Source organism: Xiphophorus hellerii, chromosome 14 (assembly GCF_003331165.1).
Source record: "Xiphophorus hellerii strain 12219 chromosome 14, Xiphophorus_hellerii-4.1, whole genome shotgun sequence".
Lineage (NCBI taxonomy): Eukaryota > Metazoa > Chordata > Actinopteri > Cyprinodontiformes > Poeciliidae > Xiphophorus > Xiphophorus hellerii.
In genome coordinates, this window is record NC_045685.1 from 2,937,997 (window position 1) to 2,995,108 (window position 57,112).

Here is a 57,112-nt window from a genome sequence, read left to right on the forward strand (position 1 = left end):
ACATAAAAGCTACTCTAACTCTGATATGGCATCTTACTCATCAGTGACATTTACTTATATATAATACAGTGGAACATTGACTACACCTACGATTTTAGCATATAAATGATGGGAGATACAAGAGCTGGTTTACTTTACCTGACTTGGGATTTGTCACCCCAACACATCAGAGTCTTCCATTGAAACATTTTGGGCAAACTCCCGGCTCTCTGCATTGTGGGCCACAGGGGGCAGGAAAAGGCCTCGCTACTCAACATGCATGGACGATGACATGAGGACTGATCCCAGGGAGCCGAAGGCTTACAGGCTGCAGGTACTCTGCTCCGTCTGGAGGTAGTTGTTGTCTCTGGTCTCTCTCCTGGTCTGTACTCATGATCTGCAGAGGGCAGAGCCTCGTTTTTCAACAAGAATGAACGTCCATCTATGGAAAAGTAGACATGATGAGTCGGGGTTTTACTGTTCAATCTTCTGTTGTCTGAACTCGACAAGCCACAAAATGGTGTTTTAAAGGTTCTGCTTGTAACCTGAAACTTCACAGGAAGAATGGAATCATGTTTTCTGAGCATTAGCATGTCGTCAGTCTGATAGGAACAACAAACATAAAAGCTACTCTAACTCTGATATGGCATCTTACCTCATCAGTGACATTTACTTATATATAATACAGTGGAACATTGACTACACCTACGATTTTAGCATATAAATGATGGGAGATACAAGAGCTGGTTTACTTTACCTGACTTGGGATTTGTCACCCCAAACACATCAGAGTCTTCCATTGAAACATTTTGGGCAAACTCCCGGCTCTCTGCATTGTGGGCCACAGGGGGCAGGAAAAGGCCTCGCTACTCAACATGCATGGACGATGACATGAGGACTGATCCCAGGGAGCCGAAGGCTTACAGGCTGCAGGTACCTGCTCCGTCTGGAGGTAGTTGTTGTCTCTGGTCTCTCTCCTGGTCTGTACTCATGATCTGCAGAGGGCAGAGCCTCGTTTTTTTTTCTTGTGCAGCGTTCTGAATGGCGGCCCTGTGCTGCACGTCATCGGCTTTTCTAATTTAAGGATTGGAACTATGATATGTTGATTCTGTTTAGAAAGATGATTTGCTCTGGTTCTGCTGTTACTAAAGCAAATCTATTTAGCCTTTTGGTTCAAGAAAAACTGCCAGTGACAGTGAAAGGTCTGACTAGGACTGACAATACTTCTCCAGTCAATGTGTCAGAGATCACAAACATGACTCAATCAATACATTTTTATGACAGGCTAAATGTGTCTTGGGCATTGATTGTTGACATGTTTTCTTCAATGGCTCCCTTGTTCTTTTTTTTTTTGTAAATATGTTTCTTAATCTTTTTTTTTATTTGTTTTTGTCCATTATTCTTTTCACACCCATATTCTCCATGTGCTTTTATCCTTTAACTCTTTTTTCATGCAGCTCTCCATGTCCTGTCAGTTCCTCCCAGGACAAAGTCTGTTTAGATCAGCTTGATCTGTTCCTTTAGACTCCGTGGTAACAGAATGAATGTGAGAAGAGATTATGTATTTGAGGCTATTTTTAAACCAGAAAGGATGATCAAATTTTAATGTTTGATCATTAAAATTTGATCAAACATTTTGATTAAATTGTTTGATCAAAACTATTTGATCAAATATAACAAAGTTATATTTTGTTTTGGTACAAACAAAATATAACTTGTTTGTACCAGGCTTCATGCCAATGAGTTTAAATAGCATGAAAAAGAAAATCAAATGATTGTTCTACTGCTCTAAAGCAGATTTACCATCTCAAATGATCCAAATCTGATATCTGAATAAAACCAAAGCAGTGACGGCAAAAAAAAGCTTTTATTGAATTTGCTTACAACTTAAATGTTATTTTACTCTACGATCAGCTTAATTACTTTCCATGCTTTCACAAGTCAAGTGAAAGTTACACAAAAAAATAAAACAGAATACAATAAGTCCAAAAATACATGTATTATATTACATCATAACATAGAAATAACCTATGACACTGCAAAATATATTACAATCTTTAATATCTTCCTCCCACAACATGATTTTCACACTGTTGTGAGACTTTTCTTTAGCATTGTGATGACTGTGAAATATAAACTTAATCTTTAAGTGATTAACACATTTGTTCAATTTTTACTCTTCAGAAACCAACAAAATGTGTGTTTTTGCACTGAGACACAATACTCTTTTGTAATTACATCAGATTATGCAGCATATCTTCTTTATCCAAACATTACATACACATTATTACATAAAAACATGCTACCATGACTTTTTTTTTTAACAGTATTAGTTTCTGGACACAGCAAATGAGCTGAACAGATTCTTCAACAGGTTCAGTCCAGGAACAAGCTCATCATCATCATCCTCTATTGTCTGCAGCCAGATATCTCATCCTCCTCTGACCCACAGCTTTCCTGTCAAGCCTCAGATGTTCCATCTTCCACCTCAGTCATTGACTCTTCTGCTTCCACCAGTTTGTCTTCAACCACATTAGGAGACGCTGCTGCTCCCTTTTGCCTCCACCTCCAACTTTTCTGTATCTAGAAGTCAGGTGAAGAAGCAGCCGGAGAGACTGAACAGGAACGAGGATGCAGGTCCAGATGGTGTCGGTCCCAGAGTCCCTCTGTGGGATTCTGCAGCATCTCTTCAACCTTTGCCTGACCCAAGAGGAGGTTCAGTTGTTGTGGAAGACATCCTGCCTGGTTCCGGTACCGAAGAAAAGTCACCCATCAGTTATAACGACTGTAGACCCGTTGCCCTGGCATCGCACATCATGAAGGTCCTGGAGAGACTCCTGGTGGCCCACTTGAGTAAGCAGACGATCACATATCAGGACCCCCTGCAGTTTGCTTATCGCCATGGAGTTGGAGTTGATCAGACACCTGCTTCAACCAAACCCACTGTCATCTGGGACAACGCAGGCAGCACAGTGAGGATCAGGGTCTTTGGTTCTCAGGTGCATTGAACACAATTCAGCCTGATCTGCTCTGTTAGAAACTCCAGAAGACACAGGTGGAGGCCTCAACAATCACCTGCATCTGTGACTACGTGACAAACAGAATACAGTTTGTGAGACTGAAGGACTGTGTGTCTAACCAGGTGGTCAACAACATGGGAACACCACAGGGCACTGTACTCTCACCATTCATTTTCACTCTCTACTGTTCAGACTTCCCGCACAAAGTCCAACTTCTGTCATCTACAGAAATACTCAGACGACTCTGCCGTTGTTGTGTGTATCAGAGAACGACAAGAGGCTGAGTACAGAGATCTGGTGGATCACTTTGTGGCCTGGTGTGGGAACAATCATCTAATCTTGACTGTAAACAAAACAAAGGAGATGGTTGTTGATTTCAGGAGAAACAGGAAACCCTATTTCCATCATGGGAGAAGATGTGGAGGTGGTTCAGGAATATAAATACCTCGGTGTTCATCTGGAACACAGACTGGACTGGAGACGCAACAGTGAAGCCGTCTATATAAAGAGACAGAGCAGACTGCGCTTCTCGAGGAAGCTACGATCCTTCAAGATTTGCAGCAAGTTGCTGCAGATCTTTAAGTCTGATGCTGAGAGTGTCATCTCTTCTGCTATCATCTGTTGGTGCAGCAGCATCAGAGCCAGGAACCTCAAAAGGCTCAACAATCTGATAAAGAAGGCTGGATTTGTTCTGGTTCTGTTCTGGAGACGACTGTGGAACCTCTGGAGATGATGCAAAGAAGGATTCTTCATAAGAGTCAAGAAAGCTATGGACAACTCTGACCATCCTCTTCATGAGTCTGTATGGTGAAAACAGAGTATCATCAGTCAGAGGGTTCTTCAGATTTGCTGCAATACAGACAGCTACAAAAGACCTTTCCTGCTGCCAGCAATCAGCCATCTGCAATAACATTTGAAGAATCTGAATCTGAGCTACAACTACATTTTATTTCCCTTTGGGATCAATAAAGTCAAAGCATGTTTGAGTAATTCTTGCACACTACTCAAAGTCTGATAGAAAAAAATATTGAACAATTGGAAGTTATTGTGGAAACATTTTTTGTGGTTTCAATGAAATGAAACGAAAAATGTAAAAATAATTAAGTTTAGCTTTTCCTGTGCCGTTTCACATGTTTGCAGCTCGTTTTGCTGTTTGTTGCGCGTTTGCAGTTGTCGGCCACAGTTTCTGATCAAGTCATTATCTCCTCAACTTTCACCATAATCTGTTACAACCAGTAGATGGACGAAGTAACCTGCTTTAAGTGTTGGTCAACTCATGCTTGGTTTGTTATTGAAGGACCTACTTCACATGGTCCTTCTTTATTCTGTGTCCTCAGGTGTCCCCCTGTTGCATCAGGAAACTTCATCTCGGGATTTCCAGCAGGATTTTCTGTGTCTTCTCTCTCCTGATTGGTCCAGCGCTGTTGTCTTGTCTCAGTTATGCTGGAGAATCATCACATAATAATACACACATTCCTTAATCTCTGACTAAATAATAGATGATTGAAAGAGACTTTCTGATCAAATCATCATCATGTCCTCACCTTTTCCACAATCTGTTACAACCAGTAGATCAGCAGGTGGAGCAGGTCTTCTGCTTTAATTGTTGGTCAGCTCAAGTCATGTGACATGAGTTGACGGAGAAATGAAATAAAGAGAAAACATAACAGGATTAAAAAACAGAGAATATACATCTACAGAAAAAAGAAAAAGTTAGAATTTTGACCTCAATTTCATTGAATATTTAAAATTGAAAATACGTTTTCTTACTTTTTTTGTCAACAGGGTTCTCTTATCTTCCCCTATCTGACTGGTGGTGTTGAAGGTGGAGGTTTACAGGCTGAGGAGATCCAACCTGAAATGATCAGAGACATTATTGATCTGCAGACTCTGAATCTGGGATCAGAAACCAACGCTGGGTTCTCTACAATGTTTCTAAAATTGCTTAATATTCAACATCTTACTGATGAACAGGTGAAATTTCAGCATAGGATTTTATGGCAATGCTTGATTTGTTATTGAAGGACCTACTCACATGATGTCTGTCTCTTTATTCTGTGTCCTCAGGTGTCCCCCCGTTGCATCAGGAAACTTCATCTCGGGATTTCCAGCAGGATTTTCTGTGTCCCTTCAGTCCTCTGTGTCTTCTCTCTCCTGATTGGTCCAGCGCTGTTGTCTTGTCTCAGTGATGCTGAAGAATCAACACATGATCAGACACACTTTCCTTAATTTCTGTCTAAATAACAGATCACTGAACCAGACTCTCTGATCAATTCATAAACATGTTCTCACCATTTATAAAATCTACTAGAACCAGTAGATCAGCAGGTCCTCTACTCTATTCCTGATCCTCCTTCCATCAGCTCAAACTCATCAAAGCTCTGCTGTTATGAAAGGACTCAATAAATAAAAAAAACACACAAAACAAAAGTGTCGGTGAGGAGAAAGTACAGCAGAAAATAGGAAATAGGCTTGAATATTGACCTCAACCTCCTGCATGTTAAAAAATTGTTGTTGTGTCAAAGTATATGTTCTTACATTTTTTTTCAACTGGGTTCTCTTATCTTCCTCCATCTGACTGGTGGTGTTGAAGGTGGAGATTTACTGGCTGACGAGATCCAACCTGAAACGATCAGAGAATCAGAGATCTGCCACCAGTATCATGTGAAAGTGGAATGCAAAAACTTACAAGCAGTGTGAAAAACAAGGGATCCAGAAGGCAGGAACCACATGGACAACGATGAAAGGATCCAGCGATGAGCAGCTAAAACCTGAAAGATTAAAAACTGGGAGACTGGATTAGTAGAGAAACAGGACAGAATAATTCACTATATTGGAGAGCAGCGTGTAGGGAAGCATCACTATTACACCTTGAAACATGGGGGAGTTGAGAGGAAAACACAAAGATGAAGAAAAGCCCTGGTGCAAGGCGCTACCTAAGACTTCCTCAGTCCTGTCAGAATCCTTATCATCTAAAATACTAAATCTAGCAGCGAGATAAAGAAAAGCCCCGGTGCAAGGCGCTACCTAAGACTTCCTCAGTCCTGTCAGAATCCTTATCATCTAAAATACTAAATCTAGCAGCGGGATAAAGAAAAGCCCCGGTGCAAGGCGCTACCTAAGACTTCCTCAGTCCTGTCAGAATCCTTATCATCTAAAATACTAAATCTAGCAGCGGGATAAAGAAAAGCCCCGGTGCAAGGCGCTACCTAAGACTTCCTCAGTCCTGTCAGAATCCTTATCATCTAAAATACTAAATCTAGCAGCGGGATAAAGAAAAGCCCCGGTGCAAGGCGCTACCTAAGGCGACCACAGGCTTGCTAGAAACCCATCGGCTTTAATAAAAAATTTGAGAGAAATGATGATGTCCTAATGTGACTTCCCAAATAGGTCTTCAGTTTTGACGGATCCCAATCTAATCAGAGTCACTTGACGAGACGCAGTGAGGTCTAAACCAAACGTTTCTGGAACTCTCTCTTGCTGTAATTCCACTGGATGTTGAAGGTATTGCTGCCTCTTCTGTGTCCAGTTCAGCCTCCAACCAGGAACAGTAGCTAGAGGGTGACAAAGTTGAACTATCACAGCGTGTTGATGGTGAAGGACTGAAAATGCGGGGTGACAGAATGGGATCCTCATATGGCATCGTTGGTGGGAGACTGGAAACACTGGGTGACAAAATGGGCTCTTCATAGTGCATCAATGTTGAGGGACTGAGGACGGGGGATGAAAAAACAGGACTTTTACGTGCCATTATACACGAGGGACTGAGGACGGGGGATGACAAAATAGGATATTCACATGATGTCCAAGGTGAGAGACTGAGGACAGGTGGTAACACAAAGGCATCTTCATCATAGGGAAAGGACAGGACACTATACTTGGTCTTCTTGGCGGCCAGCTCCTCTTCATCATAGCGTGTTGATGGTGAAGGGCTGAAAACGCGGGGTGACAGAATGGGATCTTCGTAGTGCATCAATGTTGAGGAACTGAGGACGGGGAATGGCAATCCAGGATCCTCACACGACTTCCAAGGTGAGAGACTGAGGACAGGTGGTAACACAATGGGATCTTCATCATCGGGAAAGGACGGGACACTATACTTGGTCCTCTTGGCGGCAAGCTCCTCTTCAGCAACAGTGTCCCTAGGCCTCTTGGCTGGGAGCTTCACTTCAGCAACACTGTCCCTGGTGACAGATGTCACATGAGCCGCGTCCTCTTTCAAACCTACCTGATGACTAGGTTTTGATGGTGGGTTGTCCTCCTTCGCAGCATCCACCTTCTTCGTTGTTCTCCTGGCACGACTGGAAGTCAAAGAAGCCATGTCCTCTTCCAAACCAACCTGGTGATGTTGCAAGGTACCAATAGGTCTGGACTTCTCTGGACGCAAAATGGGCTCTTCCTGTGAAGTACAAGGAGCCATGTCTTCTTTGGGCTTCCGAGCCACCCCAATGTCTTGTATGTATCTGAAATTTTGGGGAAGAATCTCAGGCAGCTGTGACGCAACATCGGCCAGACTACTGTCACCGGAGCCCAGCTGATCAACCGTCGATTTCAGAAGTTTCAATGCCTCTTCAAGCACTCCTATGCCCCACAGAAATTTAATGTTTGGTCCAAGGACCTGGACAACCCGAAATCGGGATTTAAAGTCCTGGTCTCCATTACCTACCTCGTCTTCGCTCGAGCTGGTAGTAGAGCTACCACTGGAGCTGGTAGTAGAGCTACCACTGGAGCTGGTAGTAGAGCTACCACTGGAGCTGGTAGTAGAGCTACCACTGGAGCTGGTAATATTGCTATCACTGGAGCTGGTAGAACAGTCCACAAACTGCGGAGATGAACTATACCTCAACTCCTCTCCATGGTCTTCAGAAACCGTGTCGGCTTCATTTAACCACAACTTACCTTGTTCCTTACCATTATCAGGATGTCCCTCCAACATTGGGGATCCATCTGCTGGAAGCGCCATGGTATGGGCTGTGAAGAAAAAAAACAAAGCAAAAAAAGCTATAATTCTGTATCTTGAAAAAATCACAAAAGTCCAAAGCAATGTTTAGAGGGAACACTGAAATATATATTTATATATTAATTTATATAGCACATTTTCAGCAACAAGGCAATACAAAGTGCTTATGTGTGCATGATGCCTCAAAGTCTTATTATCACATGTTAATATTCCTCCAAATGGCTCAGTTATGGCTGAACGTAGTGTTATGAAATAAATTACATCAGCCTGAAGATCATGGCTGCACACAACCCAGCAATAAACTCAGAGGAATGTTCACACAATTATATTGCTCCAAATGCTTCTTTCAATATGACCATCTCCATGGAGACAAAAAACATCAACAAAATGGATTCTCTAAAAGTAATTCTCTCAAACTAAAATAAAAAGTTTTCCAATCACCACACCACTATTAATATTGCAGACTCTTTCTGAAAATGTAATCAGCGTGAAAATATATTACAGCTCCAAACATGCAAAGGACCAACACAGCATTTCGTAAACAACTAATTATTGAAAACTCCTCTTTCTTAGAAAAAGCAAACTAATAAGTTTAAATATAAACTAAACTACTTAGAAATAATACAGGAGAAATATATATCTAAAACATTTCTAATATTCAAGTATTAAGTTTTTATTTCAAGCAACGTATCCAAGGAGACCAAATGTGTTATTGAGGCATTTTTTGAAACCTGGACCAGGCACTGACTTCTTATTCCAAAGATCTGAATAAAACAAAACAGATTTTCTAAAACCAGAACTAACTTTTTAAACCACATAAACCGTGTCAAACCCCCACAATCCTCCAAGATTTTAACTAACAAATGAATCACAACTGGACCAACTGAACCTGAGATGATTGTTTTTCTAATAAATTTTAACATTCACTGTTAACATTCAAGTAACTTCTGAAAATGATATGTCACTAAAATGCAATGGAACAAAAGGCTGTTTTTCTGGTCTTGAGTAATTACAATAAACTAAATAATTTAGTTACTTTGTAAAATCAACAGGCACACATTGATTGTTCTTTAATGATTTTTTATAAGAATAAAGTTGTATGTTGTTATTTAATCAATGTATCCATGGAGACTACACATACCACATTTTTCAAAAAGCTGGTTCCAAAACTTCTTTCAAACCAAAACAATTACAAACAGCATTACTGACATTTTCCAAAATGTCAAATAACTAGCATATGAATCACAATACAAATTCAACTAACTCACAAATATGTTGCAGCCCAAAAATGCAAATTGTGCCTTCCTAAACAAAGAGCCAGAATTCATCAAAGCTGACTTTAACCAACTCAAATAATGTTTTTTTTCCTTTTAAAATTACTTCACTAATTTGACTATAATTCAAACTAAACACACATATTAAAGTCTATCATTAAATAGGAGGAGGCACATGTTTGCAAAGTGTTTCTTAATTTTTTAGTGAAGTCATTTTAAATAATGTCACCAATGTATCCATGGAAACTAAATATGTTTGTCTAGGCATTTATCAAAAAAAAAAAATGGACAAAGAACCATCCAGTTTACCAAGAATTGGACACCAAAGTCATCAAACCTGAAACTTTTAGACAAAGAAACAAACACACCAACATGTCCCTATCTTGAAAAAATAAAGAAACTAAACAATTAAATTATTGGCTATTATAAGGGTAAATACTATTTTTTAAATGTCTTTTAAAAATAATATTAAAGGCATTTCATTTTGCGTATCCATGGAAACAATGGAGTGTTTATCACGCATTTTTCAAAAAATAACGGTCAAAAAACAAGCTAATTTTTTAGGAATTTGACGTTAATTTAACTAATTTGACTATAATTCAGTAAAATACATATATTTCTTAAATCACTACATCACAGTTTAACATTATTGACATTTCCAGCGAAATTCAGCCAAGAAAAAGGCTCATTAGTTAAGAACGATCTATGCTAGCAAAGAATGCTACTCGTCTTTTTTTTCTACAGCAGTCAGTATTTCTTTAAAACACACACACACAAACACAAAATAAACTAAACAAGTCACTAATATCTTTGTAATAACTTGCTTTCGTTTATTAAAAATAGTAGAAGAATGATTTTAACCTTCCAGCTGTTCACCCTGCTGGTGCTTCTCCTGGCCAGGAACCGTCTTTCGCAGGTTTGTTATCCACGGGCTTCTTCAGCAAGTGCGTATTTCAGCAAGTGCTTCTTTAGCAAGTTTTGCACAGCAGACTTCTCGACAAGCTCAAACCGTCCGAGGCTTTAAAGGCTCCTTCAGGCGTCTCTCTCAAAAGTCCCGTCGCAAAGGGGGAAGAATTCAGAAGGTCAGCGTCTTTTATAGTGTTGACAACGCTAACGTCGTTTCCATGGCTTTCATTGACGAATGCACGCACTGGTGCGTCAGAGAAATTGGAGCGCAAATAACGCAGATAATACAAGTATCGCGTTGTCTTGTTTATCACTCCGTATGCTGCCACCTACTGGCCAACCAGTCTAAGTTCACAAAGACATTTATAAAACTTACTACTGGTGCGACATTATATTTCTGCTTTCATTCTTAACTATGTCAGTTTCGGACATGGGAAACTTTTCTCTGCCGTGAAGCCTAGATTGAAAGAAAAATTCAAAATTCAATTCAAAAATACTTTATTGATCCAAAAGGACAATTAAATGTTGTAGCTCATGTCATGAAGTGCGGGTGTGGTGAGTGGTGAGGCAGACGCAGCAGACCCAGGTAAGATGAATAGTTGATTTTTAATCCAGAAACACAGTCCAATCAACGAGCAGCACGGCCGAGCAGAAGCCAGGGCTCGACGCCGGTAGCAACCGTTAAAACGAATGGTTAACACGAAGGACTCGGAACACATTAGACGAGGACACGACAGAGACGCTGAGACACAGGTGACATTAAATACACGGGAGGGTAATCACAGAAAGAGACACACCTGGGAAACAATCAAGGGGAAGACAGGACAACACGAAGACTCGGGGACACAGAAAACTCTAAATAAGTACACAGAAAACACAGAACATGACAGCTCATCAATTCAGATTCTTCAAAGAGTTATTGTAGATGGCTGATTACTGTTGACAGGAATTTTTTTTTTGTAGCGGTCTGTATTGCAGCATTTTGAAGAAGCCTCTGACTGATGACTCTCTGCCCAGCTAACATCAGACGACGTCCACTGAACGTCCACCGACGACGTTCTCCGAATGTCAAAATGAACCACCACAAGATGTCCGCCGGATGTTCGTTGACATTCGCAGTAGGTCAAAATAAAATGCTATATGGTTCTGCTAGGTCTGTACAAATGCTTATATAACAGCAATTTCATTGGAGTGCAAGGTTTTCAATTGGAACAGTTGTCTTCCATTTCCTAGGGATATTAATCCAATCTTGTAAAAAATTGGAAAATTGATGACAGCCACTTAAAACACTTGGCAAAGAATTGATTAATTTTACAGTATTAAAATTAAAGACTACCAAAGACAAAATATGATAAAGGGCTACATTTATTTATACATAATCATATGAACAAAAAAGACAGTAATGAAACCTTCCTTAGAACAAAGTACCACTGTACAGTATCAATTTTAATACAATGGGTTTTCAGAAAAGACATTCACAATCGGGCTGAAACGATTCCTGGCTGGTGGATGAGTTTCTGAGTGTGACGAACGAAGGTGTCAAATCCCGTTGCTAACAAGGACACAAAAGCTATAAATGGCTGGGAAAGGCATACCTGTCAAGTCTCCCGTTTTGGCAGGGAAACTACCATTTTTTATCCCCTCTTCCCGAATTTTTTTTTTAACCATTTTTCTGTAAATATCCCATATTGCTCTCCCCCCTGTCTTATGTTTGTACTCTGGTCTACCGGTCGTGTCTCCCCCCCAACACGCTTACGTTCGCCTCTAATGGAACATAACCCTCTATCTCCAAGCCCCCAACTCCAGACGACATTTCCCGTATTCTCAAACCCAAAGTGTGGCAGGTACTGGACAAGGTGAGAATTCATCTATTGAACTGACTGAAGATGAATACATGAACTAAAAGCTGGAGTATAGACATTTTTATAAGCGTATTTGTGAGCCTGCCTCTATTATTAAATTGAATATTATGTCAGATTTTTGTACAACTTCTCTTTAGGTTAACTTAGAAAGTGAGCTATTATTGTTACGAGTTAATTTTCTAAGCTACAAAAAAGTAACTGATACAAACGCTCAAATGTGAAAAATTGGACTGATGTTGGTAACCGATAGTAACACTGCTGTTATGTTAGATTTACCAATATTTTATTTGATCAATTTTCTGTATCCGATTACTCAATTAATCCTAAGAATAATCGATAGATTACTCAATTACTAAAATATTTGTTTACAACAGCCCTAATTCACAATAATAATAAATAGAGACAAAGTCAGCATTTAAAAACCAACCACTGCTTAAAAATATGATTTTAAAAGAGATATTTACATCAGAACTGGTGTAATGAGCATCGACACATGCACAAAATAATAATAAAACCAACAAAAACAAACCAAACAACCTTGAGCATTCTTAAAACTGTTTTGATTTTCTGAATCTGACCCTTGGTTCTTTGCTACAGCCCCTGAAAACAGACAATATATATATATTTTAAACTGAGATGTGTATTATAGAGAAATGTTTTATGGTTTTGTGTATTCTGAAACCAACAAAATGTGTGTTTTGTCAGCACAGGGGCGGTTCTAGAACGGCGGTTCTAGACAGTCCTAGTGTGGTCTGGTCCCGAGGAAATTAAAATAAAATCTTAATTTTATTTTAAGATTTTACTAAAATCTTAAAATAAGATTTTATTTTAAGATTTTAAGAAACTATCTAGTTTTAAGTAGATAGTTTTAACTATCTACTTAAGTTACTACTTAGTTTTAACTATCTACTTAAAACTTTTACTAAATTTATAGGATTAATAAACCCAAAACCAGTTTATTATCAAGGTAGAAGGTCTTTATTTGAAAATCATACTTAGAAATTGCATTATCCTTATTTTTATCTGAACGTCTTGTGGCTGTTGGCCTTTTTTCTTTCAACAAGAATGAACGTCCATCTATGGAAAAGTAGACATGATGAGTCGGGGTTTTACTGTTCAATCTTCTGTTGTCTGAACTCGACAAGCCACAAAATGGTGTTTTAAAGGTTCTGCTTGTAACCTGAAACTTCACAGGAAGAATGGAATCATGTTTTCTGAGCATTAGCATGTCATCAGTCTGATAGGAACAACAAACATAAAAGCTACTCTAACTCTGATATGGCATCTTACCTCATCAGTGACATTTACTTATATATAATACAGTGGAACATTGACTACACCTACGATTTTAGCATATAAATGATGGGAGATACAAGAGCTGGTTTACTTTACCTGACTTGGGATTTGTCACCCCAAACACATCAGAGTCTTCCATTGAAACATTTTGGGCAAACTCCCGGCTCTCTGCATTGTGGGCCACAGGGGGCAGGAAAAGGCCTCGCTACTCAACATGCATGGACGATGACATGAGGACTGATCCCAGGGAGCCGAAGGCTTACAGGCTGCAGGTACCTGCTCCGTCTGGAGGTAGTTGTTGTCTCTGGTCTCTCTCCTGGTCTGTACTCATGATCTGCAGAGGGCAGAGCCTCGTTTTTTTTTCTTGTGCAGCGTTCTGAATGGCGGCCCTGTGCTGCACGTCATCGGCTTTTCTAATTTAAGGATTGGAACTATGATATGTTGATTCTGTTTAGAAAGATGATTTGCTCTGGTTCTGCTGTTACTAAAGCAAATCTATTTAGCCTTTTGGTTCAAGAAAAACTGCCAGTGACAGTGAAAGGTCTGACTAGGACTGACAATACTTCTCCAGTCAATGTGTCAGAGATCACAAACATGACTCAATCAATACATTTTTATGACAGGCTAAATGTGTCTTGGGCATTGATTGTTGACATGTTTTCTTCAATGGCTCCCTTGTTCTTTTTTTTTTTGTAAATATGTTTCTTAATCTTTTTTTTTATTTGTTTTTGTCCATTATTCTTTTCACACCCATATTCTCCATGTGCTTTTATCCTTTAACTCTTTTTTCATGCAGCTCTCCATGTCCTGTCAGTTCCTCCCAGGACAAAGTCTGTTTAGATCAGCTTGATCTGTTCCTTTAGACTCCGTGGTAACAGAATGAATGTGAGAAGAGATTATGTATTTGAGGCTATTTTTAAACCAGAAAGGATGATCAAATTTTAATGTTTGATCATTAAAATTTGATCAAACATTTTGATTAAATTGTTTGATCAAAACTATTTGATCAAATATAACAAAGTTATATTTTGTTTTGGTACAAACAAAATATAACTTGTTTGTACCAGGCTTCATGCCAATGAGTTTAAATAGCATGAAAAAGAAAATCAAATGATTGTTCTACTGCTCTAAAGCAGATTTACCATCTCAAATGATCCAAATCTGATATCTGAATAAAACCAAAGCAGTGACGGCAAAAAAAAGCTTTTATTGAATTTGCTTACAACTTAAATGTTATTTTACTCTACGATCAGCTTAATTACTTTCCATGCTTTCACAAGTCAAGTGAAAGTTACACAAAAAAATAAAACAGAATACAATAAGTCCAAAAATACATGTATTATATTACATCATAACATAGAAATAACCTATGACACTGCAAAATATATTACAATCTTTAATATCTTCCTCCCACAACATGATTTTCACACTGTTGTGAGACTTTTCTTTAGCATTGTGATGACTGTGAAATATAAACTTAATCTTTAAGTGATTAACACATTTGTTCAATTTTTACTCTTCAGAAACCAACAAAATGTGTGTTTTTGCACTGAGACACAATACTCTTTTGTAATTACATCAGATTATGCAGCATATCTTCTTCATTCCAAACATTACATACACATTATTACATAAAAACATGCTACCATAACTTTTTTTTTTAACAGTATTAGTTTCTGGACACAGCAAATGAGCTGAACACGTTCTTCAACAGGTTCAGTCCAGGAACAAGCTCATCATCATCATCCTCTCCTGTCTGCAGCCAGATATCTCATCCTCCTCCGACCCACAGCTTTCCTGTCAAGCCTCAGATGTTCCATCTTCCACCTCAGTCATGGACTTTTCTGCTTCCACAAGTTTGTCTTCAACCACATTAGGAGACGCTGCTGCTCCCTTTTGCCTCCACCTCCAACTTTTCTGAATCTAGAAGTCAGGTGAAGAAGCAGCCGGAGAGACTGAACAGGAACGAGGATGCAGGTCCAGATGGTGTCGGTCCCAGAGTCTCTCTGTGGGATTCTGCAGCATCTCTTCAACCTTTGCCAGACCCAAGAGGAGGTTCCGTTGTTGTGGAAGACATCCTGCCTGGTTCCGGTACCGAAGAAAAGTCACCCATCAGTCATAACGACTGTAGACCCGTTGCCCTGGCATCGCACATCATGAAGGTCCTGGAGAGACTCCTGGTGGCCCACTTGAGTAAGCAGACGATCACATATCAGGACCCCCTGCAGTTTGCTTATCGCCATGGAGTTGGAGTTGATCAGACACCTGCTTCAACAAACCCACTGTCATCTGGACAAAGCAGGCAGCACAGTGAGGATCAGGGTCTTTGGTTCTCAGGTGCATTGAACACAATTCAGCCTGATCTGCTCTGTTAGAAACTCCAGAAGACACAGGTGGAGGCCTCAACAATCACCTGCGTCTGTGACTACCTGACAAACAGAGTACAGTTTGTGAGACTGAAGGACTGTGTGTCTAACCAGGTGGTCAACAACATGGGAACACCACAGGGCACTGTACTCTCACCATTCATTTTCACTCTCTACTGTTCAGACTTCCCGCACAAGTCCAACTTCTGTCATCTACAGAAATACTCAGACGACTCTGCAGTTGTTGTGTGTATCAGAGAACGACAAGAGGCTGAGTACAGAGATCTGGTGGATCACTTTGTGGCCTGGTGTGGGAACAATCATCTAATCTTGACTGTAAACAAAACAAAGGAGATGGTTGTTGATTTCAGGAGAAACAGGAAACCCTATTTCCATCATGGGAGAAGATGTGGAGGTGGTTCAGGAATATAAATACCTCGGTGTTCATCTGGAACACAGACTGGACTGGAGACGCAACAGTGAAGCCGTCTATATAAAGAGACAGAGCAGACTGCGCTTCTCGAGGAAGCTAGGATCCTTCAAGATTTGCAGCAAGTTGCTGCAGATCTTTAAGTCTGATGCTGAGAGTGTCATCTCTTCTGCTATCATCTGTTGGTGCAGCAGCATCAGAGCCAGGAACCTCAAAAGGCTCAACAATCTGATAAAGAAGGCTGGATTTGTTCTGGTTCTGTTCTGGAGACGACTGTGGAACCTCTGGAGATGATGCAAAGAAGGATTCTTCATAAGAGTCAAGAAAGCTATGGACAACTCTGACCATCCTCTTCATGAGTCTGTATGGTGAAAACAGAGTATCATCAGTCAGAGGGTTCTTCAGATTTGCTGCAATACAGACAGCTACAAAAGACCTTTCCTGCTGCCAGCAATCAGCCATCTGCAATAACATTTGAAGAATCTGAATCTGAGCTACAACTACATTTTATTTCCCTTTGGGATCAATAAAGTCAAAGCACGTTTGAGTAATTCTTGCACACTACTCAAAGTCTGATAGAAAAAAATATTGAACAATTGGAAGTTATTGTGGAAACATTTTTTGTGGTTTCAATGAAATGAAACGAAAAATGTAAAAATAATTAAGTTTAGCTTTTCCTGTGCCGTTTCACATGTTTGCAGCTCGTTTTGCTGTTTGTTGCGCGTTTGCAGTTGTCGGCCACAGTTTCTGATCAAGTCATTATCTCCTCAACTTTCACCATAATCTGTTACAACCAGTAGATGGACGAAGTAACCTGCTTTAAGTGTTGGTCAACTCATGCTTGGTTTGTTATTGAAGGACCTACTTCACATGGTCCTTCTTTATTCTGTGTCCTCAGGTGTCCCCCTGTTGCATCAGGAAACTTCATCTCGGGATTTCCAGCAGGATTTTCTGTGTCTTCTCTCTCCTGATTGGTCCAGCGCTGTTGTCTTGTCTCACTTATGCTGGAGAATCATCACATAATAATACACACATTCCTTAATCTCTGACTAAATAATAGATGATTGAAAGAGACTTTCTGATCAAATCATCATCATGTCCTCACCTTTTCCACAATCTGTTACAACCAGTAGATCAGCAGGTGGAGCAGGTCTTCTGCTTTAATTGTTGGTCAGCTCAAGTCATGTGACATGAGTTGACGGAGAAATGAAATAAAGAGAAAACATAACAGGATTAAAAAACAGAGAATATACATCTACAGAAAAAAGAAAAAGTTAGAAATTTGACCTCAATTTCATCCATATTTAAAATTGTTACTTGGGTAAAAATATGTTTTCTTACTTTTTTTGTCAACAGGGTTCTCTTATCTTCCTCCATCTGACTGGTGGTGTTGAAGGTGGAGGTTTACAGGCTGAGGAGATCCAACCTGAAATGATCAGAGACATTATTGATCTGCAGACTCTGAATCTGGGATCAGAAACCAACGCTGGGTTCTCTACAATGTTTCTAAAATTGCTTAATATTCAACATCTTACTGATGAACAGGTGAAATTTCAGCATAGGATTTTATGGCAATGCTTGATTTGTTATTGAAGGACCTACTCACATGATGTCTGTCTCTTTATTCTGTGTCCTCAGGTGTCCCCCCGTTGCATCAGGAAACTTCATCTCGGGATTTCCAGCAGGATTTTCTGTGTCCCTTCAGTCCTCTGTGTCTTCTCTCTCCTGATTGGTCCAGCGCTGTTGTCTTGTCTCAGTGATGCTGAAGAATCAACACATGATCAGACACACTTTCCTTAATTTCTGTCTAAATAACAGATCACTGAACCAGACTCTCTGATCAATTCATAAACATGTTCTCACCATTTATAAAATCTACTAGAACCAGTAGATCAGCAGGTCCTCTACTCTATTCCTGATCCTCCTTCCATCAGCTCAAACTCATCAAAGCTCTGCTGTTATGAAAGGACTCAATAAATAAAAAAAACACACAAAACAAAAGTGTCTGTGAGGAGAAAGTACAGCAGAAAATAGGAAATAGGCTTGAATATTGACCTCAACCTCCTGCATGTTAAAAAATTGTTGTGTAAAGGTATATGTCCTTACATTTTTTTTTAACTGGGTTCTCTTATCTTCCTCCATCTGACTGGTGGTGTTGAAGGTGGAGATTTACTGGCTGACGAGATCCAACCTGAAATGATCAGAGAATCAGAGATCTGCCACCAGTATCATGTGAAAGTGGAATGCAAAAACTTACAAGCAGTGTGAAAAACAAGGGATCCAGAAGGCAGGAACCACATGGACAACGATGAAAGGATCCAGCGATGAGCAGCTAAAACCTGAAAGATTAAAAACTGGGAGACTGGATTAGTAGAGAAACAGGACAGAATAATTCACTATATTGGAGAGCAGCGTGTAGGGAAGCATCACTATTACACCTTGAAACATGGGGGAGTTGAGAGGAAAACACAAAGATGAAGAAAAGCCCTGGTGCAAGGCGCTACCTAAGACTTCCTCAGTCCTGTCAGAATCCTTATCATCTAAAATACTAAATCTAGCAGCGGAATAAAGAAAAGCCCTGGTGCAAGGCACTACCTAAGACTTCCTCAGTCCTGTCAGAATCCTTATCATCTAAAATACTAAATCTAGCAGCGGAATAAAGAAAAGCCCTGGTGCAAGGCGCTACCTAAGACTTCCTCAGTCCTGTCAGAATCCTTATCATCTAAAATACTAAATCTAGCAGCGGAATAAAGAAAAGCCCTGGTGCAAGGCACTACCTAAGACTTCCTCAGTCCTGTCAGAATCCTTATCATCTAAAATACTAAATCTAGCAGCGGAATAAAGAAAAGCCCTGGTGCAAGGCACTACCTAAGACTTCCTCAGTCCTGTCAGAATCCTTATCATCTAAAATACTAAATCTAGCAGCGGGATAAAGAAAAGCCCCGGTGCAAGGCGCTACCTAAGGCGACCACAGGCTTGCTAGAAACCCATCGGCTTTAATAAAAAATTTGAGAGAAATGATGATGTCCTAATGTGACTTCCCAAATAGGTCTTCAGTTTTGACGGATCCCAATCTAATCAGAGTCACTTGACGAGACGCAGTGAGGTCTAAACCAAACGTTTCTGGAACTCTCTCTTGCTGTAATTCCACTGGATGTTGAAGGTATTGCTGCCTCTTCTGTGTCCAGTTCAGCCTCCAACCAGGAACAGAAGCTAGAGGGTAACAAAGTTGAACTATCACAGCGTGTTGATGGTGAAGGACTGAAAATGCGGGGTGACAGAATGGGATCCTCATATGGCATCGTTGGTGGGAGACTGGAAACACTGGGTGACAAAATGGGCTCTTCATAGTGCATCAATGTTGAGGGACTGAGGACGGGGGATGAAAAAACAGGACTTTTACGTGCCATTATACACGAGGGACTGAGGACGGGGGATGACAAAATAGGATATTCACATGATGTCCAAGGTGAGAGACTGAGGACAGGTGGTAACACAAAGGCATCTTCATCATAGGGAAAGGACGGGACACTATACTTGGTCTTCTTGGCGGCCAGCTCCTCTTCATCATAGCGTGTTGATGGTGAAGGGCTGAAAACGCGGGGTGACAGAATGGGATCTTCGTAGTGCATCAATGTTGAGGGACTGAGGACGGGGAATGGCAATCCAGGATCCTCACACGACTTCCAAGGTGAGAGACTGAGGACAGGTGGTAACACAATGGGATCTTCATCATCGGGAAAGGACGGGACACTATACTTGGTCCTCTTGGCGGCAAGCTCCTCTTCAGCAACAGTGTCCCTAGGCCTCTTGGCTGGGAGCTTCACTTCAGCAACACTGTCCCTGGTGACAGATGTCACATGAGCCGCGTCCTCTTTCAAACCTACCTGATGACTAGGTTTTGATGGTGGGTTGTCCTCCTTCGCAGCATCCACCTTCTTCGTTGTTCTCCTGGCACGACTGGAAGTCAAAGAAGCCATGTCCTCTTCCAAACCAACCTGGTGATGTTGCAAGGTACCAATAGGTCTGGACTTCTCTGGACGCAAAATGGGCTCTTCCTGTGAAGTACAAGGAGCCATGTCTTCTTTGGGCTTCCGAGCCACCCCAATGTCTTGTATGTATCTGAAATTTTGGGGAAGAATCTCAGGCAGCTGTGACGCAACATCGGCCAGACTACTGTCACCAGAGCCCAGCTGATCAACCGTCGATTTCAGAAGTTTCAATGCCTCTTCAAGCACTCCTATGCCCCACAGAAATTTAATGTTTGGTCCAAGGACCTGGACAACCCGAAATCGGGATTTAAAGTCCTGGTCTCCATTACCTACCTCGTCTTCGCTCGAGCTGGTAGTAGAGCTACCACTGGAGCTGGTAGTAGAGCTACCACTGGAGCTGGTAGTAGAGCTACCACTGGAGCTGGTAGTAGAGCTACCACTGGAGCTGGTAATATTGCTATCACTGGAGCTGGTAGAACAGTCCACAAACTGCGGAGATGAACTATACCTCAACTCCTCTCCATGGTCTTCAGAAACCGTGTCGGCTTCATTTAACCACAACTTACCTTGTTCCTTACCATTATCAGGATGTCCCTCCAACATTGGGGATCCATCTGCTGGAAGCGCCATGGTATGGGCTGTGAAGAAAAAAAACAAAGCAAAAAAAGCTATAATTCTGTATCTTGAAAAAATCACAAAAGTCCAAAGCAATGTTTAGAGGGAACACTGAAATATATATTTATATATTAATTTATATAGCACATTTTCAGCAACAAGGCAATACAAAGTGCTTATGTGTGCATGATGCCTCAAAGTCTTATTATCACATGTTAATATTCCTCCAAATGGCTCAGTTATGGCTGAACGTAGTGTTATGAAATAAATTACATCAGTCTGAAGATCATGGCTGCACACAACCCAGCAATAAACTCAGAGGAATGTTCACACAATTATATTGCTCCAAATGCTTCTTTCAATATGACCATCTCCATGGAGACAAAAAACATCAACAAAATGGATTCTCTAAAAGTAATTCTCTCAAACTAAAATAAAAAGTTTTCCAATCACCACACCACTATTAATATTGCAGACTCTTTCTGAAAATGTAATCAGCGTGAAAATATATTACAGCTCCAAACATGCAAAGGACCAACACAGCATTTCGTAAACAACTAATTATTGAAAACTCCTCTTTCTTAGAAAAAGCAAACTAATAAGTTTAAATATAAACTAAACTACTTAGAAATAATACAGGAGAAATATATATCTAAAACATTTCTAATATTCAAGTATTAAGGTTTTATTTCAAGCAACGTATCCAAGGAGACCAAATGTGTTATTGAGGCATTTTTTGAAACCTGGACCAGGCACTGACTTCTTATTCCAAAGATCTGAATAAAACAAAACAGATTTTCTAAAACCAGAACTAACTTTTTAAACCACATAAACCGTGTCAAACCCCCACAATCCTCCAAGATTTTAACTAACAAATGAATCACAACTGGACCAACTGAACCTGAGATGATTGTTTTTCTAATAAATTTTAACATTCACTGTTAACATTCAAGTAACTTCTGTAAATGATATGTCACTAAAATGCAATGGAACAAAAGGCTGTTTTTCTGGTCTTGAGTAATTACAATAAACTAAATAATTTAGTTACTTTGTAAAATCAACAGGCACACATTGATTGTTCTTTAATGATTTTTTATAAGAATAAAGTTGTATGTTGTTATTTAATCAATGTATCCATGGAGACTACACATACCACATTTTTCAAAAAGCTGGTTCCAAAACTTCTTTCAAACCAAAACAACTACAAACAGCATTACTGACATTTTCCAAAATGTCAAATAACTAGCATATGAATCACAATACAAATTCAACTAACTCACAAATATGTTGCAGCCCAAAAATGCAAATTATGCCTTCCTAAACAAAGAGCCAGAATTCATCAAAGCTGACTTTAACCAACTCAAATAATGTTTTTTTTCTTTTAAAATTAGTTCACTAATTTGACTATAATTCAAACTAAACACACATATTAAAGTCTATCATCAAATAGGAGGAGGCACATGTTTGCAAAGTGTTTCTTAATTTTTTATTGAAGTCATTTTAAATAATGTCACCAATGTATCCATGGAAACTAAATATGTTTGTCTAGGCATTTATCAAAAAAAAAAAATGGACAAAGAACCATCCAGTTTACCAAGAATTGGACACCAAAGTCATCAAACCTGAAACTCTTAGACAAAGAAACAAACACACCAACATGTCCCTATCTTGAAAAAATAAAGAAACTAAACAATAATATTAAAGGCATTTCATTTTGCGTATCCATGGAAACAATGGAGTGTTTATCACGCATTTTTCAAAAAAAATAACGGTCAAAAAACAAGCTAATTTTTCAGGAATTTGACGTTAATTTAACTAATTTGACTATAATTCAGTAAAATACATATATTTCTTAAATCACTACATCACAGTTTAACATTATTGACATTTCCAGCGAAATTCAGCCAAGAAAAAGGCTCATTAGTTAAGAACGATCTATGCTAGCAAAGAATGCTAATCGTCTTTTTTTCTACAGCAGTCAGTATTTCTTTAAAACACACACACACAAACACAAAATAAACTAAACAAGTCACTAATATCTTTGTAATAACTTGCTTTCGTTTATTAAAAATAGTAGAAGAATGATTTTAACCTTCCAGCTGTTCACCCTGCTGGTGCTTCTCCTGGCCAGGAACCGTCTTTCGCAGGTTTGTTATCCACGGGCTTCTTCAGCAAGTGCGTATTTCAGCAAGTGCTTCTTTAGCAAGTTTTGCACAGCAGACTTCTCGACAAGCTCAAACCGTCCGAGGCTTTAAAGGCTCCTTCAGGCGTCTCTCTCAAAAGTCCCGTCGCAAAGGGGGAAGAATTCAGAAGGTCAGCGTCTTTTATAGTGTTGACAACGCTAACGTCGTTTCCATGGCTTTCATTGACGAATGCACGCACTGGTGCGTCAGAGAAATTGGAGCGCAAATAACGCAGATAATACAAGTATCGCGTTGTCTTGTTTATCACTCCGTATGCTGCCACCTACTGGCCAACCAGTCTAAGTTCACAAAGACATTTATAAAACTTACTACTGGTGCGACATTATATTTCTGCTTTCATTCTTAACTATGTCAGTTTCTGACATGGGAAACTTTTCTCTGCCGTGAAGCCTAGATTGGAAGAAAAATTCAAACTATAGTATAGACATTTTTTATAAGCGTATTTTTGAGCCTGCCTCTATTATTAATTTGAATATTATGTCAGATTTTTGTACAATAATAATAAATAGAGGCAAAGTAAGCATTTTAAAACCAGCATTTAAAAATATAATTTTTCAAAATGATATTTTTATCATTTAAAAAAATGATATTTTTAAAATCATATAAAAATATGATTTTAAAAGAGATATTTACATCAGAACTGGTGTAATGAGCATTGTTTAAAATGTGTTTAAAATTCCATACCAGAATCATCTTTTTCCTTAAGGCCTCACACAACAAGTTTAATCTCACCTTTGTTCTTTGTTTTAACTCTAAGTTCAACAGTAAGACCAAATCATACACCTGAGGTTTAATAAAGACAAACCTTCAAAACTCTTATGTAGCAATATTCTCATCATGTACAACTGTTATACATCTATGTTTTCCTTACTCCTCTCGTTTGATGTGTGACATCTGTAGCGCATTTAGCTGTTTTGACTTTGTAAAATAGACTCAAGACTCTTTGTCTGTACAGTCATTTTAAAGAAGTGGAGCAGTTAGCCAGCAGGGGGCAGTAGTTAACCTACATTTCACACAAATCAACCTGCTGGGCTTTACAGAAATCAAAACAACTTCAGTCAACCCTGCTGTGACTTTCTCTTTGTTCTTCAAGGTTTGTGAAGCTCAGCACTGGCAACAGGAAAGCAACATCACAGACAATGTGCTTTGATTTGAGAAAATTTTGAGAAACCGTGGCTCTTCAGGAGCAGCGACATTATTAACAGAAGGTTCATATTTAGTTATAGACATTATTGGACTTTTCAGAAATCCCTTCTCCTGAAGAAGCCTGTGGAGACAGAGGACAGTGAATTGCCTTGTGCTACTCAATAATACAAACTGTAGTTTTTCTCTCACACAACCAGAATGGTGTTTTTACATCTCATAGTCCAGTAGACTCTGTTTGATTGGGGACTAAAATTGCAACATTTGTAATGTGTTAAGCTGGTGCACTGAGTCAAACAAACCAAACCCTTTGAGCAATTTATTCACCCTTTCACTTGTGGTGGCGGCGCACCGAGAACCACTGAAAGAAACGACTCAAAAACCTCTGAAGAAGACACAACTTCCTTCTTAAGAAAATATAAACCAAGAAGAACTGCGTCAGATTTTAGCTGTTGTAGGATTTCTTTTTTTCTTGTGAAAAGACCAAGAGCCATTTCTCCCTCTGGCGCTGGACTCACAAGTTTGTTTAGGCACGGTATTTTCCCAGAATAGCCTGCACTTTAGTCTGCTTACTGCTTTTGGAGCGAACCAGTACCAGAGTTTGCTTTTTTGGTCTACATCAGAGTTTGATTACACATTTCTCAAACAAATGGACTAGAGTTGGATTAAAGTGGACCAAACAGGGCTGGAGTGAATGCAATACTGATGATGGCTGTGGTTGCTTACACACAGGCCTTTACTAGTAGTCATAATACCGATCCTGCAGGTTGTCAATATAGCAGCAAGGTATTCAAAGAAATGTTGGTGGTGTTGGGCACCTGCAGTTGTCTTGACAGTATCTCTGTAACAGCTGCAGAAGTAGTGACAGCTCGCGGTTTAACAGAATAACAGGTTTAACAGGTTTAATAGTTTCAATTACTGTATCATAAATGGTCTTACTATTATCAGTGTCTAAAAGAGTACATGTAGTTGTTTTTGAGATTTAGGTTTTATTGAACTGTTTTTTTTTTCAGCACATGAAACTCGGAGTATATTTTCTGACCGTTTGTGACACAGAAAGAGGAAGTAAAAATGTTTCGACACAATTCATGGTCTTTGTTACTGTCACTGTTAAATGAGGTTAATATGTCATAATTCTGTGGTCCTTAATAAGAGGCAATTAAGCTGACCGAAACAAAGAGCTAATGTTTTAAGAGCAGGATGGGTAACTTTGCTGCTACCCAACTGCATGGTCTTAAATTATGTCTAATTTTTGCAAAACCAATTGCAAGATTAAAAATGAATCTTGTTGATGTCATGTGATATTAATATTAGCAATAGTTTGTTTATTTTCAACTTAATGGTTTCGGTCGGGACTTGAAGGAAAAATGTTTTCCTCTACATTTGCTCCAGTATGTTTGCGTTGGCTGATTTGTTTCCTGCTCAGGCCAAGGTTTTGAAATGAAACACAGTTTGATTTCTCTGACAGCCAATCAAATGTAACCCCGTTTTTTATGCTGTTGTCTGCTGTTCTGCTCAAAATGATTTAGTCCCGAGGAGCTCTGACACAATGCGGCTGTGTTCCATTCTCTGTGGAGTCTGTAAGTATGAACCAAGTAATCACTGCTAAAAAAAAAGGAACCTACAGGGAAATATCTGTAGCTTATCATCTGTCCTCTTGGCCCAGTTTATTTGACAGCTGTGATCCAATCAGGACCAGTCAAACAAGACTCTGGCGTGAGATCTGCCATCGCTGGGGAAAATGTTCAGCTCCGCTGCTTCTACAGCAGCCAGTCAGCGATGCACTTCTCCTGGTACCGCCAAAAATTAGGAAAACGACCGGAGCTCCTGTCTACCATTTACAAATATGACGATCCGTCCAAAGTCTTCCACTGGTTGGAGAAGAACCCCCGTATCTCTGTGGAAAGAAGTGAAGGAATTAATCATTTGCACATTTCCGACGTCCAGCTCTCAGATTCGGCAACATACTACTGTGCAAGCTCCTACTCCAACTCGGTGGAGTTTGGGGAAGGGGTGTTTCTGAATGTTGAAGGTATGGGATTTCCTTTGTTCATATTACTTTAGTAATATCTTTGCTCTTAGTTAAAGAACAAAGCTGTACTGTTTTAAATCTAGTCAAAGGTTTGTGCACATTTGTAATGGAAACACAGCTAGAGTTCATTGAAGGTCAGGAGGCTGAAGGTTATGAGCTCCATTCTAACTTTGCTAAGGATGTTGAAGAGTTACAGTCAACCCCCTAGTGGCTGTAAATCAAATTGCCAAGGCCTTTGACTGTGGTATTTTTACTAATACTATTTGAACTCATGGTGTGATTTAGGTTGGTTCTCAGCCAATGAGCTGCTTCCAAATGATGCATCGTTGAGTCTCAGAACGCAGGTCTTCCTCATTCCTTTCTGGTGCTACTTGAGCGTTGAACTGCTAAATGAACAAAGGAGACGGAGAATCATCAAAAGAAATGTCAGGGTTTTTTATTTTTTATTTTTGTTTTTTTAGTGTGGCAGGCCAGCTGCAACACGAACCTCTTCCACGCCATTCTGTCTTCCTTCTACCCCCCCCCCCCCCCCCCCCCCACACACACACACACACACACCGCCACACACACACACACACACACACCCTCAGACGTTCTTCTCCACTTTTGGACATTTGCTTAAGACTTTAAAGACGTCTAATTACTTCACACATCCAAATGGCAGGAAGTGGACGTGGCAAATTAGAACCATCCATCCAAACTAAGGTTCTGTTGCAAACAGCTGAGATCAATTGAGTGTGAAACTGATTTTGCCAAATGAAATAGTTTCATTTTGAACTGAATTCTGATTTGTATAATTAGAAGAATACACCCAGGTAAGATTTTAAAGTAACATCTATGATTGTGATACTATTGGCCCCAAAGGGAAACTTTTATTTGCAGTATTTGTACTTTATTTGTTAAAATTTTCTTTCAAAATACACAAGCCGGCAACTTTCAAAACCATAGTCCTTTGTCTGAATCTGATTTATTTCATGAACAAGACTGTACGCAACCTTAATAACCAGAAGGTTATTAAGTTATTTAATTTTCTTTAAGTATCAGTAAAGTAAATCCTGATTTTAGATTTCTCAAGTGACTTGAGTGTTACGTAAGCAGTTAACACTGAATGTGATTTGTTTACAGGAACAAATCATGTGGAACTAGTCCAAGAGCCAAACTCTGAGACCCTCCAGCCTGGCAGCTCAGTGACCTTCAACTGTACAGTGGACACTGAGGCCTGTGAAGGAGGACACACTGTCCTCTGGTACCGGCATGGAGCTTACCAAGCAGTTCTCCGTACACACACGAGTCAATGTGAAATAACCTCTGCTCACCAAAAGTCCTCACAGACCTGTGTGTACCATTTACAGAAGAACAACCTGAGCTCATCTGATGCAGGAACTTATTACTGTGTCGTCGCCTCCTGTGGGAAGATGCTGTTTGGTTCTGGGAGCGAGCTGCTCGTCAGACGCCACGCTGAAGAACGGCTGTCCCAGACAGGAACCTTCTTCTGGCTCTCAGTGTTCAGATGTGGGATTCTGTTGCTCTTTGTCATGATTTGTGTTTGCATTTACATCAGAAAGAGCCAGTAAGTCCAGTGTGGCATGTTGGGTTATGTAGTTTTTACATAGCAGACACAAATGAAATCAAAATAAATCATTTCACCTGCTGTTGCAGTTCAGTTTTTGAAACTATGTTGCAGTTTTCTGTTTGACGCAAGAGTTTACTTTTTTAATTTTACTACCTTTCAACACATTATTTTTATTTGATCTTCAGCACCCAGAAGGAAAAAAAGTCTTTAATGTAGCCAGTAATCACTTATAACCTGAGAAGTCAATGTCAAAATGTTTTCTTTTCTTCTTACCAAAGCATTGCCAAAACAATTATTTAAAGTTTATTATTGCTAGTTATCAGTAGAAGTTGCCTCCAAAATGTATTTAACAGCAACTGGGGTTTGGATTACTTCAGTCCTGTAGCTTTTCATTCCTTTACATTTCATTTTACCATAATAAATCAGACTAACTTAATGTCTGGCTGCATAGGAAATACCTTGAAAAAATTCTATAATTTTGTTGGAACACTTCCCATCCAAAAGTAGTGATGTCATAGTTTTATCAGCCTTCCTACCTTCCTGGCTTACATGGTTAGTTTCTTCTTCTCTTGTGTCCTTTTTTTCTTCCTCCATTCCTTTCTGCCTTGGCTCCCTCCTGCCTTCTTTCCTGGCTATCTTGTGGAATTCCTGCTTCCTGTTCTTCTTTTCTTCTGTCATTCTTTCTCATCATTTTTCTGACCTTCCAGCTCCCCTCCTCTAATTGGATTTTTTCCTCTGACATTCCTTAATTTCTAGTCTGTTCTTTTTTTCCTCCCTTCTTTCAGTCGTTCTCTGGCGCTGTAGTTTCTTTCCATGCTTTCTTTCCTTCATTTCCTTGATTGCTGAATTTTCCAGGTTGTAAAGGCAACCCAGCTCAGGAATATTTACTATAGTGAAATTTGGTTTGCATATGTTAATATAAACTTTAATGAGTGAATCTGGAAGGGTCTGCTATTTTTACATAAAAAAATGTTTGGGTAAATAACTGGAGCAGAAGTGAAAACTAAGCCACCTTTTAAAGTTTCTGACCCTACTTAGTCAAACCCAATAAACAGTAAAACCTTTTACAGCGAGTTAATGTCCTACATTTACACCAATTACTTAAATCAAATAAGAAATATTTTTAAGAAACTTGTTAAGCAACTTACTCAAAAATCTCAACTTTTTTTAAATTATAACGCCTACATAAATGGGATGAATCTAAATATTTATTTGAAGAAATCAAAGCAATCTCTTTACTGAATAAATTAGAAATTTCTTTCATTGACCCACAGAGGGAAAATTTAGAAAAAAGTCTAGCAAAATGTCCATTTTAATTAAGATTATTCTGATTCAGATGTAACTCGGATTACAGTAATATTTCCATACTGAGCTGGATATGTGTGGTTTTGTCTCAGTCTCAAACATTCAATGGGTATCAGCTTATAGATCTAACATCGGACGTGTTGCAATTATTGTTTTTCCATTTCTTAGTGTCTCAAAATCATTAACGCATTCAAATTTTCAGATGAATCACGTGTGTTAACATCTTAATGGTGGCTGCCCTGGTTTGAATATGGAGTCGCATATGATCATAGATTAAGAACCGTTTGGGAGCCAAAAGAGCCAAACTTCCTGTCGTTATTCTGCGTTGGGGTTGTAGCTGCTCCTGTCTCACCTCTCTGATTTCCTGCATTCACGCTTCAGTTCTGAGTCTCTGAATCAAAGACAGCAGGTGTTAGCTTTGTACAAAACTTTATTACAAGCTTACATATCACCTATATACCCTGTGATAAAGTCAGATAAAGACAAACATGTTTTTCACAATCATCAACAGCAACAGAACTCTACTGCCTCACAGTAGAATAGACACATTCACTGAAGTTCTCCTTTGCTCCTCCTGACATGTTTTGTTTCACATTGTTCACAGCAGCATATTGGAGGTTTTCTCCACCTTGGAGCTGCTGCAGACAAAAGACAAAACAGAGGAAATGCAGCACTGAAACAGAAGTAGACCTTAATTCTCTAGAGGAGATGATTCTTACCCGAGCAGTTGGAGGGTTTGTTGCAGAAAATGTGTCACTGCAATCTGTAAAGAATGATAAAATCACATTCACTCTCACTCTGTAACAGCTACACAGAGTTTTAAATTACAGCAGCTACCTGTTTGCTGACTGTGTCTTTTGCTCAGTCTTAACACCGAGAAGGCCAGTGTAGCTGCTAGCAGGGTGGTGAGTGACAAAGCTCCACTCAGGACATAAACCAAGACAATGGAGACAGAGTCACCTGCAGGGAGACGAGCAGCAGAAAACATAACAGATTTTGGTTTGTATCTTTATAATGTCTCCACTTTCACAAAGAAATTACAAGAACAGAAAAGTTTTATCTGTCCCTCTGCAGGAACAAGACGGAGACAAAATTAGAACAAGAATGTGGCACAAAATCAACTACCAAGAGCGAGAAAAAATATATATTAAGAGTGATATGTGCTCTTTAGATTTCACATAGATAGATAGATAGATAGATAGATAGATAGATAGATAGATAGATAGATAGATAGATAGATAGATAGATAGATAGATAGATACTTTATTTATCCCGAGATAAATTTTATACATCCTGTAGCCCTTAAAACATTTGCAAAAAAAACCCAACTACATAAATGCTTCCCATCTCAGATCTGATAGGCTAAATGTCCTATCGCTTGATTGAACGATTTGAATTCAAATGAAAGTACTTAGAAACCCCTCAGTGAGTCAGGCGTAAATAACTCACTCACTAACTGCTAACAGTTTACAAGAGGAGCTACAGAATCTGGATGCTGTTAAATAAGTGAAGGCCTGGAGTTCTTGTTCCTCCAGGGCACCAGAACGCCAACGCATCTGAAATCAAAGCTCAGAGGGGAATCATGTACAGTCATCAAGAATGAAATTAGAAAGCTGAATATTTGGACTTGGTGATAAAATGTACTCTTGAACTGAGGTGACTTTCCTACCTTCAGAGTGGACGATGGTCTGGTCTCCAAACAGTATGTGACCACATGAAGCAACAGCACAGAAATCGGCTCCATTTTGTGACTTATTCAGGTTCTTCACTGGCAGGTTGAAAGAACAGCTGTTTGTTGATGCCTTGCGTTTCCTCTCACACGCGTTCCTATCGCCCGCCTGGCTGTAAATCAACCCAGGGTGGAAATCTCCAGAGTTCCTGAACCAGTAAAAACTGTGCTCTGCACCACAGCTCCCAGTTTGTACTGAGCAGTCCGGTGATCGGATGGGCTCCGTCTCAGACTGTTGGAGTGATGTTGGGGGGTTTAGTCCTGAACCTTTCACAATGAGTGTAGTCCCCTCACAAAACTTGATGATAGCTAAGTTGCTCTTTAGACAGTAATAAGTCGCTGAGTCTGACATCCTCAAATCGGATATGTTCAGCAAAATGTTGCTGTGGTTTTTACTGTCTAAAGAGAAACGAGAAGTGTCAAATTCATCTTCAAAACGGTTTTCTTTATATTTGTAGAATGTGCAGACGAGTCTTGGTTCCTTCCCCTGAGTTTGTTTGTACCAGTAAAACATCACAGCTGCATCGTCCCGACAGAGGCACTGCAAAGTCGTACTGCCTCCAACTTCAGCTGATTCCATAAGTAACGACAAATGTGTCAAAGCTGGTTTGTGAGCTGCAGACAAAATCATGTAGACAGAGAAGAAATCTGATGAAATTACAATGGAAGGAGCTGTGAACGGTGAGAATGAAAGAATCATAAAAAAATTTTTAAAAAAAACTCAACTTACCCGCTATTACAACAAGTAGAGCTACTATATACAAAGCAAAGGCTGGAGGAGACATTGTGCTTAAAATGCAGTGATGAAAGAAATGAATCTCTGAAAGTTTTCCCCTTTTTACGTCTGTGTCTGACTAGCCAATCAGAGTGCATGTCTCACTCTGAGCTCATTTTCAGTGCCGCCTCCCTCCACAGTTGTGCTCTATGACTCTTGAACCTGGTATTAGGCGTAAAAACTGAGTCACTAAAGTAGACAGAAGGATATACGTTTTACATGCAATAATCTGGAGAGGATTTTATTGACCCTGAGATGCTTAATACTTTCTGAAGGAAAACAGGAATTCAGCTGTTTGGTGATGTGGAACGTTATTGTACATTGTAAAAAGGAAATAGTTGAATCAACTTAATTAAATTGCTTCAATTGGTAACAAGTAATTCAATGAAGTTTATCTAAATGAATATATTAAGCTGGTTTAATTTGACAGTTTAAGTCAGTCTTACTCAAATCATTTAGTTACTTCAAACTAAATAAATAAACTAATAAAGGATATTTTCTTCTATAGGTTATAGTGGGACGAAATACAAGTGGGCCACTTGTATCGCGGATACAAGCGGCCGAAATGGTTTTCCTCCGTAGGGTGTCTGGGCTCTCCCTTAGAGATAAGGTGAGAAGCTCAGTCATCCGGGAGGGACTCAGAGTAGAGCCACTGCTCCTTCACATCGAGAGGAGCCAGTTGAGGTGGCTCGGGCATCTGGTCAGGACGCCTCCTGGGCGCCTCCCTGGTGAGGTGTTCCGGGCACGTCTCACCGGGAGGAGGCCCCGGGGAAGACCCAGGACACGCTGGAGGGACTATGTTTCTCGGCTGGCCTGGGAACGCCTTGGGATTCCCCTGGAGGAGCTGGAACAAGTGGCTGGGGAGAGGGAAGTCTGGGCCTCTCTTTTGAAGCTGCTACCCCCTCGACCCGACCGGATAAAGCGGAAGAGAATGAATGGATGGATGGATGGATGGATGGATGGATGGATGGATGGAGTCAAGGACATTGTATCTTATATTCAAGATAATATAAGATACAATGGCAGATATAAATTTAAAATAATCTTTTTTTATTACAGAAAGTATCATAAATCTCAGCTTAGGTTCCATGAAAAGATGGCCTTTTCTGAAAAATTACCTTTTCTGAAGTATTATTTTGTATGTTACAATAAGTTCAGATCAGAACTTCCAAGTAAAGGATTTTGTATTATTATTTTATGCACATTGTTTGTATCTTATTTATTATATGCCTATTACCACTAATAGCATTCTTAAATGTTTCTGTTATTTACACATATGTTTTAATATGATTTATTTTATTCAACCTCTAGCAGTAACACAATCCTCTACCAGGTGGGGGCGTTTTACCTGCAGCTCAGAAATTTTCATTCAGACAGGATTATGATTAATGTTTTTTATTGGTATGTTTTTGTTTTCATTGTTTTGCCTTTATGAAGCACTTTGTGATCTATATGTTTGTGAAAAGTGCTAGAGAAAAAAAATTCGACTTTACGATGTTTCACTTTGTAGACTGTTATATTGTAATCTCAACACTTTTAGATTCTGTATTTGTGTCATTGTTGAAATGACACTTCACAGTTTTAGGAGTTTGAAAATCACTAAACTTAATGATATGACAGACAGAGTGCTTGGTTGGAGATATAAAATGTAGTGAGTTTATGTAGCCAGAGTGAAATGACCTCTAATTAACCTTCCAAAACAAATGTTTGCACCTTAAGCTCAGTGGCCAGTTTAAAAGACTGAGTATCACATTTGAATTATTTTATACTTTTTATTATGAACCTCAGTGTTGTGCCATAAAAACCATTTTATCCTGATCGCTGTTCCTCATTAGCTTGTCAAAAAAAACAGGCCAATGCAGCAACAGCAGTTTGATGTAATGCTATCTGTATTTGAAACACTGAAAAAAAAAAAAACTTAATAAATTACAAGCAGACACAAACAAAACACCTTTATTGTGGGAAAAACACAGATAGCATCGTGTACGAAAAGAAATATTGTTGAAGCCAAGAAAAATGTATTCATTGACTCGTTCATATGAAGTGAACAGAAGAATACTAACAGCAAAAATAGAAAGCTGCCTTAGTTAAAAAAAAATATATCCTAAAGAAATAAATTTGCCGTCTTATTTAAGCCTTAGAAAGTTTATCTCAATTCAGAGAACAAAAAACATTCACATTATGAAAAGCCTCAGCGATTCTGAATAGTAAAGGATCTTTATTTCTCATGGTTTACACTAGAGCAGAGGCGGACAGACTGGCTGCTCTTCCTCTGTTTCTGTGATCTGCTGGATGACTCAACATTTATAGATGCATAGTGGAGGTCGCCTGAGTCTCTGTGATTATCCTGGAAGTACACGATAGTTATAGGTGGACGGTTCAAAATATGGATGTATGAACAAAATTCGAAATAAATAAAAACTCATTTCAATTTCAGTTTGTGATTCGTTGGTTATTCTTACCTCGGTTATTGTGGTCCAGGCCACAGGACGTCTGGACTCTAGTTTTGAAAACATAAAAAAAAAAGTTTATTAAAATTACTCTCCAGTAGCCATAAAATGAATGTTTCCCACTTTACCTGTGGCTTGGTGACGTCTTGTCTTTCTCCTGTTCACAAAGATAATCAGTAAAACAACCAGGGCGGTGGTGACAGACCCAAACCCAAATCCCACAAACAGGTACACCAAGATGTTTTCTTCTCCTGCAAAGAGCCAAGAAATAAAACTAATTAGTTTTGTGTTTTAAAACAAACATTGAGTAGCTATAAAATTGTGTGGAGAAAAAAAAGGTAATCTACGGCAGCCTGGGTGTTCTGCTAACACATTTGGGATAAATAAATAAATAAATAAATTAATTAACTGACCAGAATGACATTATAATTTCCATTTAAAATGGCTAAAATTACACACAACCAGAGGAACATCCTTATTCAGTTATATTAAGAAAGGCCGGCTCAGTTTTAGCTGCTGACATTTAGTTTGGTGTGTTCCTGATAAAAACAGACTGAGTCTGTCAGAAACACAACCGTATTGGTTTATTAATCTTCTAAACGGTTTGGAGGTCTTAAAGATTTGAAATCAGCTAACACACTGAAGAAGACTCTCTGTGGGAAAATGTCCACACAGCTGCCAACACGCCTGGCTGTCCTAACAAGTTCATTCTGAAAGAAAGCTGCGAAATAGTAAAAGTGGTCTCACTTTCAGATAACGTCATCCCTTTAATGTCAAAAATAGTTGGTTTAATTTTCATGAGAGTTGGGAACATGGATGTGAGTGTGAATTTATTCAGAGGACCAGAACATCTGGATTGCTGCTGTCGACTTGAAACGCGCCGTTCACACTGGAAAGCCCTCAAATACCTCACAGCTCAAAGTTACTGATGGACTTTCTGATTCCAGAGAGCAGAATCATCGCAGTGAGCAACATTTTACATTTTGTCCAATGGATAGAGCAAGGGAAATGTTGGACGTTTAATTTAAATTAAATAACCTTTCTTTTTAAGAGAGACAGCAAACATGAGTAGATATTGATAAATGCAGGTTTCTCAATGAAGAACTGATTACTAATAGAAATGTCATCACTGTATTTACCAGTTGTTATTCATAAATCATCAGGATTATAACTCACCTAAGGAGAAATTCAGCGTGGTTCCGTTTCCAAAAACGATGTGTCCACAGGAGGCGATGGCGCAGTAGTAGGTCCCAGCATGAGACGCATCCAGATTCTCCACAGGCAGGTCATACACACAGGTGTGTGTCTGTCTGTAGGGATTCGTCTCACACTGCTCACTCTTGGCTCCATGTCCATAAACCAGTCCTGGTGGAGAGCCATCAGAGTTTCTGAACCAGTAAACTTTGTGTTCTCCACCACAGCTCCCAGTTTGTACTGTGCAGTTGAGAGTCACAGAGCCTCCCGGCGGGACGGTGGCATACTTTGGCTGATCGACCGAAGCCTGACTGTCAAAACCTGAATCTCTAACACTAACTGTTTTTCCCTCTACAAAAGTCAGCACCTTTGCATAGTTAACTGCACAGTAGTAAGTCGCTGAGTCTGAGACACGTAGGTCCGAAACCGTCAGGTAGTAAGTGTGATTCTCTGCATCCATCTGGAAACGACTACTGTTCTGGAATTCATGGTAAAAAGTCCTTTTTGTTCCATAGTTATAGAAGCTCGAAATGAGCCTTGGCTTCTGCCCCAGGCTTTGTTTGTACCAGCAGATCCATGCTGAATCGTCACCTTTGTAGAAACATCGAATGGTCACTTTGCCACCGACATGGGCTGAGGTGAAGCTGCTCTCTTGGTGAACAGATGAATATGATGACAGATGAGTTTCCTGAACTAAATCAAAAATCAGAGTAAAAAAAAAAAAAATTAAAAGTCAACCAAATTTAATCTACACATTACATAAAATAAATTCGACATTTCATGCAATTAAGAAAGCCCATATTAAAAGAAACCAAAAACTCACCCAAGCATAGGACAAGGCATGTCGGAAAGAAGGCATAGTGTGCAAATGCCATTGTCTTCAGATTATTGTGGTGAATGGAAAGTATCTTTTTAGCATTTTCCTCTCTTAAGGGTCTAGTCTGCCATTGATTGGTTAGCATAAAGTGATGCAATGTGTCCTACTTTGGAAACATAATCACATGCTCAAACCTATCTGTGGTGTCTATGTTTGTTCTTGAGAACATTAGTTCAGTTACAGTCGAATGAAGTCTGCGTTTGTAAATTTATTTACACCTAAACTTTAAGTGAAATCATGACATCTGACTAAATAACGTAATGGATTTAAAGGGGAAATAATATGTAAAGTCACTTTGCGTCATGCTTTATTGTTATTCCCTTATCAAACATGCCTGGAGTGTTGCTTTGATTCTTTCATGCATGTTTGAGAAATCTTTTGCTCTCCCGTGGCAACCATCCAGCTCGGCAAAATGCCTGGTGCAACCGAGCGCCGCCTATGCAAAAAACCTTTATGCATGTGACCTTGCACACAAAGGATGTTCAATAGTCGATTGTGATCATTACAGAATTTTTGTTCGATGCGAAGCATTATGCTATGTTACAATCTACTATTCCAGATACACTGAAACCTGTTACTGAGGAGAAAAAGAACTGAGGGTGGAACTGGTTGGTGGTTGCTTGGCTATCAACAGATCCAAATATCCCACCCAGGCGCATCTGCAAGCTGTGTCTTCATTCACACACATCAGGGTAAGCTGCTGTACCTGAAGCGTACTTTCAGTTACACTGCATGTGTCCACATGAATGTGTTTTACCTGACTTTGACTTCTGGCTCCAGCTGATGGATGGTATCTCTGATTTGACAGAAGAAATTCTGTCTTAGCTGATAGTTTCATAAAGAATAAATTGTTAATCATATTTATTAAGCCAAATGTTGATGCCAAATTTAATTGCCATCACTCGTAACTTTCTTCAGTTGAATAAACATGAAAGTAATTAACTTTAGTCCAAAAGAGGAACGATCTAGAATCAGTACACAGTTTCCGCAGCTACAGATGGAAACTAGAGATAAGACCTGAAATCTGGGTTTACTGATGAACTCTGACCTGAACCTTCAAAGTCACATAAAGACAGTTACAAAGTCGGCCTTCTGTCACCTGAAGAAGATTTCCAGGACTAGAGGACTAATGTCTCAGCTTGTGTTCATCTTTAGTCGCATTGATTACTGCAACTGTGTCTTCACAAGACTGCCTACAAAGTGGATCAGACAGTTTCAGCTGATCCAGAACCACTTAGGCCTTCTGGTACTGGTCTGCTCTGCATCCCCAGAACCAAACATGGAGAAGCAGCATTCAGCTTCTATGCACCCGTTATCTGGAACAAACGTCCAGAAAACTGCAAATCTGCTTAAACACCGACGTCCTTTAGTGTTAAAAAAAACTCCTTTGTTTACTCGCCTTTGATCTATATTAAGTGAAACAAAATTGATTTTAATCTGCATTCCAACTTTTTCTTGCTTTCCTTTTCGTGCCACTGCTAATTTTTTGTTTGTTGTTTTATGTTTTCATCATGTGAAACACTTTGAATTTTCATTTTGTTGAAATGTACCATACAAATAAACTTGCCTTGCCAAACTACTAAGAAGCTGCAACAGTTAACGATCTACTGATAAGGTCAAAGGAAACTGTCTTATAAAACTGATACGTTTTCTCATTACAAAGGTCTCTGACCTCATGACAGTCACTTTGTTTAATTGTTAGATATTACACAGCAAACTTCAGAAGTAAATTATGCATTTGTCATTAATACTGTAAGTTCTGGTGAAACACTTGATATAATATATGCATAATGATTATACAGGATAGCCTGTGTCTCTTACTTTGGCATTTCATTTATTTGCTACAGAACACATTATAACAGTGTTACCATCCAAACTATAGTAGTTGCATTTATTTACCTCAGAGAGAGAAAAGCAGCAGTAACAACTTCTGGCCGTACATGAGCCAAAAAACACAAGAATTAAAAGAAAAATTGGAATCTTTATTATATAAAATCTTCAACATCATGACAAAAAAAAAATACACAGTGCGTTCTAGAGCGCTTACATATAAACTGTTTTTTTTTCAAAGATCTAATTTATGTAGGTTGAAACGTCAGTGTATAAAACCACACACCTTAGGTTCCACAAAGTTATTTACTAAAAAAAAAAAAGATTAAGTTAAAAACAGAAAATAAAGGTACATTGCAAAAAAGAGACACAGTGCTAACATTACCTGATTACATAATGCAGACGCTCTGTCTGCACTAATTTCACCCACCACTGAGTGTGACTATGTCTATTTACTTCAGCTAACAATAACGTAAGTATTTGGGGGCGCTCGGAAAGAGCTTTGAACACTCATCTTAAAACCATGAAATAAGAAAACTGCATATAGACCCTGTAATAACACGGAACACTGAATCAAACATCAAACTCTGTGCACAAACGAGACAAGAGTACCTTCAGGGTGTGAGTTTGATTTTCCAAAAGATGTATCGTCTTCTTCCCTTTCTGACCCATTAAGTTTTTTTTGTTTTCTTTTTCAAATATAACAACGTAAAAGACAAGATGGGAAACAATGTGACACCAGCTGATCTTATGACATTCATACCAAAATCTTGTCATCAACAAAGCGTATTGAACCTGCTAAACAAATGTAACCAAACCGGCAATAAAGATTCCAGGAAGAAAGAATTCATTTGTGCTGACTTATCTTGGAGTAAACACACTCAGTCGTTGCGCTGCTTCTATGTCTTCTAGATCTATTAGAGTGATCGACATTTATTGATGCATAGTGGATTCTGTCTGTGTCTTGGTTGGCATCCTGGAAATGACAGTAAAAGCCGAAAAAAATTAATTGTAAAACATTTAAAAAAATAACACAGCTAAGCCCAAGACCATTTATACGCCTGGCAGATTTAGGTTTACAGTTATTATTATATTGAATCAATGTTTTTCTATTGACTGGAAGAAATATTGACATTTTGTACTGGCCTGAGATTAGTGTAAATTCAAGGAGTCCTTTCACTCTCAAAGACTTGGGCGTCAAGTGTAAATAGAAACTTGCAAAACTGTAGTCAAGAACTAAAGTATTGATTAATTTATTAAAGATGAAAATAGCGGGTAAATATTTTTCTAAAACTGACACAATTGTCCAGTTTTTATAATTTTCAATTCCCATCAGAAACACACTTCTTGGTTGAATGAAAGTACATTTAAATCCAAATCTGCCATATGTATGAATAATTTTGAGATCATAACTGCATAATAGGTGTAATTTTAGGCTGTAACTTATTGAGAAAAATCTCACCTCGGTGGCGGTAGAAGGTTCGGGTTCTGCTTATGAAACACAGAAAATTGTTCAGTGAAAATATATTGTCACTGAACAAGAAAGGAATGAGACTATTTATTACATTACCTGAACTTTGGCAGTACTTTTTATTTAGTTTGCATCCCAAGGCAATCAACAAAACAATGAGGAGGGTTGTCAAAGAGCCAGCCAACAAATGGAGCAGGTGCATTTTATCACCTGTCAGAATAACAGATTTCACTCTTTGTTTTTGTCTTCAGTCGAGATTTAACTTTGAAACACAAAATACTTTTACTTACATGAGAGGCTCAGCATCGTCCCATTTCCAAACACAACATGTCCACATGAAGCGACAGCGCAGTAGTAGGTTCCAGTATGAGACGCATTCAGGTTCTTCATCGACAGGCTGTGCACACATGTTTGACTTTTTGTGCTGGAATTGCTCATACACTGATCCTTCCTGCTTCCATAGGTGTAAATGAGTCCTGGTTGAGATTCCTCTGTGTTCCTGAACCAGTAAACGTCGTGTTCTCCATCACAACTATCAATTTGTACCGTACAGTTCAGAGTCACAGAGACTCCTGGCTGGATGGTTTCAGATTCCAGCTGATGGACTGAAGCTTGGATGTTAAAACCTGGACCTTTAACACTGACTGTAGTTCCCTTTCCAAAATGCACAACTTGTTTATGGCTAAGTGCACAGTAGTATGTAGCTGAATCTGACATTTTTAGATCTAATATTGTCAAATAATGCAAATGTCCTTTCTTCTCTATGATGTAATGTGAGTTATTCTTGAATTCCTCGTAAAAAACGATTTCTGTCCCGTACACAAACACGCTGGACATGAGCTTCGGCTTCTGTCCCAGTGTCTGCATGTACCAGCAGATCCACGTCGGCTCGTTACCTTCATAGGTGCATCGCATTGTCACTTTTTCACCAACATGAGCCAACAGAAAACCAGTCTCTTGATCCAGAGATGTGGACATTGTCAGATGTGTAACCTGAACTGAAAGAAAAGTAAAAATACAAAAAAAATGAATTAATTTGTTTAAAATAAGCCTGTTTCAGAAAGCAAACCCTGACAAGAAAAGCATTTGAGGAATTAGGAACAAATCTTACCCATTTCTCCTAAAAGAAAACATATCAATAAGACCAGCTGTGCAGATGCCATTGTGCATGGATTTTAATGCTGAGTGGAAAGAAACTGCATGCCTTCTCAACTCTTAAAGAGACAAGACTGCAGTTCATTGGCTAGTACCAAGTGACACATTTCCAACTAAGGAAACGTCACATGTTAATAGCTACCAGTCGAGTTAGCCTAAATGTATGTATATATAAAAGACAACAAAAACACTGAGGTTATTTGTTCTTTCCCCTTTATTGCTTACAGTTGAACTAAACTAGTATTATCTTGCTAGTTTAATCCTTCCTACCAGTCAAAGTATAGCAATATGCATTAGCCAGTAACCATATGGAACACATTCTATCGTACAGTTTCAGCACCAAAACAAAGACTATTAAGCACATATCAGCGTCTACTTCCTTGCTATAGTAGACTATACTCATTCTGAAGCTAGCTAGTAGCTACTGATCTGATTACTGATAGGACATCACCAGTAAGTGAGCAACCGGCCAAGGGAACTAAGCTAATGAAACGTTAGCTTCTCCCTTGTGATAGCTTCGGAGAGGCTGGTGATTAGCATGCCTAGGCTGGTCACCTACTGGATTGCCTTCTTCCTCTGCTAGCCATTAGCATGAATAGCCTACTGTTAGCCTTGAATAGGCTGGCAACTAACATACGTAGCCTGGTCACCCTTGACTCATACTTTATTCTTTAAAGAAAATGTTACTAATAAAACTATTTGGCATACAACATTTGTGTCATGTATTAGATGCATCGATGTGTTCTTTTGATGGTTTACTGTAATCCAACACCAAACCAACACAGCTTCCAATTCAGCAGATGGCTTAAGGCCGACTCCACCTTTTATTTTTTTAAATTACGGTAATATCAATATTTTGCAATTACCAACAAAAAACATGTACGGTAAAGAATACATTATATGCTAAAACTATTCTAATTACATACTTACAAAAAGAAAAATTAATCTCAAACTTAGTGGAGGATATTGTATTAACGACTAAATATTCAGGGTAATAAATTTAAATACAAAAGTTTTCAAGAAGGAGGTCAACTGAAATACATTTTTAGACTTCACAAAAAATTTGTACTTACAGAACAAATTTAGCTCATTCTTCCAGAGTATGAAGAATGTGGGCTAGTTTTAAAGAACATCACATACATAAACAATATTTATGTATGCAATGCTAATCAGGAATAATTATTTATGACATAGTCAATATTTTGTATGAAAAAGTAGTTTATGTCCCAAATGACCTGTTATAGTTTATCATTTACATGCTGTCCATAGTGAGTAAGCATGGTAACTGCTTTCCACTACTATGCGATATTCGCCATGACTCCACTTCCTTAGCAACGCAACCAGCAGTCACATCCTGTGGGTCAGCTGGTAGACCACATGGACCAGGTGCTGAGGCTGTAGTCCTCACTGCGGTCCACCTGGGTTTGATTCCCAGTCTTGGGCCATTTGCTGCCATTTGCTGCCCAAGACTGTATGCAAGCCTGTCTTCTTCTCTCTCCTCCCTATTTCCTGTCCTTTTACTATTCAAAAATATTATTACGATAAACCCAGTTTTATTTAGGCCAACTAATTTGCTGTTACATCAGGCTACCTCCCCTTAGCTCCTTGCAGATCTCTGCCTTAAACACTTACATAAGCTCAGGATGAGCTGAAGACAGAACAGAAACAGACTGGGTGTTGATCATGGCCTCAGAGTTGGTTTGTGTAGGAGAACTACAGACTTAAGAAGCTCATTTCTCCCATTTCCCTGACAATCCTGGTTTATGACGCTAGAGTTACACCTGAGACTGAATCTAGAGCTGCTGAACTCTCACCGTTCCGTTTTACTCTATAGACCTCAGATTTCCGGTGGAAGGCAGTCCTGTCATCTGCAGAAATACTGAGATGACTCTGCAGTTGTTGGTTGCATCAAAGAGACGGGGTGCAGAAAACTGGTGGACTGCTGTGTGGCATGATGTGTTCACTGAGATCTGTGAACAAAGGAGATGAACGTTTTCATGAAAGGGTTTTGTAACTATTTTCATCATGGGAAAGGAAGTGGACCTGATGGAGGATTAGAAATATCTCTGTGTTCACCTAAAATCATCCTGTATGACTGTAGACCCAACGCTGAGACAAAGCAGGCTGCTGCCCGTCTTTAGGAAACTTTGCAGATCAAAGACTTTACTATTAGCTCTTTATTTTTTTGATGACTCTTTTAAAAATATTATATTTTCTATATTGGTAACAGACTCTTGTTGCATGAATGTGTGCCAATAATTGTTCTTGGAAAACATTTTAAAGTATATTGGGACCAGAGCTGGACAATATAGCTGATAAACTTAGCAAGATGTTGTATATATTCATATCAGTCGATATCATCTATTGTCAAGATTGATAATTATTGATTACTTTTTTGTTCTAAATATCTGACATACAGCCAAACTGGTGGCATGACCTTCCCTTGTTTTATCCACAGTTTTGTTTTTTATTTTGAAACAGTTATGAGGCACAGGGGTGAAACCTGAAATTGCTCAACAGGATGTTGCTAGGTAACCAGAGAGTTACCTAGCAACTCTTTGGTTGCCAATTAGGTGGGTGGGTTGGTTAATGCCACCCACCTAGCTTAGCTGGCCGTGAGAGGTTGACTGAAGAAAGCCTTTGCTACGCCTACATCTCCCAGAATTCTATGCAGTTCTGGCTCAGAGTTCAGTGAAATTATTGAAAATTCTATCAGACATATTATTTAATCATCTTGATAAGTTGTCTCTCACAATATATATTGTTATTGATTTATTGTCCAGCCCTAACTGGGACTTGTTCATTTCACACTCTATGGTGCCTACCCTCACACCGCCTCATTTCTCGTCTTCACAAAGCCGATTCTGACATTTGTTCTGGTCATTTTTGCTGGTCAGATTGTTCACGCAAAAAGTCCTGCAAAACCAGATTTGATCATATCAAGCCGTGACCAGGGGCTTCAGGGTGGGCTTCCTGTGCGGACCTGAAACTCACGCTTCCCCCAGTGGAAACTTCAGCTGTGCAGATCACACCATCACCTTCACCACATGAGTAAAGGTAAACAAGAGACCACATGAGAATGAGAGATGCACTCTGCACCAGTGGTGATATTTTTAGACCTTGGGGGATTTTTATGGTGATTGTTTTCTGTTTTCAAGCTGCATGTGCAGAGATGCAGAAGCCTGTGAAATATTAATTTCTTATTTAATGGAAACGGTCTTGTGTTTCTTCGACATCAGCAGAAAACAAAGATTTTCACACGTTTGTAACGGAAAACGCAGCTAATATGTTGGGTTTCACTTTGCTAATATAAATGTCAAAGTATAAATACTGATGAGAAGTCAGAGGGCAGAGCCGTTGTTGTAAAGCAGCAGGAGAAAAACAAGCTGCATCAGAGCTCTGACCACAGAGACATCCTGTCAGGACGGAGGAGAGGTGGGGCCGACAAACCACCGGGGCTGAGGTCGACGTGAGCGGCCGGGGCCAGAGCGGGAACTCAGCGACAACAACACTCTGCTCTCTGTATTAGTCAGCTGGCTGCAGAACAAAAAATACATCAAGTCTAACGTTGAAGTCAGCATCTGAGCACCAAGGCTTGCAAATAATAAGACCTACTTTATGATTTGGTTCCAAAAGCAAAGGTCACAGCTCGAAGCCAACGTCTTTAGACGCACAGAGCAGAGAGGTCTTTACACATTGTTTGAGCTTCAGAGAATAGAGAACAGAAGCAGACCTTTTATGTCTGACCGCAGCATGTGGGCGCTCCGCCTTTCAAGCAAGCAAATGTTTACTTTGCAACACTTCTTAGATCTGAGGGGTTTTTTTTTATTTGAAATACTGATTTCTTCAAACTCAATACCATACATGACCACATCCAAGTGCTGTAGAAACTAATTGTTGAACATTTGATTGTTTAGATCAGTTATTTGTATGGAGGGTAGACAGGAAGCTGCTCCCTGCTGGCAAACGGCTGAACTGAGTACAGCTGCTGTTTATTTTAGCACCAAATTCAAGTGAAAAGCGCAGCATGTTTTATCAGGCTAATGTGGCGAAACCTGAGTCTATCACTGCAGTTTGCAGAGTGAGGCAACCTTAAAGGCAAACAGTGCTATAGTTAGTGCTATGCACCTTCAAAAATAAGCATTTTTGCTTATTATCTCTTATTATTATCTCATAAATATGGTGACTATGATACCAAATATCATTGATGTTTCTGTTTTGAAACTCTCTGTCTTAGAACTTGGACATAACCACACTATCAACGTGGGAGAAAATGGCAGCTTTTCTCCCAACCACAGCTCAGGGTGTTTATTCAGATTAAATCATCAGTTTTGAAATGAGTGAAGTAAAGCTATTGGTCAGCAGGGGGCTCTGGACTCCTCACACTTTTATTGCAATGAAAATATATACATATATATATTTGTCAAACCTGAATGTTTCTTTCAATTCTTAGATGGTTTTATGCTGAGGCTCCAAAAACAAGTAGATTATGTTAATGGATATGTGTGTGAGTGTGACCTTGCTAACTGACTGCTAGCTACATTTGGCATCTAGTTGCTAGATGCACAGCAACACTGAGTGTGTGATCAGTATTACAGTGCACTACTGACCACACACTCATGAAATAAACTTCTCCAGTCATCTAAACATATCAACCAAAAGGTTGGAACATTTAGTCTACAGCGTTGTCTTACTGTTTACCCGGTTTTCCTCTCCACCTGTGTGGTGGAGGTGGTGTGGTCTGCACAGCACAAGTTTCCACTGGCGGAAACATCAGTGCTGGCTGAGCGCAAACACAGGAAACCTGACCAGAAGCCCAAACCCACAACAACTTGTCTCTGACCAAACCTTGATCATGTCGGGTCTGGTGTGAACACAATGACAGTCAGAGACAAGCAGGAACCAAGATAATGAATTGGAAGCACATGTAAGAGACCTGCAACTTCAGGTTGTTTTTTAGTATTCAGATTTTTATTGCGTCACTCAGAGAGGTGCTGGGTTCAATATTTATATCCAATTGTATACAATCAAACCAATTTATGCAATCATACTAAGACATTTAATTACAAACTACATTCCAGATTGATCCTACAGTATAGTCCAATCAAGTTCAAATGTCCACAAATAAAAAAAGTATATTTTAAGAATTAAGACCTATGTTGGTTTTATTAGGCCTCACAATGAACTAACCTCATTGTCAGGTAATCAACAAGACATTACTTGCTACATTTTCGCATTAAAAATGTATAAATGGTGCCATGCAGCTTCTCCAGCAAAAAGAGATAATAAATGTAAGAGTGGAAGACACACTCCGGCCTTAATCAACTAAAAACAAAACCAACCAACAATAAATAAAATGTTTATGTGTCTGAAGCAAACACATGTTCTGAGTGAAGCGATGGAGTCCGCTGGTCTTCACAGGCAGTTTGCTGCCAACATGTTGTCTGAAAACCACAAACTCAACAGATGCTACTTTGTGGTTGAGAGACCAACGGTGAACCAGCGACACTCTTCTGTCGTGAACCTCTGTGAGGTCAGCAAACAGGAAGCCTCCGCCTCGTTTCCAGTTACTTCACCTCACCTGTCACTACGACCCCCAAAGAGCAGCTTACCTTAAATAGTCTTAACAATGCGTCAGCAATAATGTTCATTTCTGACTTCAGGGTGAGTTGGAAAACTCAAACTTTTCAGCCAGCACTAAGTCGTTCACAATTGTGAGGAGGGAGGAAGATGGTTTTCAAATCTTTTTACCCACAAATCAAAGTCTTCACTCCCACACAGCGATACATGTGGTTTAGATGTAAGCAGATCTAAAGCTTCTGAGACAAAAGGTGGATAAAAAGGCCAAATCAATAAACCTCCCAAGTTTAAGTATTTCATGCTTCCATCCATCCATTTTCTTACACCCTGATCCCATTGGTCAGAAGGGGTGCTGGTGCCTTTGTCCATCTGTCACATATTTGTTGAAGCTGTCACGATGTCATGACATGTTATGAGAAAGATCATCTGTGGGAGAAATGCCTTCTCCCAGTGCTAACTAGAAACAACCAATTAGAGTCAGGAGGCGGGTCTTAGCGCTGTCAATCACAATTTTGTAAGGCACTGGTCATCTCACCTCTCCTGCAGTTTATCCCTATCAGCAGATCCTGCTGTGAATGCTCATGCTAGTTAGCATAGCCATTGATGACAGCAGATAAGCAGTTTTCCTGTAATGGTAAGTTGTTTCTCCCCCACTAGTCCATTTAGCAGCAAGTGTATGAGGGTGATTGGCAGTGCTAAGCCCCTCCTCCTGGCTCTGATTGGTTGTTTTTGGTTGGGATTAATGCATTTCTTCAGACAGCAGCAGAGAGAGAAAGTGAAGGAGGATGATCTTTTCACAGATTATTTGACTCATAACAAATTGTCATGACATGGTGACAGTTTTAGTACATATGTTAACAACATATTCTTTATGAAGTGACATACTGCAGCTTTAAGAGGAGCAGCCTGCTGGTCATTCCACTCCTGAGTGTTAGCATCAGTGAGGACTCCTCTCACTAGCAGTGTTACCTCATCGCTTGTGTTCTGAGCTACACAGAGAACCAGGAGACTCTGAATCCCAGAATGCACTGCTAGCTCTTTTTCCTACTCTGCTCCAGGTGAACAAAGGACTTTCTTTATGTCTATAGTCTGCATTTGGGAAGACGTTCTTATCCTGATGAAGACAGGAACTGCATCTCTGAAGAAAGACGATCCACTGATGTGTTTGACCAGTCGCTGGTTTAACTAGCATCTGTCTCCCGGCTAAAGATAAGCTTGAGCTTTTTTGAAATTTTGCAGAAATAATTGAAATACTTAATTGCCCAAATATAGATCTCTGATCCTGTTGACAAATCAAAGCTGCTGCTTAATGAGTTTACACATTGATTTCACTGTTATGTTTTTTGTATGTTCTGAGAAACATACAGAACCTCCTTATTCTACAGAAAGGTTCAAACAAATCCCTTCATGTTGCTGAATAAATTACAAAAGTGCAAAGCAAATAAATGGGACTAACTGATAAAATTATACAATAAGTGTAATAATAATAGTAAAAATTTATGTTTTGAAGTTCATGGGTAAAATAAAAAAAATAGCAGATTCTTTATTTCTGTTTTACCAAGAAACATTTACATAACAGTCAGAGCAGCACAGACTTTCTTGAGTGCTCTCCCTGATTAAACTGGGACCTAAACGAAGCTATTTAGGAATCTGCTTAGTTACACCAAATGACTGGAAAGTAATGACAATCATCCCTTCTGATTTATTTGAGTTAGACTGATGTTAAGTTAATGTTGTTTTTACTTTTCTACAACCTCAGCAGCTGTGTAATACAGTGTTTTACATGCAAGTGATTTGTTCTGAAACAAACTGTAATTTCTGCGTAAATTATTTGAAATAACTGGGAACTGTTAACTTGGGGGAAAAAAATGTCTGATAATTAAAATTTTTTTTTTTTTTTTGCTCAGCTCTGATGTTTGATGATGCATATTCGCTAAAACTGAAATGCTTTAAACACCCTGGGATTTTTTTCCACCCCAAAACCCAAAATTTGCTGTCTGCAATCCACTTGCACCAATTTGACAGAAGGTCTTGTTTTCTGAGAATGACCAACAACCGTCAGTGAATAAGTGATCACGTTTCCTGAACATGACATGCTGTCACTCCTACTGGGCCACACAAGTACAGTCTTGACTATAAAGTGAAGGAAGGATTGAAGTTCCTTTCATTCAGCAGTTTGACCAAGATGACGCCTGCACACTTTGTCTTCTGGCTGACATGTCTGCCCCTGGTGAACATGGGTGAGTTTGTGCTTTTGTGTCTTAAGTGTAATTCCTTTGAAGTTTGTGACTTTGGTTTCATGTGTTAATTATGGGTGTGATTCATTCGGACTTTTTCTTTCCTCAGCTCAGAAAAAAACCGTCTCCTTGGCTGTCCGTCAGAAAAGCAGCGTTTTGTCAGCTGAATCTGGAGAGACTTTGACTTTGGAATGTTCCTATGAAACTGATGAGGCTGCCAAGTTCAGCTGGTATAAACTCACCTTGGGACAAAAACCACAACTCATTTCCACTGTGTTCAAATATGGACAGCGTACTTTTTACAATGAATTTGAAAACAATCCACGTTTCAGCCTGGACTCTGGAAAAGGTAAAAACCACCTGATTATTACCGAGCTGCAGCCTTCAGACACAGCCACTTACTACTGCTCCAGTGGTTACATGTACAATTTCGAATTTGGAAATGGCACTACGGTGTTCGTGAAGGGTTCAGACTCAAACGTGCAGACTTTGGTCCATCAGGTAGAATCTGAGGCCGTCCAGCCGGGAGGTCATGTGACTCTAACCTGCACTGCAGAAACTGGGAGCTGTGACGGAGAACACAGTGTTTACTGGTTCAGAAACAATGGAGAATCAGTTCCAGGACTCCTTTACAGCCGCAGAGGCAGGAACGATCAGTGTGGACAGAAAACTCAGGAGCGAACCCGCTCATGTCGGTACAGCCTGCTGCTGCAGAACCTGACTGGGTCTCAGGCTGGAACCTACTACTGTGCTGTAGCTTCCTGTGGACACATAGTGTTTGGAAATGGAACCAAACTGGGCTTTAAAGGTAAGCAACTTTATAGCTGAACTTCTCCACTGCTTTCTCCCTGACCTGCCTGCTGCATTTCTTGGTCTTCATGATGCTGTGTAATCACTATTGCTCTCTAATAATAAATAAACAGATTTGTTGACACATTCTTCTGATTTTTACTTGCAATAAATTTTGTAAATCATCAATGGTATTACAATAGAATAGAATTTTACTTCATTAACTCAACTGGGAAAGCTGAGGTGTAACAGCACCATCAAAATGCAGATTCACATAAAAACAAAGATCCTCTTAAATATATATACTGTATAAATACAATATGTATACACAAATAGTATTAACAATAATAATAATATACTGTACAAAAGTATATTATTTCAGTACTTGAAAAAAAAACTGTGCGGCTTGTATAAATAGAAATTGCTATTGCTCTGATCAAAAGAATGTGCAAGGGTGACTTTTTTTCGTAGTGTGCATAATGTTCGTGTGTATTGAACATAAATAGACAGTTTATAAAACTATATATCAGTGCAGTGCAGAAAAACATGTGAAATCGCAGCAGAAATGGGAGCAGTGATAGTTCTAGAGTCTAACAGGGGCTGAAAGGAAGTTTCTATGGTAACCCTCCTTGGCGTACCCAGGATGCAGCAGTCTGTCACTGAAGGAGCTCTCCAGTTCTGTAAATTCAGTGTCCTAGTGTCCTAGTCCAAGGCATGTTAGCTACTAAGCTTTTACAAGGCACTGTGAAAATTCTTTTCTCTGACTAAAAGTAAAAAAAATACTTTCTCTCTTTCCTGATGTTTTTACAGATGAGGTGAATTCTATGCATCTTCTTACTGGAGCTTTGGCCTTCACTTCCTTCTTGAGTTTTTTACAAGCTCTCTTGTTGTTCAGGATTTATAGGAGAAAGAACTCCAACACCTCCGGTACCACAGCTGCTTGTTTCTAATGTCTGCCGACTGAAAACGGCATCGGGAAACTAAATTTGTGTTCTTTTTTCAGAACCTCATTCCAGACTCTCCCATCCTGACACAAGAACTGCAGAGGTTTTTATCGTCTCCGTTACCGATTTTAGTTTATTTCATAAAATTTCTCTGGACACCTTTTATTTTACCTATTAAATCTTCACATTTCAATGTGTTTGTACCATTAGAGCGAAGACCAAGATGAAGAAGACCTCCAGTACGCAGGTTTGAGGCTCCAGAAGGTTTACACATCAACAGGACAAGACCAGAGAAATGAAATGATCGACTGTGTGTACTCTGCTATAAAGAAGTAAAACTGGAGTTTAGTTTTGTATGATCATGACATCCAAAATGCTATAACCATCAATTGTCATTAACGTTGCCACTGGCAACCTCTTGTAAGAAATGATATTAAAATGACATAAAGCTGTATAGTAGAAAAAGATGTTTGATATAATAAAATATATTTGGGTTGGTCTACTTAAATAATGACCACTGCTTGAACTCTTTCCACATTTTATCAACCCACAACCTCAAATGTCGATGTATGTTCTGGGATTTTATCTGATCCGTTCACCTCAAACGTGTCGACTGAGTTCTAAATAATTTCAAAGGTTCAGAATAACTAGTGATTAAGCACATTACTGTTGTTAAATTGCCTTATAATTTACCAGCCACAGAAATGACAAAACTGAAAATCACATAAGATTTTTTTAAACCATCTTAACTGTTAAACAGCCTGAAGAGCCTTTTCAAAAAAAAAATAAATAAATCTAATTAATCTTGATCCTCTTCATTACTGTTCAGTCCACAACAAACAGAGTTTTTTTTTCAGTATTCAGGGATAAACAAAATAATGAAGCTGAGCTCAAAGTGCAACAAGTGACTGTGATAGTAAAACATAAATTTAGGTTTTTTTTCCTCTTAAATTCAAATTTTATCATTATAATGGCATACTTTACTAAGAAAACACATTTTTAACCTTAAGCAATTAATCACACTATGAAATTAAAATTTGTCCCATTGAAGATGAATACATTTCTGTAATGTTTCTTACTGTTTTTCTATTTCAGTCATCTAGCAATATATATAAAATCACATTAAGTGTAAAGAAACGACCCTTTGTGTTAAATTTAAAAACTTGCGTTGAATGTTTTCTACCATAATTTAATTACTAAGTTCCATTTCTCAGAGTATTTAGCAGTATTGCGATTGGGTTCCGTCCCGTGCAATAATAATGATGTATAGATAAATGAAAAAAATATTCTCCTTCCACATGATTGATATGTCCTATATGATCAACTGTAAAATCGATCTCTCTTGAAAGAGCAGGATGAACGTCAGCAGGTTCACCTGAGCCCTGGATCCCTGCAGCCCCTCCAGAGTCTCCCTGTGCCTCTCGTTGCTCAGCATGTCATGGTGGGATTGCAGCTGTGCCATTTCTTTTAATACTTTTAGACGGTGGATTGAACAGAGCTCTGTGTAGTGTTTGGTTTATTGTGCTACATTCAGCAATGAAAGAAGAATTCATCTCCTTGGATGTTTTATTATCAACAACAATAACCAAATTTGGCTTTTTTTTTTGGTAAATCAATTTACAAAATAAACTTTGGTCTCAATGTGAAAACAGATTCTAAAATAATAAATAATAGAAATATTTAACCCAAAAGAAGTGATTACATAAATATTCACCACTGACGATCACTGACCTAATTCGACAGAGGTCCAGCCAACTGGTGCTAGTAGTCAGGTAGTCTCACAATGAGAGGCATGGAGACCACCTGAGGTCCATTCACTGGTTAATCAATAGTCCTGGCAACCATTACAGCAAGAAGACACAGAAAATCAGAAGTTGTTTTTTTTTTCTCTGACCTACACCAGCAACACTTCTATATATCTACATGTAGTTTTAGTCACACTTATAGTTTTTCAGTATTTTTTCAGTTGCCAAATTCACTGTTGTGTCTTTGTGCAATGACAAAAAAGAAAGTCTCAGTTTAAGTCTAGGAGAAAATGCGATTGAAAAGTATCAGTCAGGGGATGGATATGAAATGACCTCTAAGGCCCTGAACATCCTCTGGGGTCCAGTTAAATCCATCATCAAGAAATGGAAGGAATATGGCCGACGTGTAAACCTGCCTAGATCAGGTCGTCCTCACAACCCGAGTGACTGTGCAAGAAGGAGACTATTGAGAGAGGACACCGGGTTACCATGACAACGCTGAAGAAGCTACAAGCTGCAGCATGGAGGTGTGGGCTAGGGGTTGAACGACTACATATTTTTTAAGGTCAACTACATCATGATAATAGTCGAGTCGATGTCGACTAGTCGCGGTGACGTCATAGTGACGTAAGCGCAAAAACCCTTCACAACTACTTGAAGGCTTTATTAGCTATTTTCACGGCAAATATTGACCCCCCCCCACACACACACACACACTCTCCCCTTCTCCTGCTTTTACTAAGTCTATTATGGAGATTCTTCGTGAGCAGCGGGGAAAAGTTTGTTGCACAAAGTCGGGTCTGACTTTTTTTTTCTAAACGCCGGCTGATGCTGATGATCTCTGGATAGTTACTATAGGAGTCAAATTATCACACTGACTACATGGTGCTTTTGGAACATCACAAGCCAAACTTGTTATGAACGGATCCCGTTTGGTTCCAGCTGAATTCAACGAAACCACCTGCTTCTCCTCCGCCCGATGCGCGGCAGGAAGCTCTGCTGACTCAGCAGATTGAACGATTTAAGATATTTTCTAGTCAACGTCAACATGATAAAAGTCGAGTCGATGTCGAGTTGACTAGTCGTTGTGATGTCATAGCAACGCAAGACGCAAAGCTTTGGAGTAACGTACAGGCTTTATTACCCGTTTTCACGGAAAAATACGGCATTTACACAGAACAGCAACAAGTGAAACAACAAAACATCGGGATAGTTTATGATAAATAATAAGTTGCTGGGAAACCAACATTCAAAAGGAAACGCACATCTTTTAGATGGCATGTAAAAACAATAAAAAGAGGTGGCACGGGGGCGGGGTAAATAAAGTTCACTCGCTGTCAAAATTCTCTTCACTAAGAGTTGTTGGGGTTTTTTCTTGGTTGACATGTAGGAAAACAAGGGCATCAACATGAGCCGGATGAAGGCTTGCCCGCTTTCTCGTAATGGTATTCCCAGCGAGAGAGAAAATCCTCTCGCTGGGAGTGCTGGTTGCAGCTGCAACTCCATCTCCTTTTAAAAACACTGTAAAACCACAAATATGCATGTCATGAAGTGCGGGTGTGAGGTGGTGAGGCAGAGGCAGCGGACCCAGGTTAGATGAATGATGAATTTAATGAAGAAAACTTAGTCCAAAACAACGAGCAGCAGGCACATGGAAACACTGACGACACAGAAGCTAACATTGACGAAAAATTGACGAGGACCCGACGAGGAACAAAGAACACAGGTGGAGTTAAATACATGGGAGGGTAATCACAGAGACGAGACACACCTGGGAACAATCAAGGGGAGGACAGGACAACGAAGAGACTTAAGGACACAGAAAACTCTAAATAAACACAGAAAAACACAGATCCTGACAGTACCCCCCCCTCAAGGGCGGCTACCAGACGCCCACAAAACAAAAACACAACAAGGGTGGGCGGAGGGGCGCCGGACGGGGGGCCAGAGTCCAGAAAAAACAAAAAACAACCCACCGTTGTGGGCGGAAACACAGGGAGGGCCAAGAGTCCAAAAACAACAAAAAACTACCCACAGGGTGGGCGGAGGCAAAGGAGGCGGGAACCACGGAAGTGGTCTGGCGGTCGTCCGCGGCGGCGGGAACCACAGAGGCGGTCCGGCGGCCGTCCGCGGCGCTGGAGGCGGGAACCACAGAGGCGGTCCGGCGGCCGTCCGCGGCGCTGGAGGCGGGAACCACAGAGGCGGTCCGGCGGGCGTCCGCGGCGCTGGAGGCGGGAACCACGGAGGCGGTCCGGCGGCCGTCCGCGGCGCCGGAGGCGGGAACCCCGGAGGCGGGACCCCAGGAGGCGGCCCAGCGGCCGTCCGCGGCCCCGGAGGCGGCGACGACGAGCCCCGGGGGCCGCCCACAGACGGCGACGACGAGCCCCCCGAGGCAGGGTCTCTGGTGGAGCACAGGGGGTCTCGGTCGGAGCACAAGGGGTCTCGGTCGGAACGCTGGGGGTCTGAGTCTCGGTCGGAACGCTGGGGGTCTCGGTCTCGGGTGGAACGCTGGGGGTCTCGGTCTCGGGTGGAACGCAGAAGGTCAGGGTCTCGGGTGGAACACTGGGGGTCTCGGTCTCGGGTGGAACGCAGAGGGTCTCGGTCTCGGGTGGAACGCAGAGGGTCTCGGTCGGAACGCAGAGGGTCTCGGTCTCGGGTGGAACGCTGAGGGTCTCGGTCGGAACGCAGAGAGTCTCTGGAGGAACGCAGGGAGTCTCGGTCTCGGGTGGAACGCTGGAGGTCAGGGTCTCAGGTGGAACGCTGGAGGTCAGGGTCTGGGTGGAACGCTGGAGGTCAGGGTCTCGGGTGGAACGCAGGGAGTCAGGGTCGGAATGCAGGGGGTCTTGGAAGGAACGCTGGCTGGAACGCCGGCTGATTCGGCCTCGGGTGCGCCGGCTGGAACGCCGGCTGATTCGGCCTCGGGTGCGCCGGCTGGAACGCCGGCTGATTCGGCCTCGGGTGCGCCGGCTGGAGGTGAGCCGGAGCGGAGCCTCGGGGCCGGCTGCGGGGGCGAGCCGCAGCGAAGCCTGGGAACCGGCTGCGGGGGCGAGCCGCAGCGAAGCCTGGGAACCGGCTGCGGGGGCGAGCCGCAGCGAAGCCTGGGAACCGGCTGCGGGGGCGAGCCGCAGCGAAGCCTGGGAACGGGCTGCGGGGGCGAGCCGCAGCGAAGCCTTGGAAACGGCTGCGGGGGCGAGCCGCAGCGAAGCCTTGGAAACGGCAGCGGAGGTGAGCCGGAGCGAAGCCTGGGGGCCGGCTGCGGGGGTGACAGCTCCGGAAGGCGACGAGGGGCCGGGTCCACCGGCGGCTCACGTCGCTGTCTCCGGGCTGCCCGTGGAGGTGGCGGCTCCGGAAAGCGACGAGGGGCCGGGTCTGCCGGCGGCTCACGTCGCCGTCTCCGGGCTGACAGCGGAGGTGACGGATCCGGAAGGCGACGAGGGGCCGGGTTCACCGGCGGCTCACGTCGCTGTCTCCGGGCAGACAGCTGAGGTGACAGCTCCGGAAGGCGACGAGGGGCCGGGTCTGCCGGCGGCTCACGCCGCTGTCTCCGGGCTGACCGTGGAGGTGGCGGCTCCGGAAAGCGACGAGGGGCCGGGTCCACCGGCGGCTCACGTCGCTGACTTCCCGGACGGAGGAATCGACGGGGGCCGAATCCGGGGGGTGCCAACACCAGTCTTGTCCCCCAGAACAGCTCCCGCTGCAGGTCGGCGAGGGCTTCGGTTAGCTCCGTCTCCTCCCTGCCAGATCTCCGCCTCCCTCCGCTCTGCCTTCTTGGAGGGAACCTAACTCCAGCTGGGTCCATTTTTTTAGCAGCCTCACCGTTCGGTATGGTTGGGTCCTTCTGTCATGAAGTGCGGGTGGTGTTGGTGGTGAGGCAGACGCAGCGGACCCAGGTAAGATGAATTATGATGTTTTAATAATAAATAAGTCCAGTACACGGCAGCTCGCACAGAGACACACCGACGACGAACAGACTAGACATTGACGTAACATTGACGAGGACCCGACGAGGAACAAAGAACACAGGTGGAGTTAAATACATGGGAGGGTAATCACAGAGACGAGACACACCTGGGAACAATCAAGGGGAGGACAGGACAACGAAGAGACTTAAGGACACAGAAAACTCTAAATAAACACAGAAAAACACAGATCCTGACAATGCATCCATCTACATATCATTTAAACTAATGTATTAACTTATTTTTCTTGTGTCTTGTGACGTATACTGTGCTGTCAGATCAGCACAGGCTGTCACCACCGGCAATCACATGACTGCGACTAGTCGACATGAAATGTAAAAACTCGCGAGACGTCCTAGAGTCGACTAGTCGACTAGTCGACTAATTGGTTCAACCCCTAGTGTGGGCATGACTCACCAGGAAGACTTCATGGTGAAGAGGAAAAAAGTTCATTGGTCTGATGAAACCAGGATGGAGCTTTTTGGTCTCATCAGACAAGACTCTTTTAACACTGCACATCACCACAAACACACCATCCCCACTGTGAAGCATAGTGGTGGCAGCATCATGCTGTGGGGATGCTTCTCAGCAGCAGGCCCTGGAAGGTAAAATAATGAGTTGTTTCTATCTTCAGGAGAACTATGACTTTAGAGAGCATTTATTTTCCAACAAGTTGAAGACAAAAAGGGGGGTGTTCTGGACTGGTCCACTAAAAGCCCAGACCTCAAACCAATCCTGTTACAGCAATCTCCCATAATAAGCATTCTTATTACGCGAGATTGCTTAAAAGGCAACAACGATGTAAGCTACACTGATGCTAAATGTTTGTCTAGGAGTGAATGAATGACTTGATGCAATCTAACCAGTTTCCTTAAACTTATTATCCAAACTTAGAATAAACTAAACCTGATTTGAACTAACCCTAACCTTACCATAGAATCTCCCTGTTGGATTTTATTCATTTCTAAATCCATATTTATGATTCCACTAGTCAAACAGAGTGGGACTGTGTACTGAAAGAATGCTGCTGAGTCAGTTAAAAGCCATAGACAGATGGAACCTGTCAGAGATAAAGTAGAGATCGCTGCATTGCATTGACACTTCCTCCTTAGCAGTCACCATGCTGTAACACTTTTTACCTCTAGGGGGCACTGCAACACTGTCTGCAACAGTTAGGCAACTTTTGGCCTGAATGGCTCATATAACATTATGTAGAAATGTCAAATAGATATAACTAATGTGTATTATAACATAACAATAATCCAAAAATCTATCTTTTGTACTGCATTTTTTCCTCTACTTTGAAGCAGTACAATGTAAAAAATAAAAAAATAATAATAATACAAACATCTCTTACATTATGACATCACACATCTGGCTGAGTCTGACATTGAAGTAGACAGGCTAAATTGATAAAGTT

At 40.4% G+C, this 57,112-nt stretch overlaps 5 protein-coding genes across 6 annotated transcripts; 2 read left to right on the plus strand and 3 right to left on the minus strand.

Annotated features, from left to right (window-relative positions):
• The first annotated feature begins 25,596 nt into the window (after nucleotides 1–25,596).
• On the plus strand, nucleotides 25,597–27,700 carry LOC116733067 (uncharacterized). Its single transcript, XM_032583760.1, has 3 exons — nucleotides 25,597–25,627; nucleotides 25,714–26,079; nucleotides 27,205–27,700. The coding sequence occupies exons 1-3, from the start codon at nucleotides 25,597–25,599 to the stop codon at nucleotides 27,651–27,653; spliced, it is 846 nt and encodes a 281-aa protein (XP_032439651.1). The 3' UTR covers nucleotides 27,654–27,700.
• Nucleotides 27,701–29,369: 1,669 nt separating this feature from the next.
• LOC116732123 (uncharacterized) lies at nucleotides 29,370–31,481 on the minus strand. 2 transcript variants are annotated; one of them, XM_032582106.1, is made up of 5 exons: nucleotides 31,417–31,481; nucleotides 30,627–31,301; nucleotides 29,795–29,917; nucleotides 29,677–29,720; nucleotides 29,370–29,592 (listed from the first exon to the last, which is right to left on the minus strand). In XM_032582106.1, the coding sequence occupies exons 1-5, from the start codon at nucleotides 31,469–31,471 to the stop codon at nucleotides 29,479–29,481; spliced, it is 1,011 nt and encodes a 336-aa protein (XP_032437997.1). In that variant the 5' UTR covers nucleotides 31,472–31,481; the 3' UTR covers nucleotides 29,370–29,478. The 2 variants fall into 2 exon arrangements, with proteins under 2 accessions (XP_032437997.1, XP_032437996.1); XM_032582105.1 differs by having other exon boundaries at nucleotides 29,370–29,595.
• A 1,917-nt stretch (nucleotides 31,482–33,398) lies between these two features.
• LOC116732122 (immunoglobulin kappa light chain-like) lies at nucleotides 33,399–37,074 on the minus strand. Its single transcript, XM_032582104.1, has 5 exons — nucleotides 35,929–37,074; nucleotides 35,088–35,798; nucleotides 34,040–34,162; nucleotides 33,924–33,961; nucleotides 33,399–33,808 (listed from the first exon to the last, which is right to left on the minus strand). The coding sequence occupies exons 1-5, from the start codon at nucleotides 36,065–36,067 to the stop codon at nucleotides 33,680–33,682; spliced, it is 1,140 nt and encodes a 379-aa protein (XP_032437995.1). The 5' UTR covers nucleotides 36,068–37,074; the 3' UTR covers nucleotides 33,399–33,679.
• Nucleotides 37,075–37,343: 269 nt separating this feature from the next.
• On the minus strand, nucleotides 37,344–40,456 carry LOC116732242 (uncharacterized). Its single transcript, XM_032582276.1, has 5 exons — nucleotides 40,395–40,456; nucleotides 39,574–40,281; nucleotides 39,383–39,493; nucleotides 39,275–39,300; nucleotides 37,344–38,788 (listed from the first exon to the last, which is right to left on the minus strand). The coding sequence occupies exons 1-5, from the start codon at nucleotides 40,444–40,446 to the stop codon at nucleotides 38,660–38,662; spliced, it is 1,026 nt and encodes a 341-aa protein (XP_032438167.1). The 5' UTR covers nucleotides 40,447–40,456; the 3' UTR covers nucleotides 37,344–38,659.
• A 7,628-nt stretch (nucleotides 40,457–48,084) lies between these two features.
• Nucleotides 48,085–50,482, plus strand: LOC116733001 (immunoglobulin kappa light chain-like). Its single transcript, XM_032583626.1, has 5 exons — nucleotides 48,085–48,258; nucleotides 48,365–49,063; nucleotides 49,855–49,971; nucleotides 50,048–50,091; nucleotides 50,199–50,482. Exons 1-5 carry the CDS (start codon nucleotides 48,204–48,206, stop codon nucleotides 50,322–50,324), a joined length of 1,041 nt encoding a protein of 346 aa, XP_032439517.1. The 5' UTR covers nucleotides 48,085–48,203; the 3' UTR covers nucleotides 50,325–50,482.
• The last annotated feature ends 6,630 nt before the right edge of the window (nucleotides 50,483–57,112 follow it).

What these genes read in the sequence shown, in the direction of transcription:
- LOC116733001 (XM_032583626.1), top strand. Translation starts at nt 48,204, where the DNA reads ATGACGCCTGCACACTTTGTCTTCTGGCTGACATGTCTGCCCCTGGTG. An exon ending in AACCAAACTGGGCTTTAAAG is followed by an intron (nt 49,064 to 49,854) that starts GTAAGCAACTTT and finishes ATGTTTTTACAG; the next exon opens with ATGAGGTGAATTCTATGCAT. An exon ending in CTGACACAAGAACTGCAGAG is followed by an intron (nt 50,092 to 50,198) that starts GTTTTTATCGTC and finishes TTGTACCATTAG; the next exon opens with AGCGAAGACCAAGATGAAGA.
- LOC116732242 (XM_032582276.1), bottom strand. Translation starts at nt 40,446, where the DNA reads ATGGCATCTGCACAGCTGGTCTTATTGATATGTTTTCTTTTAGGAGAA. An exon ending in GACGATGCTGAGCCTCTCAT is followed by an intron (nt 39,494 to 39,573) that starts GTAAGTAAAAGT and finishes TTATTCTGACAG; the next exon opens with GTGATAAAATGCACCTGCTC. An exon ending in AACCTTCTACCGCCACCGAG is followed by an intron (nt 38,789 to 39,274) that starts GTGAGATTTTTC and finishes TGTCATTTCCAG; the next exon opens with GATGCCAACCAAGACACAGA.
- LOC116732122 (XM_032582104.1), bottom strand. Translation starts at nt 36,067, where the DNA reads ATGCTAACCAATCAATGGCAGACTAGACCCTTAAGAGAGGAAAATGCT. An exon ending in ATGCCTTGTCCTATGCTTGG is followed by an intron (nt 35,799 to 35,928) that starts GTGAGTTTTTGG and finishes TTTTTGATTTAG; the next exon opens with TTCAGGAAACTCATCTGTCA. An exon ending in CACGCTGAATTTCTCCTTAG is followed by an intron (nt 34,163 to 35,087) that starts GTGAGTTATAAT and finishes GGCTCTTTGCAG; the next exon opens with GAGAAGAAAACATCTTGGTG.
- LOC116732123 (XM_032582105.1), bottom strand. Translation starts at nt 31,471, where the DNA reads ATGTCTCCTCCAGCCTTTGCTTTGTATATAGTAGCTCTACTTGTTGTA. An exon ending in TCTACTTGTTGTAATAGCGG is followed by an intron (nt 31,302 to 31,416) that starts GTAAGTTGAGTT and finishes TTTTGTCTGCAG; the next exon opens with CTCACAAACCAGCTTTGACA. An exon ending in AAGACACAGTCAGCAAACAG is followed by an intron (nt 29,721 to 29,794) that starts GTAGCTGCTGTA and finishes CATTCTTTACAG; the next exon opens with ATTGCAGTGACACATTTTCT.
- LOC116733067 (XM_032583760.1), top strand. Translation starts at nt 25,597, where the DNA reads ATGCGGCTGTGTTCCATTCTCTGTGGAGTCT. An exon ending in TTCCATTCTCTGTGGAGTCT is followed by an intron (nt 25,628 to 25,713) that starts GTAAGTATGAAC and finishes CTCTTGGCCCAG; the next exon opens with TTTATTTGACAGCTGTGATC. An exon ending in GGTGTTTCTGAATGTTGAAG is followed by an intron (nt 26,080 to 27,204) that starts GTATGGGATTTC and finishes ATTTGTTTACAG; the next exon opens with GAACAAATCATGTGGAACTA.